Source organism: Anomaloglossus baeobatrachus, chromosome 2 (assembly GCF_048569485.1).
Source record: "Anomaloglossus baeobatrachus isolate aAnoBae1 chromosome 2, aAnoBae1.hap1, whole genome shotgun sequence".
Classification (NCBI taxonomy): domain Eukaryota; kingdom Metazoa; phylum Chordata; class Amphibia; order Anura; family Aromobatidae; genus Anomaloglossus; species Anomaloglossus baeobatrachus.
Window position 1 is genome coordinate 748,784,662 of NC_134354.1, and position 72,089 is coordinate 748,856,750.

At 48.5% G+C, this 72,089-nt stretch overlaps 1 protein-coding gene across 1 annotated transcript; it reads left to right on the forward strand.

The window, feature by feature from the left end:
- The first annotated feature begins 36,883 nt into the window (after positions 1-36,883).
- LOC142290010 (matrix metalloproteinase-20-like) lies at positions 36,884-55,568 on the forward strand. Its single transcript, XM_075333956.1, has 7 exons — positions 36,884-37,122; positions 39,495-39,643; positions 49,204-49,329; positions 49,408-49,569; positions 52,864-52,990; positions 54,256-54,389; positions 55,408-55,568. Exons 1-7 carry the CDS (start codon positions 36,914-36,916, stop codon positions 55,566-55,568), a joined length of 1,068 nt encoding a protein of 355 aa, XP_075190071.1. The 5' UTR covers positions 36,884-36,913.
- Positions 55,569-72,089: the final 16,521 nt, after the last annotated feature.

Below are 72,089 nucleotides of genomic sequence, written 5' to 3' on the forward strand. Positions count from 1 at the left end.
GCCGGCCCTGTACTTGATGGTGAAATCGTAGTTGGCTAGCCTAGCCACCCACCGCTGTTCTAACGCGCCCAGCTTGGCTGTGTCCAGGTGGGTCAGCGGGTTATTATCCATGAAAGCGGTAAACTTAGCCGCTGCCAGGTAATGGCGGAACCGCTCGGTGATAGCCCACACCAGTGCCAGGAGTTCAAGCTTGAAAGAGCTGTAGTTCTCAGGGTTCCTCTCAGTCGGTCGAAGCCTTCGGCTAGCATAAGCAATCACTTTTTCTTTTCCGTCTTGGACCTGGGATAGGACTGCCCCCAAGCCTACATTACTGGCATCGGTGTAGAGGATGAAGGGGTGGTTGTAATCAGGGTATGCTAGGATTCCTTCTCCGGTCAGGGCCGCTCTCAGCTGATGGAAGGATTCCTCATGCCTTTCTTCCCACACCAATGGGGCTCCTAGGGCTCTACCACCTTTAGTCTGTCCCGCGAGGAGGTCTTGCATGGGGGCAGCCATCTTCGTGTACCCCTTGATGAAGCGACGGTAATACCCCACTAGGCCTAGGAACTGCCTCACCTCTCTCACCGTGGTCGGCCTCGGCCAGTCCTGGATGGCGGAGATTTTCTCAGGGTCAGGGGCGACACCCTCTGCACTGACCACATGCCCTAGGTACTGCACTCTGGGTTTCAGCAGATGACACTTTGAGGGCTTCAACTTCATCCCATATTTGGCAAGGGACGCGAACACCTCGGCTCCAGGTGGGCTTCATATGTCTGGGAGTACACAATCACATCATCCAGGTACAGCAGGACGGTCTCAAAATTGAGATGCCCCAGACAGCATTCCATCAGCCGTTGGAAGGTTCCAGGGGCATTGCACAGCCCGAACGGCATGCTATTAAACTCGCAGAGTCCCATAGGGGTGGCAAATGCAGTCTTCTCTTGGTCTTCTGGCGCCACAGCCACCTGCCAGTACCCACTGGGGAGGTCAAGGGTGGAAAAATAGTTTTTTTTTAAATCAGATACTTTTTTATTAAAACAGAGTACATACAACAGAATAACAAATCGGCATCCAAATTAAATTTATCACATCTATTACCCCTTTAACTCCCCCTCCCGCCCCCCTCCCCCACCCCGGCAGCAACACTTCTCCCCGATACTACATCCCATATAGTACACACTTATAATACCCTTCAACTGTAGTATAGAACCATCCCGTTGTGCAGGAGGAACAACTAGTAACACAAATAAAACAAAACATACACATCAGAGGTCTCAGACGGCTATCCCCGTCCCATATCAGTTTACTGGTCCATCACTCGTCCTATCCGCATTGCAGCCAAGGAGACCAGAGCTTCTCAAACATTTTAACATTCCCCCTTCTTTCATACACTCCCCGTTCCAGCTGAAGAATACACTTCACCCTTTTAATGTACTCTCCCCTGGTCGGGGGGTCTTTTTTAATCCAGGACCTGGCGATTAGCTTTCTTGCCGCATACAGCAGCCTAGCAATGACAATTTTCATAGTATTTTCCACCCCAAGCTCCTCAACATATCCCAATAGGCATATCACTGGTTCCCTGGGGAGGACACACCCATATGTTCTTCCTATCTTGTGGATAACCTTAGTCCAAAAGGAGACCAGTCTCGGACAAGACCACATCATGTGAAAAATACCTGCGTCAGATCCCTGACACCTTGGACACTCCGAATTCCTTTTCAACCCCATTTTAAACATCAGTAAGGGAGACCTATATACCCGGTGAATCACGTATAGGTGAGACAGTCTGGCCGGTTCGCTCATGGAAAGTTTAGGGACATACGCCAGGATACTCTCCCACACCTCCTCCGTTATCGGCCCAACTTCCTCCTCCTATTTAGATTTAGTTTTAATTGGGTATTCTAACAGAAAGGTATGTAGTATATCTTTATACGTGCCAGAAATGATCCCTTTAGTGCTTCCTCCCCCCTTACACACATACTCCAGTACCAGGTCAGTCTGTATGGCCACACTTTGTTTAGCCGCTTGGGCTGCAATCGCATGTTTTAATTGTCTGTAGTGGAGCCAGCCGGACGCCGGTAACTGAAACTCACTCTGTAACTGCGGGAACGATTTCACAATTCCTCCGTCCAATATCTGATGCATGTATATTACACCCTTGCGTCTCCACTCCTCAATATTCCCCATTTTCTGAATCTCCGGGAGATTACTGTTATCCCAGATAGGTGTAAACTTGGTTAACCGGGTCACCCCTCTCACCCTTTTCAGCCTATCCCAGGTCTTATTTATAAGTGCCATTGTAGGAGATGTTCTACCCAGGAGCCCCACCGCACCATCCTCTAGTCCCATTACCAATGGACTTCTACCCACTATGTATTCCAGTACTTCTTTAATGCCCCCATCTTTCTCTCGATCAGACCAACCCCTGAGGTGTTGACATTGCGCCGCTATATAATACAATTCCGGATTTGGGATTGCTAGACCCCCCTCATCCTTCGGCCTTTGTAAAGTCTCTAATCGCACCCTAGGCTGCTTTTTACCCCACACCAGGTCCCTAAACAGCGAGTTTATCCCTTTAAATCTTTTCCTTGAAATACAAACAGGGGCATTGTGCAGTATGTATAGGAGTTTAGGCATTACTACCATCTTTAGTAAATTAACCCTTCCAACAACTGACAAATGTAGCTTGTTCCAGGCATCCACCTTGGTTCTCAATTTTTTAAGGAGCGGCCATAAGTTCACCTGTATGTATTTTTCTACTGGCAGAGATATCTGGATACCTAGATATTTAAATTCGTCCACATTCTTCAATTTGTTAGCCCCAGTATCCTCATTTGTCCAGGTTACTTCCCCATCCACTTTAAAGAGGCTCGATTTAGACCAATTAATGGTCAGTCCCGAAACTTCTCCAAATTTCTCTATTATCTGCATGGCATGATCCAATGAGACTGACGGATCCCCCAAGAAAAGTAATAAATCGTCAGCATAAAGAGCTATTTTCTCCTCTAGATGCCCATACCTAAATCCATGGATCTCCTTTGATTTCCTAATGGCTGCCGCCAGAGGCTCTATTGCAATAGCAAATAGGAGCGGCGATAGTGGGCAGCCCTGTCTCGTTCCCCGGTGCAACTCAAACGCTGAGGAGGTCATACCGTTAACTCTAACTTTAGCAGTAGGCCTATTATACAACAGCTGCACCCACTTTACAAACCGTGGGCCAAAACCCATATGCTGCAACACTTTCCACAGATACCCCCACTCAACACTATCGAACGCTTTCTGGGCATCTAACGAAGCGATCACCCTCCGGCCAGGGTTGTCAGGCGGCAACTGTAGATTAAGGTACAATCTCCTGATATTAGCAGCTGTTGACCTATTGGCCATGAACCCTGATTGGTCCATATGGATTAGGTTAGATATAACTCCAGTCAGCCGGTTTGACAACACCTTAGCCAGAAGCTTCACGTCCGCTGTTAATAACGAGATGGGTCTATATGAGTCTGGAAGCCTCGGATTTTTATCCTCCTTAGGAATTACTACTATTATTGCTTCTCTCATAGATTCAGGCAATACACCTTCCCCCTCCGCCACCTCAAAGACTTTCAATAGTTTGGGTAATAGGATTTCTTCTAACTGTTTATAAATTTCAACTGGTAGCCCGTCTGCTCCCGGTGCCTTGTCATTGCTCATGCCATGCAGAGCGCCCTCCAGTTCATCAATAGTAATAGGTGACTCCAGTTTATCTCTATCCACCACAGACAACACAGGAAGCTCACCTCGCTCAAGAAATGAGTCCACCTCTTCCACCCTCATCTCTCCGCTAGAAGAATATAGCGTGCGATAGAAATCTTTAGAGACCTCAAGGATCGCCTCAACCTCAGTGACCTGTGTCCCCTCCACCGTGTCCATACCATGCACAAATGAACTACTCCTTTGAGCTGCAGCTATGACCGATAATAGATGACCAACTTTTTCCCCCTCCTCATAAAAATGCAATTTTTGGAATGCCTGCTTCCTTACCGCCTTCTCCAAAAGCATCTTATTAACCTGTTCATGCGCCTGCCTAAGATTTTGCTTCGCGTCCGTAGTAGTACTCCGGATTGCTTCCAGCTCTGCCTTGTCTAAGGCCTCCAGCCTATCTTTCTCATCCTGCCTCGTCTGTGTTTTACGTTTACAGATATCCCTGACCAGGAGCCCCCTGAGGTATGCCTTCATCGCATCCCATACCACCAGCGGACCAGTGCTACCCTCGTTGTGGATAAAGAAATCCCCAAGATCCCGTTCTATATTCCCTATATTAATATGACGGATCCATGCTGGATGAAGCTTCCACTCTCCCCTCCTTCCCCCTGTCAGGGTTCCCCGTCGTATGGACACTAGAATTGGGCTATGATCTGAAATCACTCTTGTCAGATATTGCACGTCACTTATCATTGCATCCATCAGATCACTAGCTAGAGCCATGTCAATGCGGGACAGAGTGATATGTGAAGCCGAATAACAAGAGAAGCAGGATACCCTCCCATTCCTCACTCGCCAGGCATCCACCATTCCAAGTTCCCCAATAAGAGTGCCAAACGAAGTCATACAACTATCCTGAATACCTGGAGGTCTACTACTCCTATCCCAGTACAGGTCTATCACATTATTGAAGTCCCCACCAGTAAAAAAGGGATTACTCCCCCCTTCTCAGAGAACTCCCTTATCTCCCTTAGTTTGGTGCACTTATATGGAGGTGGTATATATATTGCAGCTATACACATGAGTCTGCCAAATATTTTACACTTGACGGCCACACACTGTCCCTCTTTATCCACATACACTTCTATCTCTTCATATTGCACAGAGTTATGGATCAGCAGTGATACACCCCTTGCATAGTTGGAAAAGGTGGAGTGATAGGCCTTCTGCACCCATCTCCTATTTAAAACATGTGTTGTCTCCTTTGTTAGATGCGTTTCTAGTAGACATATTACTGACGGGTTCTGGTCTTGAACATATTTAATTAATGCCGCTCTCCTAGACCTATCTGATAACCCTCTAATATTCCAACTCAACACCTTAATTCTATCCCCCATTATCCCACCCAGTAAAACCATCAAACCTTGTAGTATCTCCCCATGCTGCCTCTACCCTACCCCTTTCCCCCCTCCCCCCCTGCTCCCCTCCCCTCCTACTCCCCACCACTTCCTGTTTTCGAGTACTCCCGTGAAGCATCGGGTTTTCCAAACCTGGTCCATAATCCCTACTAAATTCCCCCCTACCTCCCTCGCCTTCCCCTCTTAGACACATTTTAAAACTCGTCCCTTTTCCAACAATTCTCCACTCCCCCCCTTTCTATGTATAATCATATTCCACTCAATATTCAATATTCAACCAATATAACAGTAAAATGGCGAACAGTAATTAAACTGGAATCTCAAATTGTAAATACCCCCACCACGCCAAATTAGGCAGTCCCCATGTCCTGCGAAGCTCACATCAAACCCTTCGCATTCCCCCTGCATACTACCTCAATCCCAAAGGGAAGGAGAAAAAAAAAAAAAAAAGAAAAAACAAGAAGGGTCCCCTGTAAGCTCCTAAGGATGTTGTAGAGCCTCAGCCGGCCTTCTTCAACACACTGCAGATTCAGACAGTCAGCTCATTCCTTCAAACGGATCCGCTTTTCGTTTGCGTCCAACCACTGCATGGCTTCCTCTGGAGTTGTAAAAAAGTGCACCCGCTCCAACGCCGTCACTCTTAGCTTTGCCGGGAACATCATTGAGTATTGCACCCCCATCTCTCGCAGGCGCCTCTTTACTCCTGTAAAAGTCATACGTAGCTTTTGAACAGAAATGGAGTAGTCCGGGTATATGGAAATTCTCTGGCCGTCAATCATAAGATCCTCCATGTCTCTTGCCTTTCGCAGTATAGTGTCCCTGTCTCTGTAGTTGAGGAGCTTGGCTAGCATAGTGCGAGGGCCCCTGCCTGCTGGTTGTGGCTGCATCGGGACTCTGTGTGCACGTTCCACAGCATAGAGCTTGGATAAGACATTAGCACCCATTTTCCCCCTGAGCCAGTCTTCTACATATTCAGTGGGGTTTCTTCCTTCCGCTTTCTCAGGGATGCCGACAATTCGGATGTTATTTCTTCTAGAGCGGTTCTCTAAATCATCATTTTTTGCCGTGATTTCAGCTATCTGCTGTGCAAATGTTTTTTCAGACTTTTGTAGTTTTGTAATATGATCCTCTGTTATCCCCACTCTCTCCTCTACAGCCGTTGTTCTCAGGTCTGTTTTCTTGAGGTCTTTCTTAATGTCAGCAACCTCTGCCTGTAATCCCTTAACTTGCTTCGTCAGGGAAGTCAGAGCCTCTTTACAAAAAGACACCACTGAAAAAATGTCCTTTAAAGTGGGGTTTTCTGGAGCCTGGTCTGCACTATGTGCTTCCTCTACTTCTCCTGTCTTATCTTGCTGCTGTTCACCATCCCCCATCTCATCAGAGCTGGCATTGTCTTCTCCCTCCTCACCTCTGTTATCTGTATGCTGATGTGATTTCTCTGAAGTCCAGGCAAATTTCTCCAGCCTTGCCGCGACCTGCATCCTCTCCTGACAGGCTGCATTCACTTTCTCAGCTTCCTGCCTTATCATGGCACCATCCTGAGAGCTGGGGACTTTCCCGCCTCCATTATCTTTTTGCCTGTGACGGACCATGGCACCTCTCTGCATCCACCAGACTCACTCCAGATAAGTCCTCACCACCTTATCTTCCTGACAGCCGGCTGAGGCAGTGATAACAGCGGTATTCAGGGATTTATCAAGGGAGTTTGCAGGAGAGCTCCACAAACACGTCTCTTCACATTGCCGTCCAGGCCACGCCCCCGTGGAAAAATAGTTAGCGGTTCTCAGCGCAGCCAGATATTCCTCAATGCGCAGAGGGTAAGCATCCTTATGCGTTATCTGGTTAATTTTTCAGTAATCCACACACATCCGCATGGTGCCATCCTTCTTCTTAACCAGTACCAACGGGGCGGCCCAGGGACTACAGCTGTCCCTAATAACCCCTGCCTCCTTCATGTTCCTCAACAAGGAGGAAGGCAACAAGGGTTTTTATCTGACTTCGGTGTGGCTGACCGGGAGTGCGGGGTGTGTTGGTGTTGTGCTTGTGACGTCCTGACTTGTCCAGGGCGCCACACTCGCATAACACCTTCCCTCATTAGGCAACACACAGCCAACCTGAAACCCTAGTCACCCCCCTTAGGGAAAGACAGACACACCAGTGGGCGTGACCAGGTGGTTGGGACACACCCACCTAGGGGTCTAGACAGCCAGGGCGGGAAAACAAGCAGATGAGTTCTAGATTAGCTTGGGAGTTCAAGTTGGAGAGGAGTGTGGGCTGTAGCTAAGTGTAGCTCCAGCAGGAGTAGTCCAAATTGAACGGTACCAGGGTAGGAGCCCTGGTGCCTCTGGCTAAGTGGCAGACGGTGGTCTCCGTCAGCAGGAGACGGGAAGACGGCTCGGTGGAACCGAGGTGGACCCGGGACAGGGTTGTAGCCTGCTGGTACCGACATGGGGATCCGACCCGGAAACCGGAACACAAGGGGGGTACTCGGACCCTGAAGCCAGGACCAGAAACAAGTGGACCTGGTTAATTAACCGATTGAGGCCAGGACTAGAGGTTCTGTCCCACCCAAAGTCCCTCATAGAAGACAACAGCCCACCGATAGGGATGAGGTCACCGCCAGGGCCCATAGATCCCACAGGCCAGCGACTGCGGGCACGGCTCCTCAGGCCACATCCAGCCGAGAGTGGACTCTTACGTTCCACACTAGGAAGTCATTCTTACACAAAACAGTGCAGAGGAAAAAGATAGAGACCACCAGCCGGGTGGGGGACCCGAATGGAACCGGCCGCGGCACCGGCCACCATCACCTTGGTTTACCAGAGACTTGTGTGAATTATTAACTATGAGTAACCACGCATTCCCCTGCCGTCGCTACACCCTGCATGACAGCCACTGGGCCCCGGGGCCACCATCCCTGCCCACGGAGGGGTTAACCACTTGCTGCCGCTACACCTTCCCCGGGCGCCCCATCACAGTAGCGGTGGTGTCCCAACTCACTACACACCGTGGGTGGCGTCACAAACTTAATACGGCCTAGCCCATATATTTCCGTCCCCCCCATTTATTCGGCATGTCCGCGAGACCCCCGGGTCCGGAGACCCTCGGGCCACCAGCCCTGAAGGCCCAGACCGGAGCAGCGCCGGCTGCTGGCACAGGGGTGGCACACCCCGAAACTTGGCATCACAAACAGGATACTTACCCATCCACTTACCTTGTGGAAGTGCGCCTTGTGTTGGACAGTCAGCGGTGATCCGTTGCAAAATTTTAAGAAGTCGCCATCTTTGGGCGCGAAAACTGCAGCTCAGCGTCCCCCTGGGAACACGGCCGAAAAGCGAGGCCGGAAGTCGAAAAACTAAACTAGCAAACCGAAAAGAGGATTTCTGGCAAAAGACCAAAGGGGGGTGAGTGAAGATTCTGCAACATGTGACCAAGCAGATAAAGGGCAGGAACTCCAGGACCCTGCCACCCTTCCCGTTCCTGGATACCAGCAGTGCATCATGGCCGACCCATCTGGCAAGCCCGCAGTGAAGGAGCCCATGCCCGGAACAGCCGACTGGGTAGAAGCCCAGACAGAGCGTATGTGCCGCCGGATCCAGGCGCTTGCGAGCTTTCTGCTCAAAAGATGGACGGCCGAGATGGCGGAGTTAGCGGCAGCTGTTCGGGCCCGTGAAGTGGAGGCAACCTCGGAGGAGCGGGTAAGCGACCATGCCCCTATGTCCCTCAGGGACCGGCCGACCAGGCTGAGGGGCCCGGTCTGCCCCTGCCCGCCATGCTGCCTTCCTCGCCGCCCGTACCTGTTGCTGACTCCCTGCTCGGTCCGCTGCCACCAACACCGGCAGCGGCATCCGTTCCGTCGGCCCGTGATGACCATCCAGCGGGAGCTGCCAGCAGCGAGCCCATCACCGCCCCGGCACCCATACCGGCTCCACGCCAGACCAACACCCGGAAGTTGCCCCGTCCGGTCCTGAACCCGGCATCGATTCTGGTCCCGGAGGACACAGCGCCTGAGATGACAACGGCCCCGGCAGTCCGCCCGGCCACAGCGGAGGTGGTCCACGGCCGGAAGCCAGCACCGCAAGTAATGCTGGCCGCTCCCAGACTCCCGGCCTCAGCTGAGGCACAGCGGGGATGTAGCAGTAGGGCAGCAGAGAGGGCCATGTCACAGCGGGGTCCCCCATTGCTGAAGGTGCCGGTTGTAGCCGGCACGGAGGGACTCCGGCTGGGCCCGGCCCCCGCTCAGGTGGACCCGGAGCAGGCAGCAGATGCTCCATACTGGGAGCGTCAGCGCGTCAGCTGGGTAAAGAGATTGCCGCCCGGGAGAAACAGAAGGCGGAGGTCCTGTCCCGGACCTACACAGAAAAGGACAACCTGAGAAACGCCACTTTCCGGGTGAGGGGCCCGACGTATGAAGGCCAGGTCTGGCACTTCAACCCCGAAAAGGGGTGGGGCTTCATATACGAGCCGGGCCTGGAGGCCGAAATATTCCTGTCCCGGAGGGACGTGGCTCCTCATCTGCCTGTTGGCCACCCTGACCGGGACATGGAACCCGGAAAGCTTGTGACGTACACCCGGCACTGCGAAGAGATGGGGTGGTTTGCCTTCGATGTCAGATGGCGGGTGAGAATGGGCCCCCAGCTACACGTCCACCCCTCTCCGCCACTCTCCAGTCCCGATGAGGAAGATGTTTAGGTAGTGGTTCCCGGCTTCCTTCAGTTAAAGTCCCCATTGGGACCGTCTGTTGTTTCCGTTACAGTTTAAAAAGACAATGGTCATGAACTTGCTGGCCAACCCATAAACTATTGGGTCTTGTAAATAGCCCCCGACCTACCTTCTCACCCTGCAGCAGTCTCCGGAGAGGCTGATTGGAGGAAGGGCCTGTGGTAGAGTCAGCCGAGGCCCAGTCACCATTGGGTCCGGTGACTATCCTCCGGGTCAGGAGTCCCCTGGACGTGGGGCCCTTGAGAAAAGACTGCCGGGTAAGGAACTTTTTACCCGGCCCGTTTGGGCAACACCTGGACCTACTCTGGACTTGGGCAAGGGGTGCCAACCTGTGTTTTAGAGGTGGCATCAGGGCTAGGTTGTTTTTGGTGGGTGAGGTGAGAAGGACCCGGTCCGTCCTGTCCCGGTTATTTAAATGTGCAACGTTAAAGTGAAATGCCTCCCGCAAGGGATGAAACTAAAACATACCTGATTGTAAATATGTTTTGATTGTAAACTGTTTACCATTTTATCTTTTCCAGTTCAATAAATGGTGGTGGTCGGACAGCCCGCGGACGGTCTGTATTAAACCAAGGGGGAGTGTGACGCCCTGGCCAAACCAGGTAGGCACAATTAGGCCCCCGCATAACACCTTCCCTCATTAGGCAACACACAGCCGACCTGAAACCCTAGTCACCCCCCTTAGGGAAAGATAGACACACCAGTGGGCATAACCAGGTGGTTGGGACACGCCCACCTAGGGGTCTAAACAGCCCAGGACAGGAAAACAAGACAGATGAGTTCTAGATTATCTTGGGAGTTCAAGTTGGAGAGGAGTGTGGGCTGTAGCTAAGTGTTGCTCCAGCAGGAGAAGTCCTGGTGCCTCTGGCTAGGTGGCAGACGGTGGTCTCCATCAGCAGGAGACAGGAAGATGGCTCGGTGGAACCGAGGTGAACCGGGACAGGGTTGTAGCCCGCCGGTACCGACACGGGGAACCGACCCGGAAACCGGAACACAAAGGGGGTACTCGGACCCTGAAGCCAGGACCAGAAACAAGTGGACCTGGTTAATTAACCAATTGAGGCCAGGACTAGAGGTTCTGTCCCACCCAAAGTCCCTCATAGAAGACAACAGCCCACCGATAGGGATAAGAGGTCACCGCCAGGGCCCATAGATCCCACAGGCCAGCGTCTGCGGGCACGACTCCTCAGGCCACATCCAGCCGGTAGCGGACTCCGTATGTACCGCCCCGCGCTCGGCTGCTGCTGCCGAGCCGCTCGGATCCGGGCTCGGGTGTGTGTCGGTGGTTCGATCGCCTCCGGACCGGGGGTCACGTCGCTCTGTAAAGGGGTGGTTTTGGTGATCAGGTGGGTGCGCAGTCGGGGCCGCGATAGAGATTGTTTGTGATGCCACCCACGGGTTGTGGTGATTATTGGCACAACCGCTGCTGGTGATGGTGGGTGCTCCCGGGTGCGGTGTCGTGGCGCAGCTAGGTGTTGAACCCCCTCCGTGGGTAAGGGATGTGGGTCCCGGGGCCCGCTGGGGTGATGAAGCTGCCAGAGGGGTGCAGGGCAGAGTGTTCTCACTCTGAGGAAACACACTGGAGTCACTGGTAAACCAAAAACGGGATGGTGGTCGGTGCCCTACTCGGGTTGATGGTGCCCGTCCTTCTCCTGCACCTCTGTAAGCTGTGTGACTACTATGCCTGAACACTAGTAGTCCACTCCCCGACTTGTAGATGCCGGAGGAGCCCTTTTGGCCGCAGGCGCTGGCCCGTGGGATCTTGGTGCCTGGGCGGTGGCTTCCTATCCCCCTCGGTGGGCTGTTGCCTTTTTTCGGGACTTGGGGTGGGAATTGACCTATAGTCCAGACCGCAATCAGTTAATGTGGCTTGGTCCAGTTCCTTCTGGGCCTTGTACGGGGTCTGAGTACCCTTTCCTGGTGCTCTGGTTTCGGTTTGACTCCCCGATTCAATACCGGCGGGCTGCTACCCTGCCCCGGTGCCTTGACGTTTCCGCTGTTTCTACTCCCGGCCTCCTGCAGACGGCCACCACCGCCTGTCTCCTGGCAACAGGGTCCCTTGGCTCCAACCTAGGCCCTGACAGACTTCTTGCTCAGCTCAGCACTTCTACCTCCTCTCCTTCCCTCTCCCTAACCTCAACTCTAACTGTCCAGTTTTCCCTGCCCTTGACCATCAATCCTCCTCGGTGGGCGTGGCCAACCACCTGACACCGTCCCCGGGTGTGGACATCTGGTACAGATAGGGGTGACTCAGGGTTTTTGGGTGACTGATGGTACCTTTTTGGAGGACAGGTGTAGTGTTAGGGCCTATCTGTGACCCCTTGGCTAGTCCAGGGCGTCACACATACATTTACGTCCCCCCCATTTATTCGGCGTGTCCGCGAGACCCCCGCGTCCGGAGACCCTCGAGCCACCACCCCTGAAGGCCCAGACCCGAGCAACGCGGGCTGCTGGCACAGGGGTGGCACATCTATCTTTTCAGATAGACACAAGGATGTAGTCTACTATAGTTTTGTGCCCGCCTGGAAAAAAAAAACGGCTATGTTGGGTTCTGTCAAAATACTGGTTTTTGGGGATTCAGGTAGAACCACCAGATAAAGAAAAAACAAACAAGCGACCAATTCAATGAAGAAAACACAAAAAAGCTAGCACTAAATGTGCACTACAGCACTAAAAATTCCAACTGTACTTATTATAAATTTGAGATTTTTGGCAAAAAATTGCAATTTCTTGAGCTACCCCGCCAACGTCAAGGCAAATCTCTATTAGGGCAGTCCTACGCTAAAATATTTTCATAAAATGTGCCAAACGGCCTCACATATGAAATAGTAGAACTGCTCTTAGTAGCACTCACCTGGTCTATTTCAATCCCGTACCCATGACTGAATCATGGCTGTGGGCGGGACAGGTCCAAGCAAATGCTGCATGAAGTAAACAGCCTGTGGACAAGGCCTGATGACTGAATGTGAACAGTCACCAACCGCCAAAATCTAGACAGGTGGAATACATCCCAAGTTGGGGTGCATAGCAAGGGGAGGGGTCAGCCACCGACCAATTCAATGAAGAAAAAACAAAAAAGCTAGCACTAAATGTGCACTACTGCACTAAAAATTCCAACTGTACTTATTATAAATTTGAGATTTTTGGCAAAAAACCACCAGATACACTGCATGAACAGGACCATAAGCCCTCCAAACACATGAGATGGCTGTCTCCAAAACAATGGCTTGGCTGTGAGCTTGTGGAAGGTGAGTTGTCCAGCTCCTTTCACGTCACGGGGCGTTGGTGCTCTGTTGGCGGACATTGTTGTGGTGGTTTTGTGTCGATGGGGCGGTGGGCCCTGTAGTCATGGGTACTCAGCCTCGCAGCATAGTTGTTGTGATGTACCAGGTCACCTACCCTGCTGGTGCATTGTCACTGAGGCAGTGGTTGGCGCGCGGCGCCGCACCTTTCAAAGCTTCATATAAAACCCCTGGCAAAAATGAAGGACTTATCTGGCTCTGAGGATGCTTATTGAGTTGTTTACTTTTGTTTAAAAAAAAAAACGATCACAGACATGGCACAAAACTAAAGTCATTTCAAATGTCAACTTTCTGGCTTTAGGAAACACTAAAGAAAAAACCATGAAAACATAATGTGCAGCCAGTAACGGTTACTTTTCAAAATCAAACAGTGGGAAAAATTATGGAATCACTCAATTATGAGGTAAGAATTATGGAATCATGAAAAACAAACAACAAAATAACACTCCAATACATAACTAGTATTTTGTTGCACCACCTCTGGCTTTTATAACATCTTGCAGTCTCTGTGGCATGGACTTAATGAGTGACAAACAGTATTCTTCATCAATCTGGCTCAAGCTTTCTCTGATTGCTGTTGCCAGATCAGCTTTGCAGGTTGGAGCCTTGTCATAGACTATTTTCTTCAACTTCCACCAAAGATTTTCAGTTGGATTGTGATCTGGACTATTTGCAGGCCATGTCATTGACCTTATGTGTCTTCTTTCAAGGAATATTTTCACAGTTTTTGCTCTATGGCAGGATGCATTATCATCTTGATAAATTATTTCATCATCCGCAAACATCCTTTCAACTGATGGGATAAGAAAAGTGTCCAATATTTCAAAGTAAACTTGGGCATTTATTGAAGATGTAATGACAGCCATCTCGCCAGTGCCTTTACCTGACATGCAGCCCCATATCATCAATGACTGTGGAAATTTACATGTTCTCTTCAGGCTGTCATCTTTATAAATCTCATTGAAACGACACCAAACAAAAGTTCCTTTACAGTTCGGTCACACATATTGACTCCAGTTTCCTCCCATTCGTTTCTCATTTGTTTTGTTGTGTATTTCCTGTTTTGGAGACATATTGCTTTAAGTTTCCTGTCTTGACGCTTTGCTGTCTTCCTTGGTCTACCAGTATGTTTGCCTTTAACAACCTTCCCATGTAGTTTGTATTTGGTCCAAATTTTAGACACAGCTGACTGTGAACAACCAACATCTTTTGCAATACTGCGTGATGATTTACCCACCCTCTTTTAAGAGTTTGATAATAATCTCCTTTGTTTGTTGGAGCCATGATTCATGTCAGTCCACTTGGTGCAGCAGCTCCCATGGAGTGATCACTCCTTTTTAGATGCAGACTAACGAGCAGATCTTATTTGATGCAGGTGTTAGTTTTGGAAAAGAAAATTTACAGGCTGATTCCATTATTTTTACCTCAGAATTGAGTGATTCTATAATTTTCCCCCTGTTTGGTCTTGAAAAGTAACTGTTACTGGCTGCACATTATGTTTTCATGATTTTTTTTTAGTGTTTCTTAAAGCCAGAAAGTTGCCATTTGAAATGACTTTAGTTTTGTGCCAAGTCTGTGATCTGCTTTTTTAAACAAAAGTAAACAACTGAATGAACATCCTCTGCGCCAGGTGAGTACATAATTTTTGCCAGGGGTTGTAAGTTAGGGACCCACTCAGAGGTTCATCGTGACGTGGCAGTGGACTTCCTACAGTCTGATCAGAATGTTTAAACAAGAACCACATGTTCAGGTATATAAATTTTTGCCTGGCGGTATTAGATCGACTGATGATTTTCGGATGTGTGGTTCATGTCTTTTATTTCTAGAGCTATGTCATTACAGTTATAACAGGTTGTCTAATATCAATGAGACCGGCGTTGGTCTTAAGAACATGTTATCGTGTTACCTGTTGCAATTACTGTTTTTCCCTCACAATCACAGTAAAATAATTACACTGTGCAATGAGACATGAATCATCCGAGCTGCTTCTATATAAACAGTCTGCAGTATATAAGATGACTTTTTTTTTATAAATCTACATTTAGGAGTCCCATTTTGGGATACTGTTTTCCTTGGCCAGATATGGAGTTCTCTAGTCATTTTTGGATGCTATGTTCTTGGTTTCTTTTATGGAAATGTTCCTCAGCTGCTCCGGCGCTATATGCTTTACATAGGACAAAGAACTGGAGGAACGTGCAGACAGCAAAGGTCTGATGTGTATATTAATGCTTATGTGTACTATGTGCTGTATTTATGGTTATGTGTGTACCTATGGCTATATGTGTTGTGAGACTGTGACCGGGGTTATCTATGACGGCCGGTATGTCTCATCCCGGTTGTGCTCACTCCATGATAGAAAATAACTCCACTCCAGGGTTAATCCTGTTTCCCTACAGGCTTAAGGAAGGGTTAAAAGGAAACAGGAACGAGGGCAGGTGTGCCGGGTGTGAGGGAGTGATCACATCTCCCTGAGTTCTCTGCCGGAAAGGCACATATGTACTGTTATGGACTTTGCTTTGGATAATAAACCGTGTGCTGTGAACCTTGGTGCCTGGATCCCGTGTCTTCTGCAGCGCAGCCGACGACGCTACCTCACAGTGTGAATATATTTATACCTACACCATGTGCAGAATTATTAGATAAGTTGTAATTTAGAGAATTTTTTTTATTATTGATCAACAATTATATTCTCAATCAACCCAAAAGACTCATAAATATAAAAGCTTAATATTTTTGGAAGTTGGAGGGTTTTTTTAGATTTGGCGATCTTAGGAGGATATCTGTTTGTGCAGGTAACTATTACTGTACAGAATTATTAGGCAAGTTAATAAAAACAAAATATATTCCCATCTCACTTGTTTATTTTCACCAGGTAAACCAATATAACTGCACAAAATTTAGAAATAAACATTTCTGACATGCAAAAACAAAACCCCAAAAAGTTAGTGACCAATATAGCCACCTTTCTTTATGATGACACTCAACAGCCTACCATCCATAGATTCTGTCAGATTAGATTGCGTGCAGCAGCCACCACAGCCTCCCAGACACTGTTCCGAGAGGTGTACTGTTTTCCCTCCCTGTAGATCTCACAGGTTCTCTATGGGTTTCAGATCAGGTGAACAAGGGGGCCATGTCATTATTTTTTCATCTTTTACACCTTTACTAGCCAGCCACGCTGTGGAGTAGTTGGATGCATGTGATGGAGCATTGTTCTGCATGAAAATCATGTTTTTCTTGAACGATACCAACTTCTTCCTGTACCACTGCTTGAAGAAGTTGTCTTCCAGAAACTAGCAGTAGGTCTGGGAGTTAAGATTCACTCCATCCTCAACTGAAAAGGTCCCACAAGTTCATCTTTCATGATACCAGCCCATACCAGTACCCCACCTCCACCCTGCTGGCATCTGAGTCGGAGTGGGGCTCTCTGCCCTTTCCTGATCCAGCCTCTGGCCCATCCATCCGGCCCATCATGAGTCACTCTCATTTCATCAGTATATAAAACCTTTGAAAAATCAGTCTTAAGATATTTCTTGGCCCAGTCTTGACGTTGATGGTGCAGACGGAGTCACGGGGTGCTCTGTCATGCACCATTTTCGGAAGTATACGCTTCCGGAGGTGGACACCCAGACGTAATATACAGCATCTGGGTGTCCGCCTCCAGAAAGCGTACACTGCCAAAAATGGTGCATGACAGAGTACACAGCAACCCTGTCTGCACCATTATAGTTAATGGCCACTTCAGCGTATATGTCCGAAACCCGTTTTGCGGGGAGTTCGGGTGTAAATCCTGATGGTCCTACTGAACTGGGCCTACAGTGTGCGGGGGCGTGGCCGAGCGGGCACAGTGTGCGGGGGGCGTGGCCAAGTGGGCACAGCATACAGTGGGCGTGGCCAAGCGGGCACAGCGTGCGGGGGCGTGGCCAAGCGGGCAAAGCTTTCGGGGGTCGTGGCTGAGCGGGCAAAGCGTTCGAGGGGCGTGGCCGAGCGGGCAAAGCATGCGGGGGGCGTGGCCGAGCCAAGTGGCCAGTACGTGCGGGGGTGGGGCCGGGCCGAGCCGAGCAGCCAATGCGACGGTTGTCACTGTAATGATGTCATTTTGGAGCAAGAGAGACACAGACAGAATACGGCAATTATATATATATATATATATATATATATATACAGTCATATGAAAAAGTTTGGGCACCCCTATTAATGTTAACCTTTTTGTTCATAACAATTTGGGTTTTTGCAACAGCTATTTCAGTTTCATATATCTAATAACTGATGGACTCAGTAATATTTCTGGATTGAAATGAGGTTTATTGTACTAACAGAAAATGTGTAATCCGCATTTAAACAAAATTTGACCGGTGCAAAAGTATGGGTACCTCAACATAAAAGTGACATTAATACTTTGTAGATCCTCCTTTTGCAAAAATAACAGCCTCTAGTCGCTTCCGGTAGCTTTTAATGAGTTCCTGGATCCTGGATGAAGGTATATTTTACCATTCCTGTTTACAAAACAATTCCAGTTCAGTTAAGTTTGATGGTCGCCGAGCATGGACAGCCGCTTCAAATCATCCCACAGATGTTCAATAATATTCAGGTCTGGGGACTGGGATGGCCATTCCAGAACATTCTAATTGTTCCTCTGCATGAATGCCTGAGTAGATTTGGAGCGGTGTTTTGGATCATTGTCTTGCTGAAATATCCATCCCCTGCGTAACTTCAACTTTGTCACTGATTCTTGTACATTATTGTCAAGAATCTGCTGATACTGAGTTGAGTCCATGCGACCCTCAACTTTAACAAGATTCCCGGTGCCGGCATTGGCCACACAGCCCCAAAGCATGATGGAATCTCCACCAAATTTTACTGTGGGTAGCAAGTGCTTTTCTTGGAATGCCGTGTTTTTTTGCCTCCATGCATAATGCCTTTATGTATGACCAAACAACTCAATCTTTGTTTCATCAGTCCACATGACCTTCTTCTTGCAGAAACGGCTTCTTTCGCATCACTCTCCCATACAGCTTCTCCTTGTGCAAAGTGCGCTGTATTGTTGACCAATGCACATTGACACCATCTGCAGCAAGATGATGCTGCAAGTCTTTGGAGGTGGTCTGGGGATTGTCCTTGACTGTTCTCACCATTCTTCTTCTCTGCCTTTCTGATATTTTTCTTGGCCTGCCACTTCTGGGCTTAACAAGAACTGTACCTGTGTTCTTCCATTTCCTTACTATGTTCCTCACAGTGGAAACTGACAGTTTAAATCTCTGAGACAACTTTTTGTATCCTTCCCCTGAACAACTATGTTGAATAATCTTTGTTTTCAGATCATTTGAGAGTTGTTTTGAGGAGCCCATGATGCCACTCTTCATAGGAGATTCAAATAGGAGAACAACTTGCAAGTGGCCACCTTAAATACCTTTTCTCATGATTGGATACACCTGCCTATGAAGTTCAAAGCTCAATGAGGTTAGAAAGCCAATATAGTGCTTTAGTAAGTCAGTAAAAAGTAGTTAGGAGTGTTTAAATCAAGAAATTGATAAGGGTGCCCATACTTTTGCACCGGTCAAATTTCATTTAAATGCGGATTGCACATTTTCTGTTAGTACAATAAACCTCATTTCAATCCAGAAATATTACTGAGTCCATCAGTTATTAGATATATGAAACTGAAATAGCTGTTGCAAAAACCCAAATTGTTATAAAGAAAAAAGGTTAACATTAATAGGGGTGCCCAAACTTTTTCATATGACTGTATATATATATATATATATATATATATAAAATCGAAAGTGTTGGCACCTTTTAAATTGTTCCAAAAAATGAAGCATTTCTCCTAGAATTTTTTTACAATTACACATGTATTGTTATACTCATGTTTACTTCCTTTGTATGTATTGGAACAGCACAAAAAAAATGAAAGAAATTAAATTGGAAAAAATTTCACACAGAAGACAAAAAATGGGCCGGACACAATTGTTGACACCTTTTCAAAATTATTGGTAAACAATTTCATTTCAACCATGTGATGCTCATTCAAACTCATCTGTAGCAAGTAAAAATTGTGGACAATATGAATATCACCTCTGAAATCAGATAAAAAAGGGAAATGTTTGCTCAATCTTTGCATTGTGTGTTTTCTTGTGCCACACTAAGCATGAAAACAGAAATAGGAGGAGAGAACTGTCTGAGGACTTAAGAATCAAAATTGTTAAAAAATATCAACAATCTCAAAGTTACAAGTCCATCTCCAGAGATTTTGATGTTCCTTTGTCCACAATAAGCAATATAATCAAGATGTTTACATCCCATGGCACTGCAGCTAATCTCCCTGGATGTGGAGGGCAGAAAAATTTGATGAAAGGTCACTACGCAGGACAGTCCGGGTGTTGGATAAGCCGCTCCAATCAAGTTCCAAAGAAATTCAAGCTGTCTTGTAGGCTCAGGGTGCATCAGTGTCAGTACAAACTATCCGTTGACATTTGAATGAAATGAAACGCTATGGAGGAGACCCAGGAGGACCCCACTGCTGACAAAGAGACATAACAAAGCCAAATTGCAGTTTGCCAAAACGTATGTGAGTAAGTCAAAATCCTTCTGGGAAAGCGTCTTGTGGACAGATGAGACTAAGATAGAGGTTTTTTTGGTAAAGCACATCCCTTTACTGTTTACCAAAAACTGGATGTGGCCTACAAAGGAAAGAGCACAGGACCTACAGTTAAATGTGGTGGAGGCTCAGATATGTTTTGGGGTTGTTTTGCTGCCTCTGGCACTGGGGGTCTTGACTATGTGCAAGTCATCATGAAATCTTAAGATTACCAAAGGATTTTGAGTCACAATGTAGTGCCCAGTGTCAGAAAGCTTTATTTGCATCCTAGGTCATGGGTCTTCCAGCAGGGCAATGACCCCATACATACTTCAAGAAGCCCCAGAAATGGATGGAAACAAAGCGCTGGCGAGTTCTGAAGTGGCAGCAATGAGTCCGAGTCTAAATCCCATTGGACACCTGTGGATAAATCTTAAAATTACTGTTGGGAGAAGAGAAGAGAACAGAAGAGAAGGTGCCTTCAAATATGAGCGACCTGGAGAAGATTGCAAAAGAAGAGTCCAAAATTCCAGGAGAGAGGAGTAAGAAGCTTGTGGATGGTTATAGGAATCGACTGATTGCAATTATTTATTCCAAAGGGTGTGCAACCAAATATTAAGTTGAAGATGTCAACAATTGTGCCCGGCCCACTTTGGGGTTTTGTGTGAAATTATGTCCAATTTGCCTTTTTCTTCCTCATTTTTTGTGTTGTTCCAATACACATAAAGGAAATAAGCATGTGTATAAGAGAATGTGTAAATTGCAATAAAATTCTGGTACAAATATTTCATTTTCTGGAGCAATATCAAGGGTGCCAACACTTTTGGCCATATACGGTATATATATATATATATATATATATATATATATATATACTGTATATATTTTTTTATATTTTTTTTGTTTTGTATTTGTAGAAAAAGATTCAGTATAACTTTTATTAAATTCTGTATAAGTTGAGTCAGGTTAGGAAGGCTGCATATTTATAGGATGTAACAGCAACTCTACTAGGTGAAACATGAGCAGAGCAGAATTGTAAATTAATTTAATATAATGATAAAATTAACCTTATTACAAAAAGCTACCAAACAATATGGATTTTTGCGCCCCTAGTATTTAAAGATGATTTAAATAAAAAAGAAATTAAAAAATGTATTTGCATAAAAGTTACAATTGAAAATAGATAGATAAAGATGAGAGATAAAAAAGAAAAATGTGCACGGAAATATGGAGATCCCTAAAGATCTGACCTACAATTAAAGTATCCAGGATTTAAGTCCAAATTCTGGCTCACAGCCAATGAGTCTCGGTGCAAGCCCCAACCATACAATGTTACGCATCTGTATAATTAAACAATGGATAAACAAAATATAAATAATCATTTGTTTTAAAGTACCGCTTCCATCTGAGCCTCAAAGACGCCAAAACATCTGGTTTCCGCCAGTACATAATTAAAAAAACAGCACATTGCAGAATATTCCGAAGATATCTGCCAGCCTAACTTTAATTTCTTCAGCTGAAATTAACAAAACATGATTCTGTAAAGCAGGTGAAACAAGTATTGTCACCAATTTCTAATTTTTCTAAGTAAATATATTTATAAAGGTGCTATTGAAATTAATTTCTCACCAGATGTCGGTAACAACCCATCCAATCCAAACAGGCAAAGAGATCAAACCATAGATGTCCATATATTAAGTTAAGTGTAATAGTGAGAAATGACAGGGAAAAAATATTGAACACATGAAGGAGAGGTGAAAAAAGTCATAGAAAGTTATGACACCATCTGATATCAGTAATTAGAAAGAAATCCTGCCAATAGTGATAAAAAATATCAGCTGGTTCAACTAATGGCTTATAACTAATGCACTCAACCTCCATGGCCCCATGGTCAGTATGCACGTTCACCACCCAAGACTCCATTGCTGGACTAAAAGCATGTTCAAATGTGTTTAAAGTTTGTTCAACAACATTTAGACAAGTCTGTGAAATACTGGGAGAATATAGTCTGGTCAGACGAGGCTAAAACTGTACTTTTTGGATGCCATAATAAACACCTTGTTTGGAGGCCAAAAGGCAAATCACTCCAAATACACCAACAGTGAAGATTGGAGGTGGGAAAATCATGGTGTGGGGCTGTTTTTCTACATACGGCACTGGCAAACTTCATATAATTTAAGTAAGGATGAATGGACAAATGTATCAAGAGATTCTTGATAAATATTTGCTGCCCTCTAACAGGATCATGACGATGAAACGAGGATGGACATTTCAACAAGACAATAATCCCAAACACACAACCAAGGAAACTCTCAATTCTTTTTTTATGTAAAGCACCATGGAATCAATGGTGCGCTATATATAAAAATTAATATTAATAAATAATAATTTCAGAGAAATAAAATAAAGCGGTTAGAATGGCACAGCCAATCACCTGACCTGAATCCAATAGAAAATGTATGGAAGGCACTAAAGCTTAAAAGTTCATAGAAGGAAACCATGGAACCTTCAGGATGTGAAAAGTGTTTGTGTGGGAGAATGGACCCAAATCACACTTGAGCAATGCATGCGACCAGTTTCTCCATACAGGGGGCATCTTGAAGCTTCATCACCAACAAAGGCTTTTGTACAAAGTATAAAATAAATTTCAGTAAGTGTGTTCAATACTTTTCATTGTGTCATTTCTCATTATTACATATAACTGAATTTATGGACATCTATGGTTTGATTTGTTTGCCTGTGTGGATTGGATGGGTTGTTACCGACATCTGGTGAGAAATTCATGTCAATAGCACCTTTACAAATTTATTTACTTAGAAAATTGGTGACGTGTTCAGTACTTATTTCACCCTCTGTATATAGCTGGCATATAACAAGGAATATAACATATTGTCAAATAATAGATTATAATAGCTGTCTGTATTGATTATTTTCTTTATGAAAATCAACCTGCTCAGCTAATTCTTCTCACTGTTCACAGATCAAACACTATGACTAGATACTATTATGAACCATGCCATTTTTAAGGGGGTTGTCCAGACATTTTATATTAATGGCCTATCCTTAGGATAGGTCATCAATATCTGATCGGCTGGGGTACAAAACCCGGTACTCCCGCATATCAACTGTTCAAATCATTAGCGCATGTACAGTACTGAGCCATGGCCACTATGCTGTTGATGGAGCTGTGCTGTGCACAATCATCTGCTGCTGGCACAGGGAGCAGCTGATCGGTGGAGGCGCTGAATGTCGCACCTCCACCGATCAGATATTGATAACCTATCCTAAGGATAGGCCATCAGTAAAAAAAGTCCCAAAAAACCTCTTTAACAATAACAAAAAATAATTACATTGTAGATTCTTCAGGTTTTAATTGGCTGAAAAAATGTCTTTCTCGTCTTTGGTTTGTGACTGGTACTGCAATAATCAACTGAAATAGGCAAAGCTGTGACATGAGCCGCGGCCCCCAGACCAGATTGGTTATATTTCTGAAAAAAAAAATTCTGATCCTTTTTCGCTTCATTTATTACAATCTCTGTAATCACACCATATTAGGTATTTTTTGGGACAGTGTTAATCTTGGGCAGCAAAAGAGGATCTAAAAATGCAGACTTCCTCCATTAGTCATTGTTTTTGAGCTTTATTTACACATTGAGCTAGATTTTTACGGAAAAAGCCATCTATTTTCTAAGTGACACAAGATTTTATCTTGTTGATTTTACCCACAAGCATGTCATCATCAGAAAGTTATATGAGTTGAAGGAAATTGTCTCATCCTATCTTGACCCTGTTAACGTGACTAATCCTAAGTTTTATGGAACTAAAATGTGGATGTAAAGCCAGTAACCTTCACACGTTCGCAGAGCCAGCCTACTCATCATGCTGCTATGCTCAGCCTCAGGTGTGCACATGAAAAACCCTGTTGCAGCACTCCTAGCGATGCTGTACTCCCCTGCTGTCTCCACCTGGCTATAGGGAGGCAAGGCCGGATCCTGCAGTAATTTAATAATACTGTGTCTTGAAGGGTTTACCTCTCCTGGCCTATCACCAAGCAGCAGGGGATTTATTAAGTTGTCACTCCCACCATTCCTTGCCTGATCTTAGTTCCTAGTTCAGTTTAGTCTGTCTAGTATCCAGTTAGGTGTCCCTCATATCGTCTCGCTTGTATTCTGACTAGGCTTGTCTTCTCATTTATCCCAACCTCTCTGTTCCTGACCTCGGCTACGTTTACTGAACCTGTGCTGCCTGTCCTGGCCTTGAATTGCTTAACTACATCTCTGCCTGTGCACTCTGTGTTTTGCACACTTGCCTTGACCTGTTTGTCAGCTGATTCATTGACGTAAACTGCCCTGCAAGTGGTGCCTGGTGACTATCTGTGGCCCAGCCTATCCTCACCATCAGAGATTCTAGTGAATATCAGGTAGTCACTTGGTCACGCTCCTCCAAGTTAAGCCCTGCCAGTGGCACAATGGGTCCACATCTGTGACGCCCTGGACTATTCGGGTCATCACAGGGTTCTGCACAATCTGCCCTTCCCGTGCAGGACTCAAATCCCCATGGTTCTGGGAACCTAACCTGCAGTACTGCCTCAACCAGCATTCACAAATCCTAGATACACTTTGCACCACACCTGTCAGGCACACCAGTGGGCTGCTTAAGCAGGAATAGGGCCGCCCACCTAGGGGTCAGGCAGGGAGGTGGGAGGTGTCAGTTCAGTTGAGTAGTAACCCTCTAGCTGTGAGGAGCTCTGAGGAAGCTGGGAGTTGGAGCTCCCAGGGGAGAAGCAGACTAGGTCGCAGACGGTGGTCTGGACCTAGAGGAGTCAGACCCCCGGTCGCAGGGGATTGAGGCTAGGTGCCTGGAACCCGTAAAGGAGGACAACCAGCAGCCTGGTCCTACCACCGGTCTGGGACTGAAGGGACGTCGGGGTACATGGACCCTAAGTCGGGGAGAAGCTTCAGGCGACCCGGCAATTAACCTGTGGAGGACTAATGCAGGAATTTAAACGTTATTCCTTACTCTCTAATTTCAAGATCAACTTGTCTAAGGTGGAGGAACTAAGCGTTAACCTCCCCTCAGGGGTAGTCTCGCAGTTGCAGGGAGCCTTTGATCTCCAATGGGCCCCGCAGTACCTGCGATACCTGTGACTCAAATTGTCAGCCGATGTGAGCTCCTTATTCAAGTTGAACTTTACTCATCTTCTCCAAAAAATCAAAGCAGATTGTAAAACCTGGTCAAAAGGTACGTTTACGTGGTTTGGACGGGCTGCGATCTTTAAGATGAATATCTTCCCAAGATTGTTGTACCTCCTCCAGACCTTGTCCATCGAGAACCCCAAGCCCTTCTTTAGAGAAGTTTCTTCCATGCAAATGAGGTTCCTGTGGGCAAACAAGCTGGCGAGATTGGCGCGGTCGCTGTTGTGTAGACCTAGAACCCAGGGTGGGCTGGGTCTCCCGGATCTCAAGACATACTATGTAGCCACTCACTTAGCCGAGTGGTGGATTGGTGCAGGCACTCTAAGGGGCACTTTGCACACTACGACATCGCAGGTGCGATGTCGGTTGGGTCAAATTGAAAGTGACGCACATCCGGCGTCGCAGGCGATATCGTAGTGTGTAAAGCCTTTTTGATACGATTAATGAGCGCCAAATTGTCGTAATCATATCGTCAGTGTAGCGTCAGTCATTTCCATAATTTGGAAATGACCGATGTTACGAGTTGTTCCTCGTTCCAGCGGCATCACACATCGCTGTGTGTGATGCCGCAGGAGCGAGGAACATCTCCTTACCTGCCTCCACCGGCTATGCGGAAGGAACGAGGTGGGCGGGATGTTTACGACCCGCTCATCTCCGCCCCTCCGCTTCTATTGGCCGCCTGCCGTGTGACGTCGCTATGACGCCGCATGACCCGCCCCCTTAATAAGGTGGCAGGTGGCCGGCCAGAGCGACGTCGCAGGGCAGGTGAGTGCATGGGAAGCTGGCGTAGCGATAATGTTCGCTAAGCCAGCTATCACCATGATATCGCAGCTGCGATGGGGGCGGGGACTATCGCGCTCGGTATCGCAAGCATCGGCTTGCGATGTCGTAGTTTTCAAAGTGCCCCTAAGGCCAAACCATGGGTGTCAGTAGAGCAGAGCTTCACGGATATGTCGCGGGCGGAGGAGAGGACGCTGCGCTCACCCACTGCTCGGGTCCGGCCACTGCTGCTGCTGCTGCTCGGTGGTGGCTCGAGCGGTGGGCCGGATCCCGGGGACTCGAGTGGCGTTCCTCGCCCGTGAGTGAAAGGGGTTGGTTTGGGTTAGGGATATTGTCAGTGACACGACCCACGGTTGTGGTGAGGTTGTGACACCACCGCTGCTCTGGACGGGGATCCCGGGAGAGATGACGGGGAGCAGCTTGGATGTTGTTTCTTCCCTCCGTGGGTAGGGGGGTTGGTTGTCCCGGGGCCCGGTGAGGGAGGTAGGTAGGGAAGTATGGCAGGCGGGTTATGGGGCCTGGTGAGGTGCAGGGTCGCGGGGGCAGTGCTGTGCTGCGCGGCACGGTGGTACTCACTCATTTCGTTGACAATTTCAACGGCGACTCCTAGCCTTTTCGGGGTCCGTAAGCCCTGCCGGATGGTGCTGGCTTCTCCTTGTTCACCGGTCTGGTACCGCCGGGCCACCGCCCGTCCACGGTCCTTACGGCTCACTCCAATCGGCCTCTCCTGCAGACGGTCACCACCGTCTGCCAACCTTGCTGTACCGTCCGGGCCACACACCCGGACACCGTCAGACAGTTGATCCACTACCACTTCACCTCCTTCCACTTCAAACTCTAACTCTGTCTGCTCTTTCTTTTCCCGCCTCCAGGACTGTGAACTCCTCGGTGGGCGAGACCAACCGCCTGGCCCACCCCCTGGTGTGGACATCAGCCCCTGGAGTAAGGCAACAAGGATTATGTGTTTTGGCTTTGGTGTGCCTAACCGGGGTGTGGGGTGTGCTGGTGTTGTTCTGTGAAGACCTGGCTTGTCCAGGGCGCCACAGATATTCCACTGGCGGCGCTCCCATGGGGGATTTCCCCAATAGGCACAGAACTCAGGACCCACCCCATGATTGGCGCCACGCTATCTTGTTGTTCTCAAGAGGTGGTCCGGAGATCCCTAATTCCTATACCCTCTCCCCTTTCCCCGATCGTTTTCGCCCCAGATTTCTCCCCGGGTCTCTCTGACCTGGTGTTTCGTCTGTGGATCTCTCGAAATAGATTTCGAGCACACCAAATTGGAGTTGGGGGGGCACTGGCCAACGACGGAGGAACTTCGGAACTACCGGGTCCCCGAACCTTTGGGCCTGTGGCATTCTATGCAGCTTCGACATTTTCTCTTTTCTCTACCAGACTATAGTCAGTTTAACAGACCCCTCACCGAATTCGAGAAGTTATGCATGGAGGGGGGGATTCTTAGACACTCATTGGCCATTTCACATACCATGCTAAACAACTCCACGGATCTGCCGCCTCCTAGGTTCCTCTTGCTGTGGGAGTCGGACCTGGACCTCGCTCTTTTGGCCATGCAGAGAAACAAGTGCTGTCACTAGCTCACAAAGCATCTATTAGTTCAAAACTTCAAGAAGCCAACTACAAATGCATTTCCCGGTGGTACAGGGTCCCAACAAAACTCCATAGGATGTTCCCAGCAGTAGACTCTGGTTGTCGGAGATGTGGTGCAGGGGAGGGTGACTTCTTACATATATTTTGGGAGTGCCCAGTGTTACAGCAGTTTTGGGAGGGGGTACGGGGAGTGATCAAGCATGTGACTGGATACACGCAGACTCTGGGCCTGGAACTCTTTCTGCTCCAATTATCTGAGTCCTCTGTTCGTGCATACAAAGGGTCTCTGTTAAGCTTTCTGGTGATGGCCGCCAGGATGTGCATCCCTCTGAGGTGGAGATCCTCTTCCCCGCCGACGTTATCAATGTGGGCAAACAGGGTGAACGAACTGTTGTACATGGAGGACCTGACGGCGTCTCTCCATGACAGATATGAGGCCTTTCACAAGACTTGGTTCTCCTGGATCGAGTTCAAATACTCTAATGACTATGGTACATGGATACCCCCTGATTGAGGGGGGGGGCCTACTGATGCCGTGGGACGGAGGTAGGTGGATCCCTGCTTTGTGTCCGTTCGTGTCCCATTGTCCCCCTCTTCCCTCCCCCTTTTTCCTTTTGTGTCTCCCCCCCCCTTCTCGTCACTCGTCAAATCTTTCTTGTCTAACTTGTTTCTTTCTTCTCTTATTCTAAATCTACCCTGGTATTCCCATATTATAAACATTTTCTGGTAAACATGGAGGGGTCAAAGTGTTGAAATTTTCATGTGTCACAGTTAGTCTGTTATAAAACGTCATACAATGGATGTGAAATGTATTGCAATTGATTCAGTTTGGAATGATTTCATGTTTATGGTTAAATAAAGAATTAAAAAAAAAAAAAAACCTGCGGAGGACAGGGCCTTTATGGACTGTTCCCAAGAAGCTCAGAGATCGGGGGCACTAGTGCAACGAGGGGGATAGGGCTTTCCTAGCAAGCGGCCCACTGAAACCCCAAGCGTGAGGTCCTGAGAGCAGGATCCTTCACTTAACCACAGTGGGGAGCGGGGCCCGAACAGCTCCAAGCTACCGGGCCACAACGAACAATCTAAATTGATGCAAGGAGGCAGGTTACGGACCACCAGGTTGTGCTGCAGGGGACAGGACCCGGATGAGCTCCCCTCAGGAGACAGCGGCAGTCAGAGACTTGGTTTACCCTGTTGTCAGCGCCTGCTTCATTGCTGAGTGAGTACCCGACTGACCCCTGCACTGCACCCCCGCATCACCATCCAGAGTCCCGGGGCCTACCCCTACCCGTGGAGGGTAACGTCATCTTCCTGCCCCAATCCATCACCCCGGGTACCCCCAATGGCAGCGGCAGTACTCCCAATTACCGTATACCACGGGTGGCATCACGAACTAGCTATATCTCATCTGTACATACCCCCTTTCCATTTGAGTGTGGCCCCTAGCCCCAGGGTCCGGAGACCCTCGAGCCATGAGTAATCACCACCCCCGAATCCGAGCGGTTCGAACCACTGCAGGGTCGGCACACATCCACCAGCCTTCACAATAAGATCAGGCCATGGACTCCGCTGATGAGATGAGATCCAGTGACCCTATGTCTCACATACAAATCCTGTGTGAGGAAGTCACCAACATGAGCACCAAAACCTGCTTATGCAGGCAATGAGTGTAATGGCAACTCAGTTGCAGGGTTTGTCTACCTCATTCTCTACCCTGTCTCACACCTCAACCGTGATAGGGCATCCTTCCCCTGGAGTGACATTTTCCCCAGGAAAACAACCAAGAGTTCCAGCTTCTGGAGACACAGCCAAGCTTCTGTTTCCACCCCTGTCTCGCTACTGTGGACATCCCAAGGAGAGTCACAGTTTTATTATTCAGTGCTGTGAGGCAAATCCCGGTGGTTTGTGACATATTGGTGGCATAGCGGTGGGATCGAGATAATAGTGTGTGTGAGTGTGAGACCCATACTCCCAGACACTAAAGACTGCCTGCAGCAGCTGTGGCTGCTGGGGTCTTCAGACTAGCTCAACACTAGAGTGTCAGAGTGCAGATACTGTAAGGTGTGTGGAGGCATCAGGTGTCAGTTCTGTGTCAGTGACCAAAAGTCTGCAAGAATGGCTGATGGCACCAGGAGCAGAGCTAGGCAACTGGCCAATGCTAAAGCAGGAGCCGAAGAGAGGGAGGACGGTGCTGTGGACAGTAATGAGGAGGTTGCCCACGAGTCCTCCAGGAGCTCGACGCCAGAAAACAGCTCTGCAGAGGACATTGCACAACCTGGCACTGCTGGACAAGATGAGGAGCAGCTCACCCAAGGGTCCTCAACGAGCCAGATGCCAGCCCTCCGCTCTGCAATGGACAGTGAATCACCAGGCTCCGCAGCGTGCCGCAGATCACCACTTGCCGATCCCTCCGGCCTGAGAGGTGCAGAGGCCCTCCTTCAAGCTGCCTTGGCCAGGCTTATGGCTGGAGACCGGGATACCTACGAGATACTCATGGCCGAGCGTGGGCGGCAAGCAGCGCGTGACGCTGAGGCTGCGGAACGGCAAGCAGCGCGTGAGGCTGCGGAGCGGCAGGCAGCGCGTGAAGAGCGAGAGCGACAGGCAGACCGTGACTACCAGCTGCAGCTAGCTCAGCTCCGGCCCTCATCAGCCACATGTGACCTTCAAAACACCAAACTTCCAAAGGTCCGTGTTGAGGACTTCCCAGTGCTGGAGAAGGATGGAGACTTGGACTCTTTCCTGACTGCTTTTGAACGGACTTGCTTGCAGCACCATCTGGACAAGGATCAGTGGGCCAAATACCTGACCCCCCGTCTAAGGGGTAAGGCCCTGGATATCCTTGGGGACTTGCCTGCTGAGGCAGATCAGGGCTACGACACCATCAAGCGGGCCCTGATCCAACAGTACAACCTCACTCCAGAGTCCTACCGCAAGAAGTTCCGGACCCTGCAAAAGGGACCAAAGGACTCCTGGGCTGACCACCGGCGGGCACTTGCCCGAGCTGCCGACCACTGGACCCAAGGCCTGCAGCTTTCCACCGGACCGGAGATCCTGGACTTGTTCATCACGGAGCAACTCTTGTGGAACTGCCCTGAGGATCTCCGCCAGTTCATCCGAGACCAGAAGCCAAAGGGGTCCACGGCTACAGCTGCCCTGGCCGATGACTACACCAACAATCGGGCTCCTGACGCCAGGAGAGCAGCCACCAGCAGCACCTGGAGAGGGGGTAAGATGAACTCTGCGACTGCCCCACCTGCCCCTAGACTGCAGGGGGTGTCCCCCTCAACTCCCCTCTCCAGGCCCGTGGCAGAACCAAGACGGTGCCACCAGTGCAACCTACCTGGACACTTCAAGGCCATGTGCCCTCGGCGTCCCAAGGCCCCGGCTCCGTCCCAAGGGCCGCCCAAGGTGTATTGTGTGGGTGGGGGTGGTGGTAGGTCCCTGGACAGCTTCCAACCTGTCACCGTCGGCCGGTCTGTGACCATAGGACTGCGAGACAGCGCCTCGGAGGTGACTCTGGTGCGGCCTGAGATGGTGTCCCCCCAAGACTTGATCCCTGGAAAAACCCTCGCTGTCTCCGGGATTGGAGGCATTGACCCGGCGCTGCCTGTTGCTGACATTTATGTGGACTGGGGCGCAGGGCGAGGGGTGAGAGAGGTGGGGGTAACTGATCGGATCCCTGCAAACGTGCTACTTGGGACAGATTTGGGGCAGATAACCTCCCAGTTTGGGCCCCCCCCAAGGGCTGAACCTTCAGCCAGTACTGACATGACTCCTGACAATGTTAATGTGTTATCTATGAATGATGTAAGGGAGGAGGGAGTGAACTCTGATATTTCTGCTTGCACAGACACCATAGACACACACACAGCTGCAGCTGTGACAGGGGAGGGGGTCAGAGAAAGGTGTGACAATGCCTCTACAAGTAACCAGCCTGTGAGCTGGGATCTGTTGCCCTCTGCAGGGATAAGCAGAGAGCAGGGTGCTGCAGGGGGGGGACCAGTGTGTGGGGTGGGGGCTACCACAGCAAATGTGGGGTCCCCAGAGATTTCACAGCGGGGTTCTGTTGCTGCAGGAGGGGAACAGGCAGGTGAGATTGGGGCCGGTCCAGGAGCGGAAGTGCTCCCAGGTAAGATCTCGGTGCATGGTTCCCCCACAACCGGGGTGTCAGGAAGCCAGGTAGGTCTGCCTGAACCGGCGACTTGGTCAGGAACGGAGGAGGAGCAGGCACGACCCACGGTCGCAGCGGCTGTGGCCGCTGTCACCCGCAGTGGGAGTGCTGGAAGCCAAGGGGCCTCCCGGAGGTCCGATAGCTCTTCCCCTTCTGACCAAGTGGCAGCCGAGTCAGGTGGAGGCCAGGACACAGGTCCCGGGGTACTGACTGAAGATGTGACAGTCTCGTCGATTCTGGCCACATCTAGTCAGGGGTTTCAGGCAGCGTTAGAAGCTGACGACAGCCTGAAAGCTCTTAAGGAGCAGGCGGCACAGCCTCCCTCGGACTCGGACCCGGAGCGAGTGGTCTGGGACCAAGGACGGCTGTACCGGGCCACGGTCCAGCAGGGTTCACCGGAGGCGTGGCCCAGGGACCGACAGTTGGTGGTACCCTATCCGTTCCGGACGGAGTTGTTGCAGATCGCACATGAGATTCCGATGGCCGGACACCTAGGGATCGCTAAGACCAAGGCCAGGTTAAACCAGCATTTCTACTGGCCAAAAATGGGGGCCGATGTGGCTGCCTACTGCCGTTCGTGTGAAACCTGTCAGAGAGTGGGGAAGGCGGGGCCACGCCCCAAAGCCCCACTGGTATCTCTGCCCATCATCGATGAGCCTTTCAGGAGGGTGGCTGTGGATCTGGTCGGCCTGCTGGCCATCCCCAGCAGCTCCGGGAAACGCTTCATACTGACGGTAGTGGACTATGCCACCCGGTACCCAGAAGCAGTGGCCTTGTCGTCCATTCGGGCTGACAAGGTGGCCACCGCATTGCTGGAGATTTTCTCCCGAGTGGGTTTTCCCCAGGAAATGCTCACTGACCGGGGGACCCAATTCATGTCCCAGCTGATGGAGGCCCTCTGTAAGCAAGTCCAGGTGCGACATCTGGTGGCCAGCCCGTACCATCCACAGACTAATGGCCTGTGCGAGCGGTTTAATGGCACCTTAAAGCAGATGCTTAAGATGTTGGTCGACTCCCATGGGCGTGACTGGGAGCGGTATCTCCCACACCTGTTATTTGCTTACCGGGAGGTTCCACAGGCCTCAACAGGATTCTCACCGTTTGAGCTCCTGTACGGGCGACGTGTGCGGGGCCCCCTGGCTCTGGTGAAAGAGGCTTGGGAAGGGGATTTGGCCACCCCTGGAGTGTCGGTTATCGAGTATGTCATGCGCTTCCGGGACAAAATGCAGGCCTTGACGCAACTGGTACACGACAATATGGCTCAAGCCCAGGCCGATCAGAAGCGTTGGTACGACCAGAACGCTTGTGAGAGGACCTACCAAGTGGGTCAAAAGGTGTGGGTACTGGTCCCCGTACCACAGGACAAGCTTCAGGCAGCCTGGGAAGGCCCATACCTCGTGTACCAGCAGCTCAACCCTGTGACGTACCTGGTCACCCTGGACCCTGCCCGTGGAAGGCGGAAGCCCTTCCATGTGAACATGATGAAGGCACATCATGAGCGGGAGGCATGTGCGCTCCCCGTGTGCAACCTGCCCGAGGAGGGAGAAGCGGAAACCCTCTTGGATATGCTAGCTCAGGTTAGGGCAGGCGGATCCATTGAGGATGTGGAGGTTGGCCACCAGCTCTTGGAGGACCAACGGTCCCAGCTGTGGGCCACCCTACACCCCTTCCGGGGGTTGTTTACCAACCAGCCCGGAAGGACTAACTTGGCTGTCCATCACGTGGACACTGGGGATCATCCCCCGATCCGGCGTTCAGCATATCGGGTCTCCCTGGAGGTGCAGCAACACATGCGCCAGGAGATTGACGAGATGCTGAAGCTGGGGGTGATCCAGGCATCCAACAGCGCTTGGGCCTCGCCTGTAGTCCTCGTCCCTAAGAAGGACCGAATCACTCGGTTCTGCGTGGACTACAGGGGGCTCAATGCGGTCACGGTCGCCGATGCGTACCCAATGCCACGCATCGATGACCTGCTCGATCAGTTGGCCGGGGCTCAGTACCTGACCATCATGGATCTGAGCCGGGGATATTGGCAGATCCCCCTGACTCGCAAGGCCAGGGAACGCTCTGCCTTTATTACCCCATTTGGACTGTACGAGTCCACGGTGATGCCATTCGGGATGAGGAATGCCCCTGCCACTTTCCAGCGGATGGTCAACACCCTGCTCAAGGGACTTGAAGGGTACGCGGCCGCGTACCTGGATGACATTGCCGTCTTCAGTCCCACCTGGGAGGACCACCTAGAGCATCTAGCACAGGTGCTCAGGCGGATCCACCGGGCAGGTTTGACCATCAAGCCGGGAAAGTGTCAGCTGGCCATGAGCGAGGTCCAGTACCTCGGTCACCGGGTAGGCGGGAGAACACTGAAGCCCGAGCCTGAGAAAGTGGAGGCCATCGCATCCTGGCCCACCCCCAGGACCAAGAAGCAGGTGATGTCCTTCTTAGGGACCGCCGGGTACTATAGGAGGTTTGTTCCACGCTATAGTAGCCTGGCAAAGCCCTTGACGGACCTCACCAAGAAGAAGCTGCCCTCTGCAGTCGATTGGACAATGGACTGCGAGACAGCCTTCCAGGCCCTAAAGGACGCCCTGTCCAGCCCGCCCGTGCTACAGGCAGCCGACTTCACGCGGCCGTTTGTAGTACAGACCGACGCCAGTGACTTCGGCCTCGGTGCGGTGCTCAGCCAGGTGGACTCTGCGAGCCAAGAGCACCCAGTCTTGTACCTGAGCAGGAAGCTGTTACCAAGGGAAGTGGCCTATTCCACGATGGAGAAGGAGTGCCTGGCCATAGTGTGGGCCCTGCAGCGTCTGCAACCCTATCTATACGGGCGCCACTTCATCGTGGAGACGGACCACAATCCCCTCAGCTGGTTACACACCGTCTCTGGGACGAATGGGCGATTGTTGCGATGGAGCCTTGCGCTCCAGCAATACAACTTCACCATTCGCCACAAAAGGGGCCGTGACCACGGTAACGCAGACGGGCTGTCCCGACAAGGAGAGGTCGCGGACGGGCGCACGGGGGAACACCGGAGTGTGCTGCCCCCTAGCGCCCTCAAAAGGGGGGAGGTGTGAGGCAAATCCCGGTGGTTTGTGACAAGTGCCATATCCACTTCATCATCCACGCTCAACTGTTTTCTTCATACCAAGCCAAGGTGGGATTCATATTCTCTCTGCTATCCGGTCAAGTGCTCGCCTGGGTGAATCCCATTTGTGAGATTGGTGGTCCTGGGACCCGCAATGTTAGAAAATTTCTGGAGTTCTCCTGGGCAGTGTCCAAGGCTCCTAGTTGCAACTCCTCAGCTGCCTCATCTCTTCTGACTTTGAAATGGGGCATGAAAACTGTGGCTCAGTAAGCGCTACGTTTTTGTACTTGGGCCGCAAAGTTGATTTGGATTGAAGAAGTCCTGGTGGTGACCTTTTGACAGAGGCTTTCCGGTCTAGTGAAGGAAGAACTGGCAGGTAAAAACCACCCTTCCTCCCTGGATGCCTATATACACCTGGCAAAGAAGCTAGATCTCCGCTTTCATGAGCGGGCTCTAGAATAGTCCCAAGTAGCTCCTTGTGGCAGGGGATTACCAAGACTTGCACCAACCTTCCATTACCTCCTGCTGCCAGATACTGTATTTCCTGTTACTGAGCCGATGTAGGTTGAGCACTCCAAACATTCTGCGCAAGAGCATCAGCATAGGATTAGAGAGAACTTGTTTATGGTTATCAAGAATGTGCCAGATTCAGTGGACTACTTCGGATCTTCATGGCTTTTTTTCAATAAATTGGTGAACCAAGGCAAGAGTCAGGGAGTGTTTCTTAAAATAAAATATTTTTGTGTGTTTTTTATTATCGTTATACGTAATGGGGTGTCTGATAGAAGCCTCTCCATTATTAACCCCTGGGCTTGATGCCAGCTGACATTACTCTGCTGACATCAACCTCAAATAATATTACCCTGATTGTCATCGCACCAGGGCAATCAAGAAGAGCAGGGCGAAGTGCAATATTGGCGCATATAATCTAATGCACCAATTCTGGGGCAGCTGTGGGCTGATGTTATTAGGGTGGGAAGTAACAAATAAAGATCCCTTGTCTTCTCGTTTATCCCAACCTCAATGCTCGTTACCTTGGCTACTTTTACTGAACCTGTGCTGTCTGCCCTGACCTCGGATTGCCTAACTACGTCTGTGTCTGTGCGCTCTGTATTTTGCATATCAGTAACACTGATATGTTCAGTATTAGATCAGTAAGACAGAGTGAACAGCAGTGAGAGCAGCTTCTTCTTACCTCGGCAAACCTGCTATCTCCAGTAGTAGATCAGATAGACAGAGTGGACAGCAGTGTGAACAATCTCTTCTTATTTCAGCACCCCTGGTATCTTCAGTATTAGATCAGATAGAAAGTGTGAACAGCAGTGTGAGTAGCCTCTTTTTACATCAGAAATCCTGGTATCTCCAGTATTAGCTCACAGAGACAGGGTGGACAGTAGTGTGATCAGTCTCTTCTAACCTCTGCATTCCTGATTTCTACAGTATTAGATCAGATAAGCATGGCGGACAGCAGTGTATGCAGCCTCTTCTTACCTCTGCATACCTTATTTCTCCAGTATTAGATCAGATAGACAAGGTCGACAGCAGTGTGAGCAGACTGTTCTTACTACAAACAACTCTGGTATCTCGAGTATTAGATCAAAATGACTTTGTGGACAGCAGTGGGGGCAGCCTCTTCTTACCTCTGCACCCCTGGTATCTCCAGTATTAGATCACAGGAAGAGGGTGGACAGCAGTGTGAGCAGCCTCCCCTTACCTCTGAACCCCTTATTTATCCAGTAGTAGATCAGATAGACAAGGTGGACAGCGGTGTGAGCAGCCTGTTTTTACTACAAGCAAGTCGGTATCTCCAATATTAGATCAGAATGACTTTGTGGACAGCAGTGTGAGCAGCCTCTTCTTACCTCTCCACCCCTGATTTCTCCAGTATTAGATCAGCTACACAGGGAGAGCAGCAGTGTGAGCAGTAGCTTCTTATCTCATCATTCCTAGTATCTCCAGTATTGGAACAGACTATCCACTGGGATCACATTTTCATACACATGAAGGGGGAATGTTGGAGCTTCTTACTACTGTACATATCCTCCTGTTCTCCTGTCCTATTACCATTCCAGTACAAGATTCTGTCTATGTAACAGGTATCCATTTTAATGTTCCATAGTGAATACCTCCCTAAACAAAACAAATGTAGTTGGCTGATTAAACGTACTTAGGAATTTATTTCTAATGACATTTTATTTTTTAATTTAGCTTTTCTAGTCCCGGAGAGCCCCATTTAAAAAAATAAATAAATTATTCCTTGAACTACACATTTTGATATTGACTAAAATATTTTGTCCATATTTATTATCAAGTTTTTTATAATGCATAAATACTTTTTTGATTGTCTTGTCACTTGTAGGAATATCTTGATAAATATTACAGCAGTGAAGGACAGATGACTGTAGCTGAGATGGTGACAGCTGATGCATCATTTTCACGGAAAATAAGAGTAATGCAGAAGTTCTTTGGTCTACAAGTTACTGGAAAACTGGATTATTCGACCATGGCTGTCATGAATAAACCACGCTGTGGCATGCCAGATGTGGCCAACTACCACCTCTTCCCAGGAGAACCAAAGTGGACAAAAACGACATTGACTTATAGGTGACTATTTTAGAGGTCAATATCTGTAGTTGTTTTTGGTAAATGTGGTATTCCTTTCTTTTCCCCAGTATACTTCCCTTTTTTAACAGCATTGATATCAGAATGTACTCATTTGGAGTACAGATGACAGCAGTGAAATGCTCAGTTTCTGCGTCACACTGAGGTACCTAGGGGCCAAAAGTAATATTGTTTCTGGTGGCACATTCTTCAATTATATGCAATGCAAGTACTAGCTGTAGCACGCGGTGTTGCCCAGGATAGTAGCTAAATTTCTCTCTTTCACTGTCTTTCTCCCACTCTCCCTTTCTCCCACTTTCCCTCTCTCCCATCTTATCTCTCTCACACACTCTCTCTCCCACTCTCTCTCTCACCACCAAAATCATACTAACTCACATATAAGCTTCTTATACTAACAATGTCCTTCATTGCCTATAGTAACCAATCACAGCTCCTATTAATGAGTCAAATGAGGGGGCTGTGTAAAATGTTGTGATTGTACATGCGATGGTGCAGATTCCTTTAAGGGATATACACACATACACACACTCAGCTTTATATATTAGACTAGCTGTAATACTGGGCCTTGCCCAGGATAGTAACTGTCTCTGTCTTTCTCCCACTGCCTCACTCTCCCTCTCTGTCTGTCTGTCTCTGTCTCTGTCTGTCCCTCTCTATCTATCTTTCTGTTTCTCTCTTTGTCTGTCTCTCTATTTGTCTCTCTCTGTTTGTGTTTATCCGTCTCTCTGTCTGTCTCTATCCATCTGTATCTGTCTGGCTCTCTCCCTGTCTGCCTCTCTCTCTGTCTCTCTATCTCTCTGTCTGGCTCTCTGTCTGGCTCTCTCCCTGTCTGCCTCTCTATCTGTCGCTCTCTATTCGTCTCTGTCTCTCTCTTTGTCTCTCTGTCTGTCTATATCTGTCTGCCTCTCTCTCTGTCTGTCTCTGTTTCTCTCTCTGTTTTTCTGTCTCTCTGTCTATATTTGTTTCTCCACCGATATCATATTACCTCACACAATAGCTTCTTATACTAAGAATGTCCTTCATTGCCTATGGCAACCAATCACAGGTCCTATTAATGAGCTGTTTCTCCCAGCTCTATTGACTTTAAAGTAAGCAGGCTTTTTGGTGAATAATTGTAAAGCGTAGGGCTAAATTTTCCCCTCAAAACATAGTCTATGATGTTCCCTGAGTCAAATTAGGAGGCTGTGCAAAATGTTGTGATTGTAAATGCGATGGTACGGATTCCTTTAGTGGATATACAGTACATACACACACACACACACACGCGCGCACACACACACACGCGCACACACACACACGCACACACACACACTCAGCTTTATATATTAAATTATTTACCTGGGATGAGGGATACTATGTGGTTTGTTGTGGATGTTTTATGTAAATTCATACAATGCTTCCATAAAACAATAAACAAGCTGCTCATGTAGAGGGCTCACTGATTCAGTGGGGCCCCCCGGGAAATTCTCCACTTCCCCTGTCGGCCAGTCGAAGCCTGGTCAGTTTAGCTTCTGTGTCTCACTAACTCTGAGGATGAGCAGCAAAAGGAGATTGTATAGATAAGTAGAACTCTCAAAGAAGGACACAGGTGATGACTTTCACTGCCATCATCTGTACGCCAAATAATTAAGTTCTTATATCAACGCAGGCAAATAGATTGGGGGAAAAGCAGGGATTTGAAAGCAACTCATATGCAATTTTTTTTTATATTTTACTAGATTTGAAGTCAAACAACCTAATAAAGTGATTTGCAACATTTACTAACTTTCCATTTGGACAAAATTATAAAAAAATAGATATTCTTTAAGTAATTTTTAGCTCTTTCTGTTTTTACTGGTGGACTTAATAATTGATTAGTTTAAAAATATAGTTTCTTTTCTTTTCTGTTCTTTTGCTTCTTTTTGTACTCTTTTAGAGCGAAATATAGCGTTTTCCTTTAAGTATAAACAAACATGTCACATCTTCGTGATCAATTGAAACAAATATTCTTCAGCTGAATAAACTAATATAGAAATGGTGGAAAAGTCAAACTTTTACTGTAAAATAAAGGTATAAAAAGAATGATGAATTGGGGCCAATGTGAAGTCTATCAGTAAAAAATAAATAAATAAAATAATATTTCTGCAATATCTGTTTTGCACCAACCAATCAATTTGTGCAAGCAATTCTAAGAATATTTTGCAAAAAGGAACTCGTCTCTTATAAAAATATCTATCTGATCTCTTCTTACACAGGAAGAAACAGAGCAAAATATACCATGAAGAAATATCTAGGGGACATATTATATCTGTATTGTATAAAGTGGTGATTACGATTAATCGTTACTGAGTTTTGCAAATATTATTTTCTTTGAGGATTGACAAGTATACCGCCACCATGAGCAAGAGCGACGTTGATAGAGCCATCGATATGGGTCTGAAAGCTTGGAGTGATGCTGCGCCTTTATCTTTTGTGAAAACAAACCAAGGGGAAGCCGACATTATGATTTCCTTTGAGTCCGGAGGTATGAGATGTTGTGTGTGTGCTGGTAGGTGGCAATAATGTATCAACACTTATAATTGTCCAGGACAAATTATGTTGTTGCATAGACCAAGGTTTTGGACTGGTTCTGAAAAATCAGGATAGTCAGAAAGTAGGATAGACTTGGAAAAGAACTGACTCAGCTAATGAAATGAGCTCCGCCAGTACTGTACTGTAGTGCCTTCAAATCTACTCAATTAGAGGTGGGGAGACAAAAAGGCGCAATAGGGTCTTACCCGGTATACCAGGGGTAATAAGAAGGAAATAGATAATAATAATAATAGATTATTAAATAGATAATAATCAATGATCATACATTTTACAATTTTTTCTTAATTTTTATTATAAATGTTTATTCTTTTGCGATAATTTATTAATGGATCATAATGTGAAAATTTTATTTTTTTCCTTCATTCACGTGTCTGCTTCTCCACGTGCTTGTGAGTCATCACCCTGCAATCCTGTGGGCGGATGACGTCATAGCTGTCAACGTGGCAGTATGGATCCTTTATAAGACACCAGCTTGGGAATGTTTGTATGATTTATTTTTCCCTGAAGAAGGAGACGGTCCTTGTCTCTGAAACGCGTTGGAATGCTGTAATAAAAAAGAAACTTTTATATCAGTTCTGCCTCAGTGGTTTTTAAGCGCGGCACATACCCGTTTTCTCTCTGTATGTATATTTTTAAATCTACTCAATGGCAGGGGCGTAATAATGACAGACTAGGAGGGGGAATATATACCAGGATGGGAGCATATACACAAGGATGGGAGCATATATACTAGGATGGGAACATATACACCAGTATGGGGAACACATACACCAGGATGGGAAGATATACACCAGGATGGGAAACATATATACTGGGAGGGGCACAAGATGGGGAACATAAATACCAGGATTGGGAGACATATATACCAGGATATTGAATGTATATGCACCAGAATGGAAACATATACACCAGGATTTGGTCCAGGATGGGGATATATATACCAGGATGGGGAACATAAATACCAGTATGGACCCAAGATGGGGAACATAAATACCATTATTGGGAGACATACAGTGCCTACAAGTAGTATTCAACCCCCTGCAGATTTAGCAGGTTTGATAAGATGCAAATAAGTTAGAGCCTGCAAACTTCAAACAAGAGCAGGATTTATTAACAGATGCATAAATCTTACAAACCAACAAGTTATGTTGCTCAGTTAAATTTTAATAAATTTTCAACATAAAAGTGTGGGTCAATTATTATTCAACCCCTAGGTTTAATATTTTGTGGAATAACCCTTGTTTGCAATTACAGCTAATAATCGTCTTTTATAAGACCTGATCAGGCCGGCACAGGTCTCTGGAGTTATCATGGCCCACTCCTCCATGCAGATCTTCTCCAAGTTATCTAGGTTATTTGGGTGTCTCATGTGGACTTTAATCTTGAGCTCCTTCCACAAGTTTTCAATTGGGTTAAGGTCAGGAGACTGACTAGGCCACTGCAACACCTTGATTTTTTCCCTCTTGAACCAGGCCTTGGTTTTCTTGGCTGTGTGCTTTGGGTCGTTGTCTTGTTGGAAGATGAAATGACGACCCATCTTAAGATCCTTGATGGAGGAGCGGAGGTTCTAGGCCAAAATCTCCAGGTAGGCCGTGCTATCCATCTTCCCATGGATGCGGACCAGAAGGCCAGGCCCATTGGCTGAGAAACAGCCCCACAGTATGATGCTGCCACCACCATGCTTGACTGTAGGGATGGTATTCTTGGGGTCGTATGCAGTGCCATCCAGTCTCCAAACGTCACGTGTGTGGTTGGCACCAAAGAACTCGATCTTGGTCTCATCAGACCAGAGAACCTTGAACCAGTCTGTCTCAGAGTCCTCCAAGTGATCATGAGCAAACTGTAGACGAGCCTTGACATGACGCTTTGAAAGTAAAGGTACCTTACGGGCTCGTCTGGAACGGAGACCATTGCGGTGGAGTACGTTACTTATGGTATTGACTGAAACCAATGTCCCCACTGCCATGAGATCTTCCCGGAGCTCCTTCCTTGTTGTCCTTGGGTTAGCCTTGACTCTTCGGATAAGCCTGGCCTCGGCACGGGTGGAAACTTTCAAAGGATGTCCAGGCCGTGGAAGGCTAACAGTAGTTCCATAAGCCTTCCACTTCCGGATGATGCTCCCAACAGTGGAGACAGGTAGGCCCAACTCCTTGGAAAGGGTTTTGTACCCCTTGCCAGCCTTGTGACCCTCCACGATCTTGTCTCTGATGACCTTGGAATGCTCCTTTGTCTTTCCCATGTTGACCAAGTATGAGTGCTGTTCACAAGTTTGGGGAGGGTCTTAATTAGTCAGAAAAGGCTGGAAAAAGAGATAATTAATCAAAACATGTGAAGCTCATTGTTCTTTGTGCCTGAAATAATTCTTAATACTTTAGGGGAACCAAACAGAATTCTGGTGGTTTGAGGGGTTGAATAATAATTGACCCTCTGAATGAACTTATCACAATTTTTAAAAAAAAAAAAAAAAAAAAAAAAGAAATAACATTCTTTTTTGCTGCAGTGCATTTCACACTTCCAGGCTGATCTACAGTCCAAATGTCACAATGCCAAGTTAATTCCGAATGTGTAAACCTGCTAAATCTGCAGGGGGTTGAATACTACTTGTAGGCACTGTATATACCAGGATGGGGAATATATACACCAGGATTGAAACATATACACCAGGAGGGGCCCAGGATGGAGAAAATATATACCAGGAGGGGCCCAGGATGGGGAACATATATACTGGGAGGGGCCCAAGATGAGGAACATAAATACCAGGATTGGGAGACATATATACCGGGATGGAAACATATACACCAGGATGGGGTCCAGAATGGGGACATATATACCAGGATGGGATCAGGATGGAGGACATTACTACGTAATTTTTGTGGTGTTGTGGTGACTGGAAAAATTATAATCCTGACATTTCAATTTTTTTTCTCTTTACAGTGCATGCCAATCAAGTAATTACAGTATATGTATATTTTGATAAATGGAAAGTTTACAGATGCGGAAATACCAAATCTATTTATTTTTTTACACTTCTTTAATATTAATAGCAGAAAAAGAGAATTTTGTTTACTTACCGTAAATTCTTTTTCTTATAGTTCCGTATTGGGAGACCCAGACATTGGGGTGTATAGCTTCTGCCTCCGGAGGACACACAAAGTACTACACTAAAAAGTGTAGCTCCTCCCTCTGAGCATATACACCCCTGGATAACCAGATCTAGCCAGTTTAGTGCAAAAGCTGAAGGAGAATAGCCACCCACAAGTAAAGACAGAGCAAGAACCGGAACAACCGGAGTCTCTGTCTACGACAACAGCCGGTGATAACACGCGGAACAAGAAACTGCCAACAGGCAACAGGGAGGGTGCTGGGTCTCCCAATACGGAACTATAAGAAAAAGAATTTACGGTAAGTAAACAAAATTCTAAGAACAGCGGTGCGAGACACATAGATCCGGAGCGCCCGCACCAGATCCAGAGTATGCAACGCTTTTTCAAAGCGATGAACAGGAGCCGGACAAAAGGAAGGCAGGGAAATGTCCTGGTTAAGGTGGAAAGGAGAAACCACCTTAGGGAGAAAATCCGGAGTCGGACGGAGAACCACCTTGTCTTGATGAAAAACCAAAAAAGTGACTCCGAAGAGAGCGCAGCCAAATCAGAGACTCTCCTGAGGGAAGTTATGGCCACTAGAAAGACCACTTTCTGTGAAAGACGAGACAAAGAAACCTCCCTAAGAGGCTCAAAGGGGGGTTTCTGCAAGGCCGTGAGGACCAGATTGAGGTCCCAGGGATCCAAGGGCCGCCGGTAAGGCGTAATGATGTGAGACGCGCCCTGCATGAAGGTGCGCACCTGAGCCAGCCGGGCGATACGCCGCTGGAACAACACTGACAGAGCCGAGACTTGTCCCTTGAGGGAATTGAGGGATAGTCCTAGCTGCAGACCGGACTGTAGAAAGTACAGAAGGGTTGGCAAGGAAAAAGGCCAAGGAGCATGGCCGGAAGAGCGACACCAGGACAGGAAAATTCTCCAGGTCCTGTGATAGATTTTGGCCGAGGAAGACTTCCGAGCCCGAGTCATAGTGGAGATGACTTCAGGAGGAATACCAGAAGCCGTCAAGATCCAGGACTCAAGAGCCACGCCGTCAATCTGAGAGCCGCAGAATTCTGGCAGAAAAACGGACCTTGTGAGAGAAGGTCTGGATGGTCCGGAAGATGCCACGGCACGTCTACGGACAGATGGAGCAGGTCTGGGTACCAAGCTCGCCTAGGCCAGTCCGGAGCAATGAGGATGACCCGACGGCCCTCCATTCTGATCTTGCGCAGGACTCTGGGCAAGAGAGCTAGAGGGGGAAACACGTAGGACAGACGAAACTGGGACCAATCTTGAACCAGAGCGTCCGCTGCAAAGGCCTGAGGATCGTGGGAGCGAGCCACGTAAACCGGAACCTTGTTGTTGTGCCGGGATGCCATTAGATCTACTTCCGGAGTGCCCCACTTGCGGCAGATTGACTGAAACACTGCCGGATGCAGGGACCACTCGCCACTGTCCACGGTTTGACGGCTGAGATAATCTGCTTCCCAGTTTTCCACGCCTGGGATGTGGACTGCGGATATGGTGGACTTGGAGTCCTCCGTCCATTGAAGGATGCGTTGAACCTCCAACATTGCCAGGCGGCTGCTTGTCCCGCCTTGGTGATTGATGTAGGCAACCGCTGTCGCGTTGTCTGACTGGACTCGGATGTGCTTGCCCGCCAAAAGTTGGTGAAAAGCTAGGAGAGCTAGAAGCACAGTTCTGGTTTCCAGCACATTGATCGAGAGGGCTGATTCGGACGGAGTCCAAGTGCCCTGTGCTCGGTGGTGGAGACATACCGCTCCCCAGCCGGATAGACTGGCATCCGTGGTGAGGATCACCCAGGACGGGGCCAGGAAGGAGCGTCCCTGAGACAGAGAGAGGGGCCGAAGCCACCACTGAAGGGAGCCCCTGGTCTGTGGCGACAGAGCCACTAGCCTGTGCAAGGAGGAAGTCCGCTTGTCCCAACAGCGAAGAATGTCCAGCTGCAGAGGACGCAGATGGAACTGGGCAAAGGGAACAGCCTCCATTGACGCCACCATCTGACCCAGCACCTGCATTAGGTGCCTGATGGAATGACGGCGGGGCCTCAGCAGAGAGCGCACCGCCAGATGGAGGGACTGCTGTTTGACTAAGGGCAGCTTCACAAGTGCCGGCAGAGTCTCGAACTGCATCCCTAGGTACGTGAGCCTCTGGGTCGGAGTCAGAGTGGATTTGGGCAGATTGACAAGCCACCTGAATTGGGCTAGAGTGGCGAGAGTGAGCGAGACACTCTGCTGACAGTCTGCGCTGGATGAAGCCTTGACTAGAAGGTCGTCCAGGTAAGGAATCACTGCCAACCCCTGGAGGTGCAGAACCGCAACCACTGCTGCCATGACCTTGGTGAATACTCGAGGGGCCGTGGCTAACCCGAAGGGGAGAGCCACGAATTGGAAATGTTCCTCTCCGATTGCAAAACGTAGCCAACGCTGGTGTGAAACTGCAATTGGCACATGCAGATAGGCATCTCTGATGTCGATGGATGCCAGGAAATTTCCTTGGGTCATTGAGGCAATGACTGATCGCAGAGACTCCATGCGAAAATGCCGCACCTGAACATGCTTGTTGAGAAGCTTGAGATCCAGGATGGGCCAGAAGGAACCGTCCTTTTTGGGGACTAGGAAGAGATTTGAGTAGAAACCTCTGAACCGTTCCCGGGCGGGAACCGGTACAATTACTACGTTGGCCTGCAAGGATGCCACAGCCTGAGAGAAGGCGGCGGCCTTGGAGCAGGGGGGAGTTGACAGAAAAAATCTGTTTGGCGGGCTGGAAGAGAATTCTATCCTGTAGCCGTGGGAGATGATATCCCGCACCCACTGATCGGAGACGTGTTGAAACCACACGTTGCCAAAGTGGGAGAGCCTGCCACCGACTAAGGACGTTGCTGGCACGGCCAGATAGTCAAGAGGAGGCTGCCTTAGTGGCAGCAGCTCCTGCGGTCTTTTGTGGACGCGCCTTTGTGCGCCAGTTGGGTTTTTGGTCCTTGGCTGAGTTAGTGGACGAGGCCGAGGGCTTAGAGGATGACCAGTTGGAGGAACGAAAGGAACGAAACCTCGACTGGTTCCTACCCTGGGCAGGTTTCCTGGTTTTAGTTTGTGGCATGGAAGTACTCTTCCCGCCAGTAGCTTCCTTAATAATTTCATCCAGTTGTTCACCGAATAGCCTGGATACAGCAAAAGGGAGCCCAGCAAGGTACTTCTTTGAAGAAGCATCTGCCTTCCACTCTCGAAGCCACAAGATCCTGCGGATAGCGAGGGAATTAGCCGAAGCCACCGCAGTGCGGTGAGAAGCCTCCAGCATGGCAGACATGGCATAGGATGAAAAAGCTGAAGCTTGGGAAGTTAAGGCAACCATTTCGGGCATAGATTCCCTGGTGAGGGAATGCATCTCCTCTAGAGAAGCAGAGATGGCTTTGAGAGCCCACACTGCTGCAAAAGATGGGGAGAACGAGGCCGCTGCCGCCACATATACAGATTTGGCCAGAAGGTCAACCTGGCGGTCAGTGGAATCCTTAAGAGAGGTGCCATCAGCCACTGATACAACGGTCCGGGCTGAGAGTCTAGACACCGGAGGGTCTACCTTTGGTGAATGAGCCCACTCCTTGACCACCTCAGGTGGAAAGGGAAAACGGTCATCAGAACCACGCTTTGGGAAGCGTTTGTCAGGACAGGCCCTAGGCTTGGTCACAGTGGCCTGAAAACTGGAGTGGTTAAAGAACACACTCCTTGTCCTCTTAGGCAAGGTAAACTGGTGCTTTTCTGCCAGAGAGGGTTGCTCCTCTGATACTGGCGGATTGAGATCCAGTACAGAATTAATGGACGCAATCAAATCACTAACATCTGAGTCACTTTCGGACAGATCAATGGGGCACATGGAGGTAGCCTCCGAGCCCCCAGTAAAGGCATCCTCCTCGTCCTGCGAGTCAGCTCTTGAATCAGAGCCGCGGGACGAGGAAGGAGAGGGGGCCCTGCGTCTCCTTTTAGGAGGACGGGGTCTGGGACCAGCTGAAGAATCCTCTGTGAGCTCCGCTGAGAGAGCCCTAGCAGCAGAGGCGCCCTGAGAAGGGGGCTGATGCATGTTCAGCAAAGTCCGGGACAGCTGTCCCATGGAGTCGGCAAAAGACTGGGAGATTGACCTAGAGAAGGATTCTACCCAAGCCGGGGGTTCAGCCACCGGAGCCGGAGCAGCCGGATCGACCACTGTGGGTGCGATTCCAGGCTGAGGCATTGTCAGGTTAGAGCAGGCATCACAATGTGGATATATGCTCGGTTCAGGCAGCACGAGCTTACATGCAGTGCATATTGAGTACAGCCTTGCAGCCTTGTTCCTGGTGTGGGACATGCTGCTGAAGTGGGGGTTCTGAGCCAGAATGACCCCCAGAGAGTATATAAGAAGGTCCACAACCGGAGGTTGTGGCTTACCAGACCGTTTGTGTGCCCTCCAGATCCCACAGCCCGGACCCCCAAGCAGCTTAGCAGGGATGCTGCAGCCAGCGCTGATCCAGAGAAAAAACGCTGAGAAAATGGTGCCGGAGCGAGGAGAGGGGGCGGGACCTGCTCTGAGAGTGGGATCTGGAGGGCCAAGGAGATTTACAGGGGAGGGGACATGTACTCAGAGAGGAGTGTCCCTCCCCTGTGCCGAACGGCCGCTGGGCGGAGCCGCACTGTCCCTCTGCATGATTGACATGCGAGGGCAGTGAAATCGAAAGTAGGCCTCCGGCGAAGCCGGGGCCTAAATTTAAGCGATGCAGCCGGCGCGCAGGCACCATCGGCGCGGTTCTCAGGCGACAACCAGAGAACCGGCCGGAAATGTCAGAAAAGTTACACAGCACACTCTCCCACCATAATAAAGTACCGGGACCCCCCGAATATAAACGTCTCAGGTACTTAGCTTGCTGAGATGCAGGGTTCCAAGTCCCTGGGGATGAGTGCTCCGTCCAGCAGGATCCTGAAGGGCTGCGGATGGAGACCGGTCTCCTGCAAAGCAAAGAGAACCGTGCTGGCTCCCACTTCAAGCCAGAGCCCGAGGGATGGTGAAGGAGCGCGGCATGTAAGGCTCCAGCCTTGGAATCAACCTTAACAACACCACCGACACAGTGGGGTGAGAAGGGACATGCCGGGAGTCCAGGCTTGGACCCGCTTTTCTTCAAAAACTTTCTAAAAATGAAAAATCAGATGAGAATGCATGTGTGGATGTATGCCTCCTGAACACAAAGCAATGAACTGGCTAGATCTGGTTATCCAGGGGGTGTATATGCTCAGAGGGAGGAGCTACACTTTTTAGTGTAGTACTTTGTGCGTCCTCCGGAGGCAGAAGCTATACACCCCAATGTCTGGGTCTCCCATAGGAACAATAAAGAAAAGGGATGTTATTAATTTTTTTCTTGTTTTTTTTTTACTATACTTTTTAATCCTCCTAGGGGACCTGAACCTGCAATCATGAAATCACACTATATACTGTAAAACTACATTTTTGAAGTATATAGCAATTTATTAAAAATCATAGTCTCATTTGAAGCTCAGCTTTTGGCTAAGCTATACTAGAGGACCAAGATGGCAGGAAAAGGGGGCATCCAATCACTATCGCCATCCCATAATCATCTCGCGGGAGGGTCAATGGGTGGAATAGTACGCTCCACTCACTAAAGTGATTTTCAGCAGTGTTTGAAGCTCAGCTCCACTTGCTGTAGTTAAAGGCAGATGATGGCGACATGCACCTGACTTATCTTCATTGTTGGGAAGGGTATAACGCTTTCCTGCTTTTTTTTTTACACGAAACCTAGAGAAAAGCATGGTCATGTTTTCCTCATGTCTAATTGCAAGATAAAACTGCTTTGGTGCACCTAATATTTCTAATTCTTTTTAAATTGACATCCACTGTTTGAGGCTGTTCCTTTTTAGCAGTATTTTATCAGCACTATAGGTGCTTGAGCTCCCTTTCTAGAATGCTCTGCGTCTACCATTGTTCAAAGGCTTGCTTACCCTGCTGTGATAATCTGCCTTTCTAGTTTGTCTGTGTGCACACTAACAGACAGGAGAGCAAAAACAGAGATCCACCCTCACTTTCTATAGTCTGTCTAGGTGCTACAGATGAATTAATCTTGACAACAGGCAGCGAACGACAACTTAGATAGACGAGAGACACCTTGTAACTGACACTTTGAAGTCATTTTTTAGGGAGTAACACAACATAATTTAAAAATAAAGTGATTTGCAGTGTGCCTATCTCACCATCTATCTAAGGAGATCAAATTATCAGTAAGTATAGGGGTCCTTCAGGCGACTTGAGATGCTGACTGTAGTAGGTGATGTTGTATAGAGCTATTTCCACAGTGGATGTAATTTTTAAAAGGTTTTAAACTTAATCATAAATTTAATTTTGGATTATTTAGACCATGGAGACTCTTATCCATTTGATGGACCTCGAGGTACTTTGGCTCATGCATTTGCACCAGGTGAAGGTCTGGGAGGAGATACTCACTTTGACAATGCTGAGAGGTGGACACCAGGAGCAAACGGTAATTATATGACTTCTAATCTCTATGCTCTATATTCCAGTTATGAGTACGTTTTATTCTTTTTTTTTATCATTTAAGGGTTTAACCTCTTCACAGTAGCGGCTCATGAATTCGGACATGCTTTAGGGCTTGGACATTCGAGTGACCCAACAGCCTTGATGTATCCAACTTACAAATATCAGCATCCTATTGGATTTCGCCTCCCTAAGGATGACGTGAAAGGGATACAAGCCCTGTATGGTACAGTAAACACATGGCTTGGCTTCTAATATATGGGCTAGTGCCCTATTATTGTAAGTTATAAGCATATTAGTAGTCAATACGGAGATCCATGACAATATAAATCACAGTACTGCAGGCATAGCATTTACACACATGGACAATATTGTTGGTTACCTTCTGTTAAAATAGAAAATCCACAATAGTCACTGAAATAACTGGTAAATGATAAAAGTAATTTTCAATTCAAATTTACTGAATATCAACTAAAGGAAATCAGACATTTGTTTTGAATCTTTGTTCAACAAAAAAAAAAAACGAATGAAAAAGGTCTGGTTCCCTTAACTTAAAGGGTTATTCCCATCTCCAAGATCCTATTTCAATATGAAGTAGGTATAATAATAATAATAATAATAATAATAATAATAATAATAACAAATGCCTCAATTTGAAATGTAGTAAAGTTCATCTGATTCACTATGTTACTTACCTCATGTGCAGGGAATTTCAGGACCTTAGGTATCCATGGTTATGACCACTAGCAACTAACTAACTGTGCCTATATGTGTGGTCGTAACTATGGATACCTAAGGTCCTGCAATGACCTGAACCTGAGGTAAGTGACATAGTGAATCAGAGAACTATACTACATTTCTAACTGGAGGTATTTGTTATTATTATATTACTCCTTCTACATTATGGATAGGATCTTGGAGACGGGAATAACCCTTTAACACTTTGTTGAGCAACCTATTGAGACAATCTGCAAACACACAATTTCTATAGCCCTCAATGAGACTTCTACTCCTGTCTACAAGTATTTTGGCTGACTCCTCATGAACAAACTGCTCCAGTTGTCTCAGGTGTGAAGGTCCCTTTTTCAGACCTCAGGTATCAGCTCCTTCCACAGATGTCAGTAGGATTTAGATCAGGACTCATAGAAGCCACTTCAGAAAATGCAATGCAAATCCAATGCTTTGAATGCTTTGAGTCATTATCTTAGTAGAGATCTCATGACCTGTGACCAAAGCGGGCTTTACATGCTGCGACATCACTAGCGATGTCGCGAGCGATAGCACCCGCCCACGTCAGTGGCGCATCACAGGGTGATCGTTGTCGTAGCGAACAATATCGCTACGGCAGCGTCACACGCAATTACCTCTTCACCGGCGTCGCTATGACCGCCGAACAATCTCTCCTTTAAGGGGGAGGTTCGTTCGGCGTCACAGCGGCGTCACTAAGCAGCCGCCCAATAAAAGCGGAGGGGCAGAGATGAGCGGGCGGAACATCCCGCCCACCTCCTTCCTTCATCATTGCGGGCGGCCGCAGGTACGGTGATGTTCCTCGTTCCTGCGGTGTCACACATAGCAATGTGTGCTGCCACAGGAACGACGAACAACCTGCGTCCTGCAACAGCAACAATATTTGGGATTAGAACGACGTGTCAACGATCAACTATTAGGTACGTAATTTTGATCGTTAACGGTTGTTCCTACGTTTCAAACGCAACGACGTCGCTAACGAGGCGTCACGAATACCGTGACCCCAACGACATCTCGTTAGCGATGTCGTTGCGTGTAAAGCCCGCTTTAGACCAGGCTTTCTGACACTGGGCAGCACATTTTGCTCCAGACTGCCTTGATAGTCTTGAGATTTCATTGTAGCCTACACAGATTCAAGACACCCTGTACCAGATGTAGCAAAGTAGCCCCAAGACATAACTGAGACTCTTCCACGTGTCACAGTAGGTACAATGTTCTTTTCTTTGTATGATTCATTTTTGGGTCTGTGAACATGGAGCTAGTGTGACTTACCAAAAAGCTCTAGTTTTGTCTCATGCATCCCAGAATTTTTATGACTTGTCAAAATGCATTTCGTAAAATTCCAGTCTCTTTTTTACGATTTGTTTTCAACAGTGGTTTCCTCTTCGATCATCTTTCATGGACTCCACTTTGACCAAGATGATGATGGATGGTGTGATCTGACACTGATACACCTTGCCCTTGGAGTACACCTCTAATCCCTTTGAAAGTTGTTCTACTCTCTTTGGTTACCATTCATATCATCTGTATCGTCAATTTGTCATCAATTTTCCTCTTGCGGCCACTGCCAGAGATATTGCTAGAATACCATAGATCTTAAACTTCTGAATAATATGTGCAACTGTAGTAAGAGGAACATCAAGCTGTTTGAATATAGTCTTGTAGCCTTTACCTTTAACATGTCCATCTATCATTTTCTTTATAACTCTTTCCTTTCTTTCCTTTCTTTGGTTGATATTCAGTGTGGTATATACCATGATACCAAACAGCACATTGACTACTTTTCACCCTATAAATAGGCAGACTGACTGATTACAAATTTGCAGTCACTTGTCATTCTAATTACAGGATGCACCTTAGTTTAACACATCTCTATAGTGATATTATTTTCTATCAAAAATGTTTAAAGCCTCTTATCAAAAGTCTTTCGTCATTTTAGTCCAAGCAAGTTTCATTAGTTTTTTTTATTTATTTATTTTTCTATTGAACCCAAGTTCAAGAGTAATATCTGTCTGTTCTGTTGTGCCTCATTCCGGGACTCACGCCGCTTTATTATGGTGTGAAGACCTCCGGAGCGCCACCAGTAATAGTTCCTGCTTTGCAGTGTGTGCAACTGGTTCTTGTGAGTTAGCCTTGATCTGTCCCGCTACCCAGGTTACCTCTCCCTGACCTCTGTTTCCCTTGTACTGTTTGTCTGCATTGTTTCCCAGACCCCGGTCCCATTCTGTGTCTCGGTCCTCTCCCCCTCTTTTGTACTAACTTGCTCTCCCAGCCTTGGACTTAGGTAACATTTCCTGACCACAGCTCTGCTTCCCCATTATGGCTTCTGACGTGACCTCTTGGATCCTGACCCTCATGCTTTCACCTGTTTACGGCTTGTTCACTCCCTTGTTCTGACGCGACTTCCTGGTTTAGACTTGGGCTTGCTGACTACCCTTTCACTGGTGCGTGTGCCCCCTAGTGGGCTTTAGTCTAACTGCTCTTTGGAGTTTTATCTCCATTCTGCTTCTGCGCCCCTTGGTGGAAGCCTGACACTCAAGTTCTGGAAGAAACCTAATTCACCTTTTGCTCCATAAGAGGCAGTAGCATTATCACTGACATGCCTTAGTTGGTGATGGTTGCTATTACAGATATCACACTTGGGCTCTGCAGCTTCACTATAATGCCGTGTAGCCACACACAATTTTTTCTTCTATTTTACAGTGGGGCCCTATGATTTTGTATATGTCACAGCACTATATTTGGAAGAATATTCTATTTATGTTTTTTCTAGGGACCAAACACTCTGGGCAAAAAACTTCTGTAGTATCTGAATCACCACATCCAGCTCATTGTCATCCAAACCTGTCTTTTGATGCTGTAACAGCTTTAGGGAATGAACTTCTATTTTTCAAAGACAGGTTAGTATGACTGGTTGGTCTATTTAAAAGTTATCTTTTCCTTAACTTAATAATTTAGTTTATGAAAAATTAAACAACAGTCTTGATTAAAAATTTCCGATACTTTTGTGTTGATAGTGTAGGAAGTGGATTTGCCTCTATACTAATTATGCTATGTATTCTATGTGTTATACCAATTGTATTGTATATGTTAATATGTAATGCTGCTAGCCAGGGGAGATTCCAGATGCAGTAGAACAGGCACCACCTAGTGGTTGGGCTGAGATTACAGTGGAGTGGAAAAGATAGGGTTAAGAGGGAAGTGACAGATGTGCGAAGGAGGGCAGTAGGGAGGTCTCGAGAGGGGACAGTTCAGTATAGGGTTCAAGTGAGAGACATGGCCTCGGTGCTAAGGCTGGTCATGGAACCCTGAAATAACCTCAAGAGGTCCGGAGCCTATGGCTCACCCTGGTGGGCTTGGACAATTGTTTGGTTAGAGATCTGTCAGGGCCCAGAAGTGAACACATCTGTGAGGAAGAGGGGAAAGGAGACACAGAACTCAGATCATGAGCTAGAAATCCAAGGTAGAGGAGGGGGACAGGTCGAGGAGCAGGAGCCCACACTGAGTGAAAGACAGGGAAAAAAGAAGGTCATGTCTGTCATAATAGTGTAAAGAATAAAAGTGGACGATTCTGTTTGGCCAAGTGAACTCCAGTGTTGAGTGTGTTACTAACTGTCTACGATGACGAGTGCCAGCAGAGTGATGGACTCCAACGTGACGAAACCAGTAAGTGTCATGCACCCTACCCAAACTCACATCCGTTGACGGGGTTTCCTTGGCAAAGGAGAGTGACGTGCAAGCAGCCCAGCGCCCTTCTCCTTCAATAGTTACTATGCAGAATAAAGAGTCTCCAAGATAGCAGGAGGCCAAGTCAGTGTAAGGAGACTTATAGGCCATACATTGGTCCTCTAGGAATTTAAATATGAAAATTGTCATTTCAGAGAGGATTAGGACTGCACATTAGATGTCCAGCCCTCTTTCTTGTTGAAGAGGATGTTTGCAAATCCATTATTACAGATTCTGAGCTATCTCTATGGAGTCTGATTTTTCAGTCATGTTCTTCCCATCCAACCTCTACTTATATTTGCTAACTTAAGAAGTAGTAGGTGAGGCAGAAAATAGTAATGGAGATGGGTCACACTTGATCTGTTTATGACTGTAACCATGATGATATGACGTTCCATCTGAAAATTATACATATAAAGATTTTAATTTTATTTAAAAGATCTTTTTGGAGAAGACAGACCCAACTTACCACTCTTCGAGCCAACTCCATTGCAGCATCTTTCCCACAGCTCATGGCGAATGTGGATGCTGCTTACGAAATTGCTGAAAGAGGAACTGCTTATTTTTTTAAAGGTAAAAATACTTAAAAAAATATAAAATTGATACACAAATATTTTTAAATATTTTTTGAATAGCTGATGTACTCTCTTTGCTGTGTTAATATGGAAACCACTTTACTCCGCAAACATATTGGCATTATTTCATTCTAAGATCCACAGGAATTGATCGTTGGGCATTCAAGCCCCAACAATCCCAATGATGGGTCTTCTGAATGCCCCTTAGAGCTCTATTAATTGGATAGGGTACTTCCAGGAATGACTAAGTAAAAAGTTCAACATACATGGTCACCGCTATATTCTAAAGGATCATTTCATAGATTTTTAAACACATTTTATTGCACTTGCAGTCAAAAATATTGAACTACCCAACAAAGTCTCCCCATACAAATCTGTACAGAAGTATGGCTCAGTTATGAAACCTGTGCTTTGCATTTATGACTCTACATGACCAAAACCGATATTTGCTCCCTTTATGTAAAAATATATATTTTTTCTAATGAATGGCAGTTAGGATTTTGAAATTTATAAGGAATTGATAGAGACAATATATTAGAAAATTGTCTTTATATGTCATGTGCCCTAGTTGTCGGGTGCCAGGGACAGGAAACAAGCCACTATGTGTTTTTAGAGCATGGGTTTAAGTAGCAAACAATATTTCTTTCTTATCTTATAAGTCACTAAGTAAAGACGATAAGAACAGCATTTTCCTACTATCCTTAGGCTATGTGCCCACGCTGTGGATTTTGCGCGGATTTTGCCGCGGATTTTGATCCGGAAAAATCTGCAGCATGTCAATTATTGTTGCGGATTTTGGTGCGGATTTTGGGTATAGAATGGGGGAAAAAAAAAAATCTGCATCAAAATCCGCGGCAAATTCGCGGTAAATCCGCGGCAAATCCGCGGCAAAAATAAGGTGTGGATTTGCCGCGAAAGTCGCGGATTTTCATGCAGAAAAATCCGCAGGTACATTCTACCGTGGACACATAGCCTTAGGGTGTGAAGAAATTCAGAAGATTTTGTTTTCTTAACAGGTCCCCATTACTGGGCGACAAGAGGTCTCAGGATTCAAGGACCTCCACGACTTATTTATGACTTTGGACTTCCGAGTATTGTGCAGAAGATAGATGCTGCCGTCCACCTGACGAGCTCTAAGAAGACATTGTTCTTTGTCGGTGAAGACTTCTACAGGTAGAATGTAAGCCCATCGGGCCGAGTCTTATTTACTTACCAAAGTCAGGGATCTAATAATGACCCATAAATCTGCATAAGCATTTATCTATTTCTATAAGACAGATGACTTTACAAAGAGAAAAGCAATCAAAGAAATCCCCTAGAGAGACAAAAACAAAAAACAAACTCAAGTTAAGTTGTTGTCCACTTACGGACAAACCAATCTTAGCAGCTAAGTTGTGCATCAAAAAATAAAACTAAAACATATAGTAAACTCCTGGACCAGTGCCGTTCCAGTGACTACATCTCCTTGAGGCCATGTGACATTAACATGCCAATCAGTGGCTACAGCATCACACGCCATGACAATGTCATGGGAATGCATGGGTGATAACACACTGCAATCTGACTAACGCCACCGGTTTGGTAGGTACATTGCTTAACAAAATAAATATATATGGAACTCATAATCATGAGAATTAGAAATAAAAAATTTTCATAATTTTATTTCTTAACACCTTTTTTATCTTGTACCTACCCAAGGCTGTGTCTGTCCTTTTAATGCGGGCTCACGTGGCGAGCCCACATACAGTATTAATCTGCACATGAAGGCTGAGCTGATCAGCCAACATGTGCAGCTAACAGGCGAGGGTGGATCCCACTGTTTGTCTTTGACAGCGTGATCTAAGATGCTCCAGTGGGGATCGAAACAATCCCCCACCACCATCGGAATCCCCATGAAACGATCACGGGATACCGCTATGTTGTCATGATAGCCAGGGGTCAGCTGAAGACACCTGTCGCTTTCATGACAAAGTTCCTGTGAATGCCAGCAGATGCCGAAGCATCAATCTAAACAGCAGAAGAGATCGGACAGTGCAGGCATGAAGTCTCCTAAAGGGACTAGTAAAAATCAATAACAAGTAAAAAGAAAAAAAGGTTTTTGAAAATAAAATAAGATAATAGAATAGTTCAAATCACTCTAGTTTTGCCCCACTGAAAATAAAACCATAATAAAAAAAAGAAAATAGCACCACTTTCAGAAATACCCGAGCTATCAAAATATAAAATCAATTATTCTGATCAGTACACGGCGTAGCGAAAAAAAAATCAAAACGCCAGAATTACCTTTGGGTAGCTGCAACATTGCAATAAAATGCAATAACAGGCGATCAAAACATCACATCTACTCAAAAATGGTATAATTAAAAATGGCAGCTCAAGACACAAAACATAAGCCATCACTGAGCCCCAGATCCCGAAAGATGAAAACACTACGGGTCTCGGAAAATGGTGACAAAAGTGCAATTCTTTTTTTTTTTTTACAAAATGTTTTAATTTTTTTTCACCGCTTAGATAAAAAAAAACTTTTACATCTTTGGTATCTACAAACTCCTGGGGAATCATAATGCTGGGTCAGTTAATAATAATAATAATAATAATAATAATAATACAATCGTACAATTGCACTTTTTTTGCAATTTAACTGCAAATTGATTTGTTTCCCTATTTTCCAGTACAATATTGGGCAGAATGAATGCTGTTGTTCAAAAGTACAACTCATCCTGCAAAAAACAATCCCTCATAGGGCTATATTGATGGAAAGATAAAAAAAAAGTTATGACTCTTGAAAGAAGGGAAGGAAAAAATGAAAACGGGAAATCACCAGTTGGTGAAGGGTTAATACATAATTTGGCCTTGCTGTATTTATGCTAGTTAGAGTGTAGATACAGAATTTGTTGGAGACTGGTCTAATGGGTAAATCTCTGGTCTGTGGCTGCAGGGATCAGAACCCTGCAAAATTCCTCATGTCTGCTGGGATCCTATGCACCTGTCATGCTAGGTACTGGAAATTCCTATAAAATTACTAAAATATAATAAAAAACAATTGCAATTTTTTTCTTCTTTCATTTGTGAGTCTCCCTGAAATCCCAAAACCTCTATAATTACAAGCAACAGCTAAAGCCATGAGCCACAGGCTCCAGTGACATCACAACGAGAATTTTATAAACTTGAAACTGCATTGCAGTCTCCTACTCCAAAGGCAAATTATACAGGTACATAGAGATAGATTGTAAATAGCAGTGTATTTCTATATCCCTGTATTCTAGAGGGAAAGGAAGATTATACAGGTACATAGAGATAGATAGTAAATAGCAGTGTATTTCTATGTCCCTGGATTCTAGAGGGAAAACAGATTATACAGGTACATAGAGATAGATAGTAAATAGCAGTGTATTTCTAAGTCCCTGTATTTTAGAGGGAAAGACAGATTATACAGGTATATAGACATAGATAGTAAATAGCAGTGTATTTCTATGTCCCTGTATTCTAGAGGGAAAAAACAGATTATACAGGTACATAGAGATAGATAGTAAATAGCAGTGTATGTCTATGTCTCTGTATTCTAGAGGAAAAAGGCAGATTATACAGGTACATAGACATAGATTGTAAACAGCAGTGTATTTCTATGTCCCTGTATTCTAGAGGGAAAAACAGATTATATAGGTACATAGAAATAGATTGTAAATAGCAGTGTATTTCTATGTCCCTGTATTCTAGAGGGAAAAAAAGATTATACAGGTACATAGAGATAGAAGTACACTGCTATTTACAATCTATGTCCCTGTATTCTAGAGGGAAAAACAGATTATACAGGTATATAGACATAGATTGTAAATAGCAGTGTATTTCTATGTAGCTGTATTCTAGAGGGAAAAACAGATTATACAGATACATAGAGATAGATTGTAAATAGCAGTGTATTTCTATGTCCCTGTATTCTAGAGGGAAAAACAGATCCCTATAGACTGTGAGCCCTCACGGGCAGGGTCCTCTCTCCTCCTATACCAGTCTGTTATGTACTGTTATGATTGTTGTACGTATACCCTCTTTCACTGTAAAGTGCCATGGAATAAATGGTGCTTTAAAAATAAATAATATTAATAATAATTATACAAGTACATAGAGATAGATTGTAAATAGCAGTGCATTTCTATGTAGCTGTATTCTAGAGGGAAAAACAGATTATACAGATACATAGAGATAGATTGTAAATAGCAGTGTATTTCTATGTCCCTGTATTCTAGAGGGAAAAGCAGATTATACAAGTACATAGAGATAGATTGTAAATAGTGGTGTATTTCTATGTACCTGTATTGTATTCTAGATGGAAAATAAAAAAATATTTTTTCCTATAAAATTCTTAAAAAATAATACAAACAATTACAATAATGTCATTTTTAATGTACTTTTTAAAAACAATAATAACATCACAAATCAACAAATAAACAGACTTATTTGGTGTCCCTGGAATCGTAACAACCCGAACAACACAGCGATCAGATTATTTACAGTGATCGTCAATAGCATGAAAACATGCAATGATTGACTATTTTTATCTAATAAATCCATTAAAAAAACTTAATAAAAATGTAACCCTGAGGCCGTGTTCCCGCGTAGAATAAATGAAATGGGTTTTTTTTCTACTCACATCCCCTTTGCTTGGACATTTAGGTAGTGTTTACATGTAACGGAAATGCTGAATTTTTTTCAGCTTTTTTCCTGCACAGAAATTCTGCTGCTTTTAACTGTCCAAGCAAAGTGGATGTGATTTCATGAAAACTTCACCCACTAAACAGGGGCGAACCTAGAAATAATGGGGCAAATGTCTGACCCCCCCCCCCTTACCCCTCCTCCCCCAAAAAAGGCAAGTAGTCAACAGGCATGACTACTGTATATTACGGTAGTTATATTGTCCAGGAAAGAGATTACCCTGAAAAAGAAAACAATTTTATATGTATAGCTAGACTTTGATTTTATTTTTACTAATTTGCGTAGGGTAAGGTCCCTCATCTGCCCTGTAATGTGCAAACTGTGCATTCAGCTATTTGCAAGGGGAGGGGGCTATATAGCTGGATGCTTTTTTGCACATTATTCCCTCTCTCCCCTGTAATGTGCAAACTGTGTATCCAGCCCAGTGGCACTATCGCAAGACTGAGCACTGTTCAAATCGCGAGCGCCGGTGATGTTATTGCGCAGGCGGGTGCTTGGATGACGCTGGTGATGACAATGTCATCACCAGTGTCATCCAAGTAGCCACCCATAATCTCGCGCATGCGCAATGGCACTATGGCTGGACACTTTTCAAATCGCGAGCGCCGGTGATGTTATTGCGCAGGCTTGAGATTATGGGTGGCTACTTGGATGACGCTGGTGATGACGTTGTCATCACCAGCGTCATCCAAGTACCCGCCCATAATCTCGCGCCTGCGCAATAAGATCACCGGCGCTCGCGATTTGAACAGTGCTCAATCCCGCGATAGTGCCACTGGGCATGCGCGAGACTTCAGGAGCACTGAGTAACATGAGGGCGGCGGCCTCATCTATGCCAATCAACACTGGGGACGCCGAACAGCGGCAGGAGAGGGAATAAAGGAAGAAATACAGCAAGCCTCCGTGGCCAGCAAAGCTCATTAGCATACCAAAAGGTAAGATTTTATAAAGTGTTTATTTCTGAAGGGGGGGCCAGTAGCAAGATGAACTTTCTAGAATGCAGCCCAGGAGCTGCAGAAGGGGATTCTTTTAGTTTCATAGCGAAAATTCTAGTGACAGATAGCCTTTAATATTACCACCGCTGGGCCTTGCTCACTGTCTCCAGAGGCAGCGCTCCCCAGCTTTCTCCATCATCAGAGCAGAGCAGACAAGAGCCAATGGTTTCTGGTGTGAAGTTCCTCTCTGGCTGGAAAAGTATGTGAGCTAGGAGGCAAATGTAACCAAAGAGGAGCTTGCGGCAAGCAGGAAATATGTAGCTTGTATGCTGACATTTAATTAAAGGAACATACACTGGTCAGCCGCTAGATGGCGCCGGGCCATTGGTCAGCCGCTAGATGGCGCCGGGCCCCATAGCAGACACGTGACATACTACCATTGGCGATACACCACTATATCTAAATATGCTGCTGAACTGTGTAGTTTTGCTGACTATTTACTCTAGAGATTTCTATGTGGAGCCTAAAATAAACGCATGTATCCTTGTACTGTGACATCACTGTAAATTATTCCTATGCTATGACATTATTATTAGGGATGATCGAATACCTCAAATATTCAGCTTTGCAAATATCTGACGAATAGGTCGCCGCTATGCGAATATTCAATGCACAATGTAAGTCTATGGGAAGCCCAAATAGCTCCGAATAGTTGTTATTTGGCTTTCCCATAGACTTACAATGCGCATCGAATATTCGCGAATAGTCGAATAGTGGCGACCTATTCGGCAAATATTCGCAAAGCCGAATATTTGAAGTATTCAATCATCCCTATTTATTACCTCTGTACTGTGACCAAGGCTGGTTTTAGACAAAGTGGGGATCTAGGCAAAATTTTAAAGTGGGGGGGCCCCATATACTAACACATTTTACCATCACACACAAACATTTAGGTTGCATTTACATTGAAACATAGCTGTAGGGCAGTGATGGCGAACCTATGGCACGCGTGCCACAAGGGGCACGCAGAGCCCATTCTGCTGGCACGCGCGCTGTCGCCTGATCCTGCCGCTTTGATCTGCTGGTGCGGTGGCACCGGCAGATCAAACCTGTGTTGGAGCAGAGGAGACATTTCTCCTCGCTCTGACACTCCTCCTCTCCCAGGTCTGTTGCCTAGGAGATGGAGGAGCGTCAGTGAGCGGCGCTGGCGTACAGACGTCTTCTGGCCGTGTGGGAACTGAGGACCCAGTGGCGCGCAGCGGGGTAGCGTATGCAGGAAGGTGAGTTGTGTGTTGCTTTTTTTTTTATATATATAACTTGTGTGTGGCTGTGCCAAGGTGGGGATGAGAGGGCCAGTGCCAGCATGGGGGGGGACAAACATGCCAGCATGGGGTGGGAGAACACACATGCCAGCATGGGGGGAGAACATACATGCCAGCACGGGGGGCGTGGAACACCCATGCCAGCATGGGGGGGGAACACACATGCCAGCATGGGGGGGAACATACGAGCCAGCATGGGGGGGAACATACATGCCAGCATGGGGAAAACATGCATGCCAGGATGGAGGGAACATGCATGCCAGCATGGGGAAAACATGCATGCCAGTGTCGCGGGCGGAGGAGGAGACGCTGCGCTCTCCCACTGCTCGGGTCCGGCTGCTGCTGCTGTGACGCCCTGGGCAAGCCAGGGGTCACAGGTCAAAACACCACACGCACACCACATTCCCTGCAGGAACACCTAGGTCAGACCAGAAACCCTTGTTGCCTTCCTCCAGGGGCTGATGTCCACACCAGGGGGTGGGCCAGGCGGTTGGCTCCACCCACCGAGGAGTTCACAGCCCTGGAGGCGGGAAAACCAGGCAGATCAGTTAGGGAAGTGAAGGAGTAAACAGTGAAGTGGTAGAGGAGCAAGTGACAGCAGTGGAAGTAGTAGGAGAAAAGTGACAGCAAAGAGCCTGAAGTTGGTCCGGGTGTGTGCCCCGGACTGAGACAGCAAGGTTGACAGACGGCGGTGACCGTCTGCAGGAGAGATTGCTCGGAGGTTGCCGAAAGGACCGTGGACGGGTGGTGACCCGGCGGTACCGGAGCGGTATACAAAGAACAGTCAGCACCAGGGCAGGGGCCTTTCGGATCCCGGCAAGGCTAGGAGTCGCCATAATTTGCCAAATCCATCAGTGAAGGGGACCACTAGGTCTCCCAACAACCAAGTCCCGATTGAAGGCAACCGTCCAACCGTGAAGGGGAGACACCGCCACCGCCAAGGCACCAGTTTCCCAGGGCCAGCGCCTGCGGGCAAGAGAGGGGCTCCTCCGGCCATATCCAAGTCGGGGAGCGGGTTACCGGTGGGAATCCATCGCTACCAAAAGGACTTTACATAGGTGCAGGGAAGAGACCGTCACCGCTAACTGCAGGGAACATCAGCACCGTAGCCGTCCGAGGGACCCGTCCAACCAGCCGTTTGTTTACCGAGAACTTTGTCATAATCCTTTGGCTGAGTGAGTACCTCCGTGCCGTGCGGCACAGCGCTGCCCTTGCGCCCCTGCACCTCCACAGGCCCCATAACCCGCCTGTCCACCATCCCAACTCCATCACTGGGCCCCGGGACCACCAATCCCCTACGGAGGGGCAAATCAACAACTGGCTGCTCCATACCACCACTCCCGGGATCCCCAGCCAGAGCAGCGGTGGTGTCCACACAATCACCACAACCGTGGGTGGCGTCACGGACAATAAACTATCCCCACAACCAAACCCCTTTCACTTACGGGCGAGGAGCGCCACTTGAGTCCCCGGGATCTGGCCCATTGCTCAAGCCACCGAGTAGCAGCAGGCCGCGGCAGCAGCGGCAGCCGGACCCGAGCAGTGGCAGAGCGCAGCGTCCCCTCCTCCGCCCGCGAGAACTTGGCGTCACGAACAGGATCTTACCGCTCTGCCGTTGGGTAGAGGTGCGCCTTGTGACCGCCGGAGGTGTCCGGCCGGAAAATTTCAGAAGCCGCCATCTTTGGCGCGAAGAGTTCCCGCTCGAGCGTCTTCTCGAGTAGCAGAGGCGCGAAGGCCAAAACCCCGCCCCGATAGAGGAGGGGCCAGAAAGAGGCTAAGGGGGACGGAAACAAGATGTCTGCGCCCGACGGAGCCGCTGGAGGAGCGGTGGTCGCAGCCGCAGGGGCACCCGTGGATGGGAATGGGCCTGCTCAGGTCCCGGCTGTGCTGGCGGGAGGTGCCGCGGCCCCCGCTCTTGCTCAGGTGATCCCGTTCTCCTTGCCCTATGCGCCCGGAGCTACCTGTCTACCGCAGTATGACGGGAAACCTGATGCTTTACAGGTCTTCCGGAAAAAGCTTAATCCGCTTTTGGAATTGTACCCCCTGACTGATAAGCAACGTGCAGCGGTAGTGCTGGGCCAGCTAACCGGCGCGGCTGAGCAGGAAGCGGAGACCTGGGCCGAGGGGGACCGGCTCTCTGTAGCCACCATATTTGAGAAGCTACAGACTGCCTTTGAGACCCGTACCGAAGCTGAGCTGAGGATGCAGTTTTACCAGTGCTGGCAACGGCCTGTGGATAGCATTCGGGTCTACGCTTCACGCCTGCAAACCGCTCTTCGCACCCTAAAGCGGGTAGACACTATCAATGAGGCGGACAGCAACAAGATGCTAGTAGAGCAATTTGTGCAGGGGATGAGGTCCTCTGAGGATCGCAAACAGCTCCGGCTGTGGGCCCTGGAACACCCTGATGTGGACTTTGCTGTGTTAAAGGAATGGGCCATTAAAGCACTGCAACCCCCAGCTTCGGAAATCTCTGAGCCAGCCCCGTGGCCAATTGAGACAGCCCCCGTCGTGGTGGCCCCTGCACCACCAGCCTCTCCAATGCTTACAGCTCCCAGCAGCATCATGGAAGAACTGGCAGCCCAGGTCTGCCGCATGGACGGAGACCTCGCCAAGATTCTCGCTGCACTCCAACCTTTGACCAGGTCCCAGCCTCCACCCAGGATACAGCTCACTGACAGCCCTGAGGATGTTCCCTGGATGCAGCGGAGAAGTGCTAACAACTCACGGAACAGACCTCCAACTTGCTACAAGTGCAACAAGCCTGGCCATTACTTCCGACAGTGCCCGTTAAACGAGCAACCCCTGGGGCCACGGGCCAATCCTCAGGAGTAGAACCCCATGGCCCCCCAGACTGGCGAGACCGGTATATCGGTACCCGGCCCATCATCCCCGTAGCTGTGGACGGCATACCGGTGATGGCTCTCTTAGACACTGGATCACAGGTAACCACCATACCATACACATTATACCAGCGGTATTGGGGGACAGGCGAGCTGGCACCCCCAGATACTAGTATAACACTGATTGCTGCTGATGGACTCCCATTGACCCAAGTGGGGTATAAACAAGTGGCTATGACCGTGGGGCGAGCTGAACTGCAACACCAGGGTATGATTGTGATCATGAATGAACCCAGTGATCATAACCCGAAGATAGTGCTAGGAACCAATGTGATGGAGCACTGTATGGGTGATGTGTTGGCCCTACTGCAGCAGCTGGCCGCCACGGCGGCGGGGAGCCGACAGAGGGCTGTGCAGCGTGAAATTCGAGCCTTGATGTACCGCCAGCATGTAAACTCAACAGGAGGAGAGATTGGTGGAGTGAGAGTGATGGATGCTGCTCCGTTGATTGTACCCCCTAGGAGTGAGATGATGATTTGGTGTAGAGCGGCAGTAGGGCCTCAGGGGCGTGACTACCCTGCCATGATAGAGCCCATGCCCTCCGAACACTGGCCCACCGTAATGGCCGCCCGAGGGGTGGTAGATGTAAAGAAGGGGAGAGTGCCCGTGAGGGTGCTGAACTGTGGGGAGGAAGAAGTCAGGCTTCCCCGGTATGCCACCCTGGCCAAGCTGCTCACCCTAGATCCCCACACGATCCACGAGGCAGCTCCCCCAGTCTCCCCACCTCCTACCAGCACTCACCCGCCCCAAGGGGAGTTAAATGAGTGGCACCAACAGCTACACGTGGGCACTGACGATACCCCTACACATCACTAAGAAGGGGTGTACAGGGTGGTGCGGGAGTATGAGCAAGTTTTCCGCAAACATCCATTAGACTTTGGGCAGATTAAAGGGGTCCAACACCACATCCCCACCGGTGAGCACCCCCCTATCAAAGAGAGGTACAGGCCTATTCCCCCTGCGCATTACCAATGCGCCAAAGATATGTTGAGGAACATGAAGGAGGTAGGGGTTATTCGGGACAGCTGTAGTCCCTGGGCCGCCCCGTTGGTGCTGGTCAAAAAGAAGGATGGCACCATGCGGATGTGTGTGGACTACCGGAAGATTAACCAGATAACGCATAAAGATGCTTATCCACTGCCCCGTATCGAAGAGTCTTTGGCCGCACTGAGAACTGCAAATTACTTCTCGACCCTTGACCTCACCAGTGGATACTGGCAAGTAGCAGTGGCACCGGAGGACCGGGAGAAAACCGCCTTCTCCACCCCAATGGGGCACTGTGAATTCAACAGTATGCCGTTCGGGCTGTTCAATGCCCCTGGAACCTTCCAACGGCTGATGGAGTGCTGTCTGGGACATCTAAACTTTGAGACCATCCTGTTGTACTTGGATGATGTGATTGTGTACTCCCAGACGTATGAAGCCCATCTGGAGCACCTGGCCGAGGTGTTCGCGTCCCTTGCTAAATACGGGATGAAGTTGAAGCCCTCCAAGTGTCACCTGCTGAAACCCAGAGTGCAGTACCTGGGACATGTGGTGAGTGCAGAAGGTGTCGCCCCCGACCCTGAGAAGATCACTGCCATCCAAGGCTGGCCGAGACCAACCACAGTGAGGGAAGTAAGGCAGTTTCTGGGTCTGGTGGGGTACTACCGGCGCTTTATCAAGGGGTACACGAAGATGGCTGCCCCCATGCAAGATCTCCTCGTGGGACAGACAAAGGTGGTAGACCCATCGGAGCCCCACTGGTGTGGGAAGAAAGGCATGAGGAATCCTTCTGCCAGCTGAAGGCGGCCTTGACCGGAGAAGAGGTCCTAGCGTACCCTGACTATGGCTCCCCATTCATCCTATACACAGATGCCAGCAATGTGGGATTGGGGGCAGTCCTGTCCCAGGTCCAGGACGGAAAGGAAAAAGTGATTGCTTATGCTAGCCGAAAACTCTGACCAACTGAAAGAAACCCTGAGAACTACAGCTCCTTCAAACTTGAGCTTCTGGCACTGGTATGGGCTATCACCGAGCGGTTCCGCCACTACTTGGCCGCAGCAAAATTCACTGCTTTCACGGATAACAATCCGTTGACTCACCTGGACACGGCCAAGTTGGGCGCGCTGGAGCAGCGGTGGGTGGCCAGGCTAGCCAACTATGACTTCACAATCAAGTACAGGGCTGGTCGTGTTAACAATAATGCCGATGCACTCTCTCGGATGCCCCACTTGTCAGAAGAAGGGTGCGAGGATGACGACCTCGAAGAGATCGAGTTGCCTGCATTTCACCAGCCACCAACTGAGAAGGTACATGTCCACCAGCAACGGGTGAACCTGGATCCACTGCCCAGTCAGGAGTGGCAGGAAGCTCAAAACCAGGCGCCGGCTGTCCGCCTCGTCAAGACCCTGGTGGAACAAGGCGCTGACGGAATAGACCCTGCCGCCCCAGCTGAAGCCCAACGCTTGTGGAAGGAACGGAAATGGCTATATCTACATCAAGGGAAGCTGTACCGTGAGCTGATCAACCCGAAGACTCATGAGAAGACCTGCCAGTTGGTTATTCCCCAAGCTGATGTGGCCACCGTTCTGCGGGCATACCATGATGGTGCCGGGCACTTCGGATGGAAGAAGCTGGAGATGCTGTTGAGAGAGCGGTTCTATTGGAGTGGGATGCGGGAGTCTGTAGAAGCCTGGTGCCGAGAGTGCGGTCCTTGCACGCTGAGGAGGAAGGACGAGGCCAGCCAGAGGGCGCCCCTACACCCGATCATCACACATCAGCCGCTGGAGCTGGTCGCCCTGGACCATGTCAAGCTCACCCCCAGCCGAAGTGGGTACGCCTACGCGTTGACCATAGTAGACCACTATTCAAGGTTCATGGTGGTTGTCCCAGTCAAGGACCTAACTGGTCGTACTGCCGCTAGAGCGTTCCAGGCTTATTTCTGCCAACCACATGGATACCCAGAAAAGGTGCTTACTGACCAAGGCCCGGCTTTTGAAGCAGAGGTGTTCCATGAGTTCTGCCAGTTGTACGGCTGTAAGAAGATCCAGACCACCCCTTACCATGCCCAGACCAACGGCATGTGTGAGAAAATGAACCACCTGGTCCTGGGACTCCTCAAGACGTTACCGCTGGAAGAGCGGAACCTGTGGCCGGAGAAGCTACCCGACTTGGTTGATATGTACAACAATATCCCGTCCAGCTCAACGAAGTGCACCCCAGCATATCTGATGAGGGCTCGCCCCGGCCGACTGCCGGTGGACCTGGAAATGGGACTGAAGGCCCCAGAAGCACTCCCTTCGACAGCTGAATGGGAAACTCGGCGGAGGGTACAATACCGACAGATTCAGGAATATGTTGAGAAGAACTTGAGTCGGAGTCGGGAGCTGCAGGAGCAGCGCTTCAACCAAAAGGCGTCTGCTAGCCCCTTTCAGCCCGGAGATGTCGTGCTGAAGCGGAAGAGGAGAACCCACAAGCTGGATGATTAATGGGAACAAAACCCGTACGTCATACAGCCCACAGAATGGGAAGATGGGAAGGCCTACCAAATAAGTCGTGACCAAGGGGGCACTTTGGCCACGGTTTCCCGGGACCATCTGAAAAGGTGCCCACCGGCCTTAAAAGCGGCGGCTGAAGTACCGGTTCCCCTACCAGCAGAAAAAGCCAAAGAGGTGATCCACACAGCAATGGGAGACTTCCCAGCGGACTGGCCTACACAGAACGGCGCGGTGATTCTTCCAGTGATACTGTTCCCACAACCCGTGGATGAAGAAGTGATGGAAGCGGTCAACCGTGAGTCAGTGCCAGTGCCCAGGGATGAACCTGCACCCAGCTCCCCTATGCCTCCGCCTGCCCCACTTACACCGGACCCCGGAGGTCCACCCGTCCCAACCTAGGTAGACCCCCACTTAGGTACAGGGAAACCGTCCTTTAAAAAGGGGAGGGGGGAAACCAAAGTCTGTGTGTTTGAAAGTTTTGCAAAAGTTTTGAAAATGAAAATGATAAGTAATGGAACCGAACAGTCACCTGATTCACCGTGATTTGGAAAACCGGCCGTTGCCGGCACCGTTGTCCCCGTGGGGACCGTTTAAAAAGTGAGTTGCATAGAGAACTCTCTATGGACAAGCCCGTGAACTTGCAGGGCAACCACAAACGTTAGTGGCTTGTAAATAAAAATATGTTTGTTGCAGCACCGTTACCGCCTCCGGGGAGGCAGGTTGGAGGGAGGGCCCGCAGTAGAGCAGGCTGGGGCCCAGCCACCACAGGGACCGATGGCTACCCTCTGGAGGGGAAGGACAGATCCCGCTCGGGTAACTTGGTTCAGGATTGGGGTCAAGGGGTGCTGCCTGTTTTCTAGGGGCAGCATCACGGCCAGGTTACTTGGGTGGGAGAGAGCGGCAGCCGCAACCGTTAAAACCCGTAACGTTTAAGAAATGTGCCTCCCGATGTGGGATGATGTTTTTCTACCTGTATATATGTTACCGTTTTTTATCTTTACAGAAAAAAAAAAAGGAAAATAAAACCGGTGTTGGACGGGCAGCCCGAGGACGGTCTGCGTTTTGCTAAGGGGGAATGTGATGCCCTGGGCAAGCCAGGGGTCACAGGTCAAAACACCACACGCACACCACATTCCCTGCAGGAACACCTAGGTCAGACCAGAAACCCTTTTTGCCTTCCTCCAGGGGCTGATGTCCACACCAGGGGGTGGGCCAGGCGGTTGGCTCCACCCACCGAGGAGTTCACAGCCCTGGAGGTGGGAAAACCAGGCAGATTAGTTAGGGAAGTGAAGGAGTAAACAGTGAAGTGGTAGAGGAGCAAGTGACAGCAGTGAAAGTAGTAGGAGAAAAGTGACAGCAAAGAGCCTGAAGTTGGTCCGGGTGTGTGCCCCGGACTGAGACAGCAAGGTTGACAGACGGCGGTGACCATCTGTAGGAGAGATTGCTCGGAGGTTGCCGAAAGGACCATGGACGGGTGGTGACCCGGCGGTACCGGAGCGGTATACAAAGAACAGTCAGCACCAGGGCAGGGGCTTTTTGGATCCCGGCAAGGCTAGGTGTCGCCATAATTTGCCAAATCCGTCAGTGAAGGGGACCACTAGGTCTCCCAACAACCAAGTCCCGATTGAAGGCAACCGTCCAACCGTGAAGGGGAGACACCGCCACCGCCAAGGCACCAGTTTCCCAGGGCCAGCGCCTGCGGGCAAGAGAGGGGCTCCTCCGGCCATATCCAAGTCGGGGAGCGGGTTACCGGTGGGAATCCATCGCTACCAAAAGGACATTACATAGGTGCAGGGAAGAGACCGTCACCGCTAACTGCAGGGAACATCAGCACCGTAGCCATCCGAGGGACCCGTCCAACCAGCCGTTTGTTTACCGAGAACTTTGTCATCATCCTTTGGCTGAGTGAGTACCTCCGTGCCGTGCGGCACAGCGCTGCCCCTGCGCCCCTGCACCTCCACAGGCCCCATAACCCGCCTGTCCACCATCCCAACTCCATCACTGGGCCCCGGGACCACCAATCCCTTACCCACGGAGGGGCAAATCAACAACTGGCTGCTCCATACCACCACTCCCGGGATCCCCAGCCAGAGCAGCGGTGGTGTCCACACAATCACCACAACCGTGGGTGACGTCACGGACAATAAACTATCCCCACAACCAAACCCCTTTCACTCACGGGCGAGGAGCGCCGCTCGAGTCCCCGGGATCCAGCCCATCGCTCGAGCCACCGAGCAGCAGCAGGCCGCGGCAGCAGCAGCAGCCGGACCCGAGCAGTGGGAGAGCGCAGCGTCCTCTCCTCCGCCCTCGACACTGGTACTGCTGCTCGGTGGTGGCTCGAGCGGTGGGCCGGATCCCGGGGACTCGAGCGGCGTTCCTCGCCCGTGAGTGAAAAGGGGAATGGTTTTGGGGATTTATTGTCCGTGACGCCACCCACGGTTTTGGTGAGGTTGTGACACCACCGCTGCTCTGGACGGGGATCCCGGGAGCGATGACTGGGAGCAGCTTGGATGTTGGTTCTCCCCTCCGTGGGCAGGGGGTTGGTTGCCCCAGGGCCCGGTGAAGGAGGTAGGGATGGATGGCAGGCGGGTTACAGGGCCTGGCGAGGTGCAGGGTCGCGGAGGCAGCGCTGTGTCGCACGGCACGGTAGTACTCACTCAGTCAATCACGAAGACACAGTCCTTGGTAAAACACACGGCTGGATGGACGGGGCCCACTGACGGCTGCGGTGGTTCCTGCTCCCGGTTGGTTGATGGTGACTGCCTTTCCCTGCACCTGTGTAGTGTGTACGGTTCCAATGGGTTCCCACCGGTAACCCGCTCCCCAGCTTGGATGGGTGCTGAAGGAGCCCCTTTTGCCTGCAGGCTCTGGCCCTGGGAACTTTAGCCTTGGCGGTGACTGTGTTTCCCTTCACGGTTCGAGCTGTCGCCTTCAATCGCGACTTGACTGCTGAGAAACCCAAGAGGTTCCCTTCGCTAACGGATTTGACAAATTCAACGGCGACTCCTAGCCTTGTCGGGGTCCGTAAGCCCTGCCGGATGGTGCTGGCTTCTCTTTGCTCGCCGGTCCGGTACCGCCGGGCCACCACCCGTCCACGGTCCGTTCAGTTCGCTCCAATCGGCCTCTCTTGCAGACAGTCACCACCATCTGCCAACCTTGCTGAGTGCCCGGGCCACACACCCAGACACGGTCAGTCTCCTCTACTACCACTCTCCTCTCCAAAACTGATCTGTCTACTCTTCCCGCCTCCAGGACTGTGAACTCCTCGGTGGGCGGGACCAACCGCCTGGCCCACCCCCTGGTGTGGACATCAGCCCCTAGAGGAAGGCAACAAGGATTTTGTGTTTGGCTTTGGTGTGCCTAACCGGGGTGTGGGGTGTGTTGGTGTTGTTCTGTGACGACCTGGCTTGTCCAGGGCGCCACATTAGCATGGGGAAAACATGCATGCCAGGATGGGGGGGAAACATGCATGCCAGGATGGGGAAAACATGCATGCCAGGATGGGGAAAACATGCATCCCAGGATGGGGAAAACATGCATGCCAGGATGGGGAAAACATGCATGCCAGGATGGAGGAAACATACATGCCAGGATGGAGGAAACATACATGCCAGGATGGAGGAAACATGCATGCCAGGATGGGGGGAAACATGCATGCCAGGATGGGGAAAACATGCATGCCAGGATAGGGGGAAACATACATGCCAGGATGGGGGGAAACATGCATGCCAGGATGGGGGGAAACATGCATGCCAGAATGGGGAAAACATAGATGCCAGGATAGGGGGAAACATGCATTCCAGGATGGGGAAAACATAGATGCCAGGCTGGAGGAAACATGCATGCCAGGATGGGGAAAACATATATGCCAAGATGGAGGAAACATACATGCCAGGATGGAGGAAACATGCATGCCAGGATGGGGGGAAACATGCATGCCAGGATGGGGAAAACATGCATGCCAGGATGGGGAAAACATGCATCCCAGGATAGGGGAAACATACATGCCAGTGTGGCACCCTGGACAAGCCAGGGGCCACAGAGCACAACACCCAACACACCCCACACTCCCAGCAGGCACACCAAAGCCAGAACACAAAACCCTTGTTGCCTTCCTCCAAGGGCTGATGATCACACCAGGGGGTGGGCCAGGCGGTTGGTCCCGCCCACCGAGGAGTTCACAGTCCTGGAGGCGGGAAAACCAGGCAGATAGAGCTGAGTAGTGAAAGTGAGCAGAAGGAAGTAGTAGTTGAGCAGCCTGAAGTTGGTCCGGGTGTGTGGCCCGGACAGATCAGCAAGGTTGGCAGACGGTGGTGACCGTCTGCAGGGGTGGCTGATTGGAGTCTACT

Excerpts from the sequence above, each read along its gene's own strand:
- LOC142290010 (XM_075333956.1), top strand. The coding sequence starts at position 36,914 with ATGACTGTAGCTGAGATGGTGACAGCTGATGCATCATTTTCACGGAAA. Across the intron at positions 49,570-52,863 it reads AGGGATACAAGCCCTGTATG|GGACCAAACACTCTGGGCAA; the intron begins GTACAGTAAACA and ends TGTTTTTTCTAG. Across the intron at positions 52,991-54,255 it reads CTTCTATTTTTCAAAGACAG|ATCTTTTTGGAGAAGACAGA; the intron begins GTTAGTATGACT and ends TTTATTTAAAAG.